General features: G+C 43.0%; 1 protein-coding gene across 1 annotated transcript; it reads right to left on the reverse strand.

Moving 5' to 3' along the window:
* Positions 1-1,307: 1,307 nt before the first annotated feature.
* Positions 1,308-28,075, reverse strand: LOC126235429 (uncharacterized). The gene is made up of 3 exons (XM_049944156.1): positions 27,970-28,075; positions 16,323-16,610; positions 1,308-1,977 (listed from the first exon to the last, which is right to left on the reverse strand). Exons 1-3 carry the CDS (start codon positions 28,001-28,003, stop codon positions 1,931-1,933), a joined length of 369 nt encoding a protein of 122 aa, XP_049800113.1. The 5' UTR covers positions 28,004-28,075; the 3' UTR covers positions 1,308-1,930.
* Between the last annotated feature and the right edge of the window lie 44,014 nt (positions 28,076-72,089).

Here is a 72,089-nt window from a genome sequence, read left to right on the forward strand (position 1 = left end):
CCAAATAAAATACCAGCGAGAAACGCAGTGCCATCTCGCTTGAAGAGTATTTCATGATGTGTGAACAGCAGATCGATACAAGCAAGTAATTTGTGAAATTGACCGTAGGCGAAAAACCATGGAAGTTATTCGTATTTAGTTTGTAGGCCATAAACAGTTTTGTAATTTCTGCTGAATCAGTTGTATACAAAAACGATATTAAGGAGGTCAAAAACGCGTTCCTAACAGGGGAAGAGGTTTTAAGAAGAACAGATAATGATTATAAAGTTTTCAGATGTAAGGAAAAAGCAATTTAGTAAAACAGACGGATGTCAATGCAGAATTCGGAATATAAGGGCGGCATCACATTTAACGTAGACAATTGATACAGAAAAACAAACTGAAATAGTGTACAATGTACTGAAATCCGTACAGATAATCACACATGACGAGCGCGTTTGAAAACTTTTACCTTTACAGAGCTACACGAAAGGCTATTTATCTCTTATACTATCATATATGTTGTCCTGTAATAACTCCAGTGTATTTTGGAAGTTTATAACCGGTTAACCAACCACAGAATAAACATACAGTGGACTATAGAGTTATATATCATGCATTCTAAACATTTTGCAGTAACAAGAAGTTAGATACATGCGATTTGTTTTGGTTGCATGGTGGTGATATAATGTTGATGCATATTAAATAGCTACATGGACACGCTCCTCTGACAACTCCACTGTTGTCACACCTCGCTCAGTTATTGATATGTGTGCTCAAACCTCTGTAGTTAATAGCGTCAGCGAACAGCCAGTAGAAGTAACATCGTCTCTCTGGACTTAATAATGTGTTTTATGCATCTTCAAACCAGGTGTTGGTTTCAAGGAGTAACCGGGCGCCGATGTTACTGTGGGTATTCGCGCAAAATTATTCACGTTTCTACGGGAATGAGGCTTAATTTCGTGATTTACGGCATGTCTTTTAAATTTCTGGTCTAAGATGGAAGAAAGTCTGTTGTAGTAGGATATTAACTGAACCGTTGCAATACAAAGATGCGTAGCTTGTTCGTTTATGAAAGAGGACAATAAATTAGATTGCCTGTCCAGAGTTTCATCACATTAATATACTTCCCTTCACATCCCGTATAACGTCACTCACTTGTCAGGAAAGGAGTAGGAGTTGGTGTATATGAAAAAGGGTTAACAGGTCTACACATCGTATCACGATCGTATGGAACCAAAAACATAGATAAATGAATAAGTATCAATTCATCAAAACTTTGTGTAAAGCAGAAAATAAATTCTCACTGCAAAGTGGTGGAAAATATTTATTAACAAAAATAGGAACAAACTCATCACTTACGGCGATCATTCTTCAGTAAAATATAATAATGAAATAACTTCAGTATTACGAGTGAACAAGTTACGAAAATGGTACCTACTACTTCTCATTACTGTTATTCATTTTTCGTTATTTTTTAAAAAATATCTCTTACTTTAGTAGGGGTACCATTTTTCTTATTATATAGTGAAACATGCCACGAAACTGTTCATTTCAGAATTGATTTTTGGTTGTCAAATGGTCATATGGCTCTAAGCACTATCGGACTTAACATCTGAGGTCATCAGTCCCCTAGATTTAGAACTACTTAAACCTAACTAACCTAAGGACATCACACACATCCATGCCCGATGCTGGATTCGAAACTGCGACCGTAGCAGCAGCGCGGTTCCGAACTAAAGCGCCTAGAACCGCTCGGCCACAGCGGACGGCTTGGTTGTCAAAAAGCAACTTTGTGATTTTCGTGTTGCAGTTCGTAGCATCTTAAATGAACATTGAGTTGAATCAGCTGCGCAAGCGGAGGAGGCGGAGAAGATGTAGCACAGACAGACGACTGCAGAAGCCAACTTCAGCCAGATCCAGCTAGATCCAACGCTCCTTCAGACGGGGTTTACTTCCTCCTCAGCTGGCATGTGCCCAGGTAGAGGATGGTCACGCCTGCAACAAAGACAGTCAGACGCATTACATAATATCTACTTATATTTGTTTCGTGGAGTTTACATCTAGTCTAAAAAGGTCCATTACAGACCAGCTCCTCGGGAGAGGATCTGGTTGCGGATTCCTTTCAGAATTCGTTATCATATTTTTCTGAGATTTATAGACACTATACCACATATTAAATCGAGTCCAACGCAATTTTAAGATTGCGGTAGGAAATAGGACCATACAGAATGAAAGGTTACTGGATTCTAATTCCCCTGAATGTTTTGACTTGTCCCACACATCTCCAGTCACATACGTCTACTCTTCTTCCTGATGGCGTCTTAATTTAACAACGAGTAAAATGTCTTGCCTGCGAGGCATTGGTGTTGGGAAAGATAACAGTGATAATAGGGACAATCATTGCACTGCAGTAATGTGATCAATTTTATAGTGAATCGTAATTTGATTTTCTCTCAATTATCCTCTCAATCTCACTTGATACTAGTCGCTTTCTAGTGCAGAATGATAAAGAAATAGAATGGTTTTCTGGCTCCTCAAATATTTTTTTATATGAGAACCTTGGCAGATTTTACTCCACATCAGTGGCCTCCCCTTCCCCTCCCACCCTCCAGTCACCAGTTATCCTTCTCTATCAACCACAGGTGGAAAACCTCCGAAACTTAAGAGGAATGGCCAAGATGTAACGGCATCGCATGTGGAAACCTATTACTCTTTTAATCCTAATAGCACGAATCTGTGTCAAGTGAAATGATTCATTCTAGACGCGCTTGTAGCAAGTGTCAAATCAGAAAGGATTTGAAGAAAGTAGCACATTATGCCGCACATTTTCATACAGATTCGTTTTATTGAAAGTTAACATATGCTGCACGAACTGATATTTCGTTCTTTTTGATTCAGCTACAAATATATACACATCAAGGAAGGTTTTGCATCACCCCGGTTCCCAGGACTCCTGAAGATAGACTTAGACTGTGGATATTGTATCACAGACACAGTCCCTTTGACTCTTCAGAGATGTCACTAAACCCGCCCAAAGATGTAAATAACCTTGCATGATCAGCGCCTATTAGATGGAGGGGGTCCGATAGATCTGTTCCAGTCATTCCACCAGGAAGGAGGTACACGGTTCATGTTGTCTGTAGTTTAACTATGCCTAGACGGTCAATACCGCGATTCGGTCGCGTCCGCATTGTTACTTTGTGCCAGGAAGGGCTCTCAACAAAAAAATGGTTCCAATGGCTCTGAGCACTATGGGACTTAACAGCGGAGGTCATCAGTCCCCTAGAACTTAGAACTACTTAAATCTAACTAACCTAAGGACATAACACACATCCATGCCCGAGGCTGAATTCGAACCTGCGATCCTAGCAGTCGCGGGCTCTCAACAAGGGAAGAGTCCAGGCGTCTCTGAGTGAACCAAAGCGATGTTGTTCGGACATGGAGGAGATACAGAGAGACAGGAACTGTCCATGAAATGCCTCACTCAGTCCGCCCAAGGGCTACTACTGCAGTGGATGACCGCTACCAGCGGATTATGGTTCAGAGGAACCCTAACAGCAACGCCACCATGTTGAATACTGCTTTTAGTGCAGCCACAGGACGTCGTGTTACGACTCAAACCGTGCGCAATAGGCTGCATGATGCGCAACTTCACTCTCGACGTCCATGGCGAGGTCTATCTTTGCAGCCACGACACCATGCAGCGTGGTACAGATGGGTCCAACAACACGCCGAATGGACCGCTCACGATTGGCATCACGTTCTATTCACCGGTGAGTGTTGCAGACAATCATCTGAGACGTGTTTGGAGGCAGCCCAGTCCGGATGAACGCCTTAGACACACTGTACAGCGAGTGCAGCAAGGTGGAGGTTACCTGCTGTTTTGGGGTGGCATTATGTGTGGCCGACGTACGCCGCTGCTGGTCATGGAAGGCGCCGTAACGGCTGTATGATACGCGAATACCATCCTCCGACCGATAGTGCAACCATATCGGCAGCATATTGGCGAGGCATTCGTTTTCAAGGACGACAATTTACGCCTCCTTCGTGCACGTCTTGTAAATGACTTCCTTCAGGATAACGACATCGCTCGACTAGAGTGGCCAGCATGTTCTCCGGACATGAACGCTATCGGACATCCCTGGGATAGATTGAAAAGGGCTGTTTATCGCCTACGTGACCCACCAACCACTCTGAGGGATCTACGCCGAATCGCCGTTGAGGAGTGGGACAATCTGGACCAACAATGCCTTCGTGACCTTGTGGACAGTGTGCCACGACGAATACAGGCATGTATCAATGCAAGAGGACGTGCTACTGGGTATTAGAGGTACCAGTGTTTACAGCAATCTGGACCAGCACCTCTGAAGGTGTCGCTGTATGGTTGTACAACATGCAATGTGTAGTTTTCATGAGCAATAAAAAGTGCGGAAATGATGTTTATGTTGATCTCTATTCCAATTTTATGTACAGGTTCCGGAACTCACAGAACCGAGGTGATGCAACCCTTTTTTGATGTGTGTATATTTTCTTTGATCATAAGATAAGTAGTACAAATTCTGGAAGATGTGCTCTGTACGTAACCTGAATGTTATGCGTAGATGCGGAGTATGGAGCGTGTGTAGAGAGTTTTACAGATGTGTACGCACTGAACATGTGAGCCCGAATTAACCGACTTTGACGGTGGGATGATAATCAGCGCAAGTCGTAGCTTTTCGAAAATTACTCAAGAATTTCATTTTATTACGTCAGGATGTCCAGGGTGAAAGTGCGAGTACAGTGTCTCAGAGACAACGTTTCCACACGCATAAATAGCCGCAGTAGAGGACCAAAAGAGTTTGACGAACGTACGTCAGGCCGTCTCCGCAGAAAAATGCGACGTGATCGACGGTCTGCTGTGCGTCAGATCGATGTCGACCGGAGTGTGCAGACTCGGGGAAATCAATTCTGCCAGGATTGTACAGAGACAAATGCAGCGCTTAAGCTTGAGCAGTCGATGCCATCTTCTGTCCTTTGCTCGTATATCGACAGGAAGGGTCCGCGAACGACGGCACTAGACCGTGGAATAGTGCGGGCTGTCGTGTGGCCCAGTGAATTTCAGTTTCAGTTTGTGAGGGACCGCTTATATCGGACCTCTTAAATTGCCTTACCCTGAGTTCACTCGGTGTAGGCACATCATGATGGGAATTCACATAGCGGAGAGGGCAACTCCTGTCTGGACAAGGAGGCATTTTCCATGAATTGATACGGCGTGTGTCCAGAAAGTTACGCTATTTTTTAACCAATAGATTTACTGTAGAAACCGTTACAAACGTTTAATGCTCTTCAAAATAGTTCCTTTCGGCAGCTACACAATTTTTCGAGCGCTTTGCCGATCATTGTACGCGTCGTGGAAGGCTTCAACGGGGACCTCGCCGAAGGCTCTAGTCACAGCGCCTTAGACGGCTTCAGTGAATCCAAAACTGATTCCTTTCAGGACATTCTGTGTCCTTGGGAAGAGAAAGAAGTGGGCCAGAGCTGTGTCTGTATCGTATAGACGGGTTGCGTCAGCGTTGCCATACTGTGCTTCGCCAGGTACTCGGGGATGCAAAGAGTGCTGTGGCTTGGAGCGTTGTCATTGTGGAGCTCCCAGGTAGTGACAATTTCATTTCTCACTCGGAAGATCTTAATTTTTTCCAGCACATCAACGTAATAGGCAATGTTCAAGATATGGCCTTGAGGAATGAACTATGTGTGGACCACACGTTTGGCGTCGAAAAGGCATTCAACATCGTCTTCACTTTCGACTTGCTCGTTCTTGCTTTTTACAAAGTTCTGGGGATCCAGAGGTGTGCCACTCGCAGCTTTGACGTTTTGTTTCTGGCTCGTGCTCGAAACACCGAGTTTCATCCCCGGTAATGCCACTGCCCAAGACAGAAGTTCCATTACCACGCATTCGAGAAATTTAGTCGCAACAATCACCCGATGATTCTTCAGATCGTCCATGAAAAGCTCTGAACTGCCTTAGCACACTACTTATTCATGTGTAATTTTTTCTGTCACCAGTCCCTGTACAACAGTTTTCGGAATGTTGAGACTTTCTGCAATCATCTGGACGGACACTCAACTGGCGGTCGGTATTTATCAGATTGCACAACCGCGTCAAATTGTAGTCGGTTTTGCTGGTTGACGGCCGTCCAGCGCAGGGTTCGGCGACCACCTCTTCCCATCCAGCCTCAAATGCCTTCGTCCACAGCGAAACTTGCGAAGACTATAGAACACTGTCCAAGTAAGCTGTCACAGTCAATTGTTGGATGTCTGCAAGTCATTTGTTCAGTTTCGAACAAAATTTTTATCACATTACGTTTCTCGAGTGAAAATTCCATAGTTTTTCGTGGCTCAGGCGCTAAACAGGGGTCCGTGGACACAACGAACTGGTGCCCCAACTGCCCAGAGCAGACTGGCGAAGGCGTCGCTTTGAAGCTGAGTGTCTCCACCTCCACGGAGCGCCGCTGCTGGTAAAAGGATCGGTGAACTGAGATGCTGGTCGATAACAGCGTGAATGACGCAGTCGCCAAAGAGCACATAACCTTGTCGGCGCACGCTGATACTATGAAAAATGTTAAAAACAAAGTTCTGTCCCAATCTGTTTGTGATTATGTGATGTCTGTATCGTGCAAACAAAATGTTACAGTTATTCTTGAAGGCTAGTTAGAGATTCTAAGTGGCTCCTGACTACATGTATAAGGACGAAATGCAGTGCTGTGAATTTCAATTTTTGTTGAAAGTGATCTTTAGTTTGAGTATTCATCTTTTAGTCTGTTCAACTGTAGTGATGTCCTACGAGTGGACTGTGCAGTCTGGATAGAGGACTGAAGGCATTCTTTCGCAAATAACAGTTCATTTATTCTTCGCAAAGTAAGTACTCATAGAAAGTGGAGATTTTTCCTCAAGAATCATAATATTCGCCAATTTCTGTGCAGTCAAGCAAACTTATTAATTCAGGTCTAGGTTATTATTGTGAGATAGCAGTTACACACGGATAATTATTTGGTCCTTGGAGTAGACAACATCCCATTAGAACTACTGACAGCCTTGGGAGAGCCAGTCCTGACAAAACTCTACCATCTGGTGAGCAAAATGTATGAGACAGGGGGAATACCCTCAGACTTCAAGAAGAATATAATAATTCCAATACCAAAGAAAGCAGGTGTTGACAGATGTGAAAATTACGGAACTATCAGTTTAATAACGCGAATTCTTTACAGACGAATGGAACAACTGCTAGAAGCCGACCTCGGGGAAGATCAGTTTGGATTCCGTAGAGGCAATACTGACCCTACGGTTTATCTTAGAAGCTAGATTAAGAAAAGGCAAACCTACATTTCTAGCATTTGTAGACTTAGAGAAAGCTTTTGCAATGTTGATTGGAATACCCTCTATCAAATTATGAAGGTGGCAGGGTTAAAATATAGGGAGCGAAAGGCTATTTACAATTTGTACAGAAACCAGATGGCAGTTATAAGAGTCGAGGGGCACGAAAGGGAAGCAGTGGTTGGGAAGGGAGTGAGACAGGGTTGTAGCCTCTCCTCGATGTTATTCAATCTGTATATTTAGCAAGCAGTAAGGGAAACAAAAGAAAAATTCAGAGTAGGAATTAAAATGCATGGAGAAGAAATTAAAATTTTAAGGTTCGCCGATGACATTGTAATTCTGTCAGAGACAGCAAAGGACTTGGAAGAGCAGTTGAACGGAATGTACAGTGTCTTGAAAGGAAGATATAAGATGAACATCAACAAAAGCAAAACGAGGACAATGGAATGTAGTCGAACTAAGTCGGGTGATGCTGAGGGAATTAGATTAGGAAATGAGACACTTAAAGTAGTAAAGGAGTTTTGCTATTTGGGGAGCAAAATAACTGATGGTGGTCGAAGTAGAGAGTATATAAAATGTAGACTGGCAATGGCAAGGAAAGCGTTTCTGAAGAAGAGAAATTTGTTAACATCGTGTATAGATTCAAGTGTAAGGAAGTCGTTTCTGAAAGTATTTGTACGGAATGCAGCCATGTATGGAAGTGAAACGTGGACGATAAGTAGTTTGCACAGGAAGAGAATAGAAGCTTTCGAAACGTGGTGCTACAGAAAAATGCTGAAGATTAGATGGGTAGATCACATAACTAATGAGGAGGTATTGAATAGCATTGGAGAGAAGAGGAGTTTGTGGCACAACTTGACTAGAAGTAGGAATCGGTTGGTAGGACACGTTCTGAGGCATCAAGGGATCACCAATTTAGTATTGGAGGGCAGCGTGGAGGATAAAAATCGTAGAGGGAGACCAAGAGATGAATCCACTAAGCAGATTCAGAAGAATGTAGGCTGCAGTACGTACTGGGCGATGAAGCAGCTTGCACAGGATAGAGTAGCATGGAGAGCTGCATCAAACCAGTCTCAGGACTGAAGACCACAACAACAAAAACAACATTCGTGTGGTGTCTCCATCGGCCGATAACCTATATTCAGTGTGCCTAGGTCCCAACTGATCGACAACCCATATCTGCCCAGGAATAGTAATCGCCTGAAGAATATGTCAGCCACAAGTTGTATCGACTGAGTGGCGCATGAAAAAATGGTTCCTGCATGTCTTCACTGATCGGCCAGAACATTATGACCACCGAACTACTATCGACATAAACCCGTCCAGGTGACAGCAGCGTCATCTGATGAGGAACGACTGCAGTGCATGAACTATCAGCGGGCGCGCTGTCCGTGTACAGAATGGGTAAGGCGAGCGATTTATCTGAGTGTGACAGAGGGCAGATTGTGATGGTCCGGAACGAGCATTTCGGAAGTGCACAACTTTCTGCTGGTTCGATGAGTGATGTGGTGAGTGTCTTCAACACGTGCCGAAACGCAGGTGAAACCACGCCCAGACGTCGTGGGGTTGGGACGCCACCCCTCATTTCAGATGTCGGACGTCGTAGGCTCGGCAGATTGATAAAACAGGACAGGCGGCGAACTATGGCGGAACTGACATCAGGGTTTAATGATGCGGAGAGTACAAGTGTGTCTGAACTCATAGTGCACCGAAAACTCCTAACGATGGGCCAGTGCAGCCGACGACTCATCCATGTGCCAATGTTAACATCATGGCATCTGCAACTACGACTTAAGTGGGTACATGACCATCGGCAATGGACGATGGCGCAGTGGCAGAGCGTTGCATGGTTTGATGAATAGCAATAGCTACTTCATCATGCCAAGGGGAGGGGTCGAATCCGTCGTATTCCACGAAACAGCTCCTGCGGAACGAAGACAAGCTGCCGGCGGCTCCATTATGCTCTGGGGAAAATTCATTTGAGCACCCATGGGTACAGTGGAGCACGTGCAACGCACCGTGATAGCCAAGGAGTATCGTGCACTGGTTGAGGACCACGTACCCCCCTTGATGACGATCATGTTTCCTGACTGCAGTGGCATTTTTCAACAAGATAATGCGCGATATCGCAGGGCCAGGAGCGGGGCAGAGTGGTTCGAAGACGCAGTGGCGAGCCCCAACTGATGTGCTGGCTCCCAATTTACGAGACCTGAAGCTGGTCGAACACATCTGGGATGTGATTGAGCGTAACTTCAGACGTCATCGCTCCCCTATCTGGAATTTACGGGAATTATGTCACTTGTGTATGCAGATGTGGTGTAAAATCCACCCAGAGACCTACCAAGGCCTCATTCCTTCCATGCCACGACGCGTGGCCGGTGTTATTCGTGCCAAAGGTGGACATACCGGCTATTACATAGGTGGACATAATGTTCTGGCTGATCAGTGTGTAAGGTTGTGTCCACCGAAGGATGGCTCAGTTAAGGCCTGGGCTTTTTTCATATGATCGCAATTAGGCTCCATTATCCGGCAGCAGGAATCAATGACAGGTGCAAATTTTGTATTGGGGGAAGTGTTGTACCTAGACAGTGTACCTAGGAATACATGATGATTTTTGGTTGGTACTACAGTCTCGTGACTGATTTTAGAATCACATGAAGGAATGTGCATTAGAGACTGCCATAGCAGTTTCCACTATTTTCTGCAGATTTTGCCGTTGCTGTACGTGAGGTTTTGTTTTGCGTAGCACTTGTAAATATTTCGAGTTTTACACATTTAAGTGCTTTATTATATATTAAAGCTGTTTGTAATATGTCGTCAGTTCTTCAGCTATAAAATTTTATGGCAAGCAAAGTAAATTTTACATAATTCCAAAACTAGTTGGATAACATGTGGACGGTACAGTTATACTTCGTCGGTCATGGACTGTGTTATATGTCGAAGCAGGGCAAGGCCTTAGCCATGGAACATGTGATATTTGCAAATTAAAGGGACTTCGTTAATGCCTCAACAATTTTACCTGACCTGAAAATGGAAATTAGTGCTAGTTTCCGGCAGCTTTAATTTCAAAAATCACTTGCCTTTAACTGTTTTTCTATAGTACTGCTCCTAACTCTGAGGTGACAAAAGTCATGAAATACCTCTTAATATTGCGTCGGACTTCACTTTGCCTGGCGTACTGCATCGGGTCGACGTCGCATGGACACAGCCGTACACAATTGCGTAAGTGTTGCCGGTACAGGATTTTGTACACGAACTGACCTCTCGATTGTGCCCCATAAATGTTCTATGAGACTCACATCAGACAATCTGATTGGCTAAATCATCGTATTGCCCGGAACGTTCATCTAATCAATTGCGAACAGTTGTGACCCCGTCACATGTTTGGGAACATGAAATCCATGAATGGCTCCACATAGTCTCCAAGTAGCCGAACATAACAATTTCCAGTTAATGATCGGATCAGTTGGACCAGAGGACCCAGCCGATTCCATGTAAACACAGCCCACACCATTAACGATCCACCACCAGTTTGCACAGTGCCTCGTTGACAAGTTGGCCTGCGCCACTGTAACCTACCATCATCTCTTACTATCTAAAATCGGGACCTATCTGACCAGGCCCCGGTTTTCTAGTTGTCTAGAGTCTAACGGACGAGGTCAAGAGCCAATGAGAGTGGCTGCAGGCGATGTAGTGCTGTTGGCGAATGCACTCGCGTTGCTCATCTGCTGCCATAGCCAGTTAAAGCCAAATTTCGACTCACTGTCCTGACAGATACGTTCGTCGTAAGTCCTAAATTGATTTATGTGGCACTTCCACGCAATGTTTCTTGTCCGTTAGCACTAACGAGTCTACTCAAACGCTGTTGCTCTCGGTCGATAAGTGAAAGCCGTCAGCCGCTGCGATGTCTGTGGCACGAGGTAAGGCCTGATATAAGGTATTCTCGCCACATTCTTGACACTGTGGTTCTCGGAATAGAGAATTCCCTAACGGTTTCCGAAATGGAATGTCCCATGCGTCTAGCTCCAACTATCATTCCGCATTCAAAGTCTGTTAATTCCGGTCGGGCAGGCATGATCACTTCAGACACCGTTTCCTATGAATCACCTGCGTACGAATGACACCTGCCCTTCGACATCTTGTGTACGTGATACTACTGGCCTCCGTATATGTGCATATTGCTATCCAGTGACTTCTGTCACTTACGTGCAATTTGAATTGACTTACTCGTTATTGGTGTCTAGTAGAGTAGTAGTTTAACACATAGGCTGCTAAATACCATATTAACAAGATTTTCTTGATTCCTACACTTTTTAAATTTCAATAGAATATTTTTTAGGTATATGACCATGATGTACATCGGAACATGTCTTATTGTTTGGAAACAACCTGAAATTTCCGGAGAATTTTTTTTTATTTCATAAAACGTCTACAGCATATAAAAAATGAATGCCATTATTTAAAAATGGCATAACAAAACTATATTAAATTTCTGCAACAGTGAAAGTCTGACAAGTTTCCCAAGTTACAGAAAGACCTTCTCCTACATTTTTGTACGCCATTTGCTTCCTTTTCTAGTATTTGATGCCGTTGACGGAAACACCAAGTTTCATAAGGACGAAGCGACTTGTCACCGCTCTTTGGCTGTTCGCAGGTAGTTAGACGAATACTCTAATGAATTCAAAACCATGACTGGCCCCACAGATCGCACGACCTTGAGCAAACCGAGCGTTTTTAGGATGCTGTAGATGCCTGTCTACTGTCGATGAATCCAGCTCCAACTACCCAAGAACAACTGTGTGTTCCACTATTAGATGCATGGATCAATATTTCTCCAAAACGATTCGAACACCTCGTAAAGTTCTCACCTCAATCGGTTACTGCACACCTGAGGGCTCACCGAGAGGCGACTCGCTATCAACATCATGTCCAGTGCGTTCCAATGACTTTTTAAAACAAAAATGTGACACCACTTGGAACAACTTCTCCTGAATGGTCGCCTTCTCTAATATGGATATATTTCTCGATGCACTCAGTCGCTGAGTATCACGTTTATTGCACATGACAAAGTAGGACAGACTTCTAATGCGAAAAGAGCATGTGTTAAATGTTCGTAAATCAAAAATCATTTCTATGATCAGACTCCTTTCCCTGCACTGCAGTTGGAGTTTCGCTTGAATGTAATTTCGTGTAGTACACAGTAAATACATCAGCCGCCAGACGAATGAATCAGAGTAGTGCGTAACATGAGTGGCAAGATAGAAAACAAACACCGGACAAAAATAATTCTTAGCATTACATGCGTCTTGACATGTTTCAGAAGTTATCACGTAAGTAACGAGAAACATCCAATTGCAACACTGGTAACAGAATCGCATACTGATAACTCAGACACGTATTATTTCCTCAGACGGAGAGTGTTATCTATCACGCCATCACATATTCACTTACGGCGATAAAAACGTAAGTATCAAATGCGCATTACCGTGACTGATGGTCTCACAGACAAATGGAAATGAAATTTAAAACGCAGAATAATTCAAGCAGCAGCTGATTTTCAATTTTGCACTTAATTTCTTAAACACACGAATAATTAATTGAAATTTCTATGTACCAAAACCATTTTGCTTAACAACGAATATTCTCCTTGCATCTGCCGGCCGGAGTGGCCGAGCGGTTAAAGGCGCTACAGTCTGGAACCGCACGACCGCTACGGTCGCAGGTTCGAATCCTGCCTCGGGCATGGATGTGTGTGATGTCCTTAGGTTAGTTGGGTTTAAGTAGTCCTAAGTTCTAGGGGACTTATGACCACAGCAGTTGAGCCCCATAGTGCTCAGAGCCATTTGAACCATTTTCTTCTCCTTGCTTCACGCAGGAACTCAGCTGCAAGACTGAATAAACGTGAGCTTTCTTGTTCTACCGCATTGGCCTCATAGAGAAAAGGATACACCTCGTTTTCATCTTCCCAGCTCTTGTCAGCTAGATCTGTAACTGTCTTGCGAAATTCTCCACGGAGAAATTTGCAAACACTGGGGTAAGCGCTACTGGCTCATTGACGTGCAAACTGGCAAAACTCGTGGCCCCTCTGCTTCAGCCGAAACTGAAAACCGACCGGCACAGACATTAAGGACTCACTGAAAAGTTGAAGAAACTAAAGCTTGACCAAACGACATCCTCGTCAGATGTTATTTCTTCGTTTACCAGTTTGCTACACAAAGACTCTCAGAAGCAAGTCGGTTCCATTTTCTCACTGGACATTATCAAGCAGCTTCAAACTGTCTTACTAAGAGCTGATATATATGGAATGGGTACTTATACGAAAGTCTGAAAGACATCGCCATGAGTAATCCACTTTGGTGGCTATCATTTTCTTCATGTTGCATTTTCAAGACAGCCAAAGGGCTTGGCATTTTGTAAACGTAAGGTGTGGTATCATTACACCGATATCTTCGTAGTACCGACCTATGGTAGAGAACGGCTCGGTGACTTCTTCAGACGTCTGCACACTCTCCACGTCAGCATTAAATTTATTATGGAAGCAGAAAAGGGTGAAGCCATAATGTGTTATCTATACATCCGTAACATAACCTTATTTTGCCCTCTGTAATACGTAACGCCATCTTGCTGGAAAGTGAAGAGGTCCCACCAGCAAACTGAGGCAAGAACATTAGTAATACACAACATGATATTCACGATCACCAGTAGATAACAAATAAGGATTTGAAAACATTAAATAAAAACAGAAAAGGACACAAATAGTCTAAATAATATTATGTAAGAAGAGTGGATTAAATACTACTAAAACCTCTGGTATGAAGCGAACTTGGCAGATAAACAAGAAAAGTACACAGAAATGGTAGTAAAAGGCCTAGAGGACCTAACAATAAGAGAATTACTACAAAAACTGAAGAGTAACAGATTTAGATGGAATTAATGCAGAGTTGAGGGTTATCATTACAACTTACAATTGTTGCATATGTTTCATATATGCTGGAAGAAAAACGTGTACCAAGGAATTGGAAGAAAAAGAAAGTAATGTCGATATACAAGAAAAGAGAAAAAAGTATACGTGAAAACTACAGAGGGATAAACTTACTTGAAACGGCATATAAATTTTATTCAACAATTTTAAACATTAAGCTGAAAAAAATAGCAGGGTCTTTACTTGTGAAAGAACAGGTCGGATTTAGAAAGGTACAATCAACGACCGATAAAATTTTTATTTTACGATAGCTTACTGAAAAGCAGAGAGAGTTTAAGAAAGAGAGACGAAACGCTTTTACAGATTTTGATGCGGCTACCGATAATTTGGATACAGGAAAAATATGGAGAATAATGGAGGACAGAGATTATCCGATATAGCTTACATCAGCTGTCTAAAGTTGGTATAAAGAACTATCAGTAATCTTACATATAGAAGGTATATATACGGAACCGATACAAAGGCCTATGCTATGCCCTAAGCAATTCAGTATTTACAGTGACGTTGCAGATCGCAAATGACTCTTAGGATAAATACTAGGGTCCATCTCAATAACACGATAAAGCTAAAATCAGTCCTTTATGCTGAAGAATGCTGAAGATTAGATGGGTATATCACATAACTAATGAGGAGGTATGGAATAGGATTGGTGAGAAGAGGAGTTTGTGGCACAACTTGACTAGAAGAAGGGATCGGTTGGTAGGACATGTTCTGAGGCATCAAGGGGTCACCAATTTAGTATTGGAGGGCAGCGTGGAGGGTAAAAATCGTAGAGGGAGACCAAGAGATGAATACACTAAGCAGATTCAGAAGGATGTAGGTTGCAGTAGGTACTGGGAGATGAAGAAGCTTGCACAGGATAGAGTAGCGTGGAGAGCTGCATCAAACCAGTCTCAGGACTGAAGACCACAACAACAACAACATGCTGATGACCTTACGCCGATTTTTTTCAAGAGAAGATTATTTAAAAGACGTGATTTACGAACTAAATAAAACATGTACAGAATATAATATCAAAATATCTTCTAGTAAATCTAAGTCAAAGGCATTTTGTGAAAAATATCCAGTCAGAATTAAGAAAGCAGGTAACGAAAAAAACAGCTGAACAGGTAAAATATTGGATGTAAAATATCGTATGAATCGAAGAAGATATGCAGATCAAATTGAATAGATTTGGAAGTATCTGTGGAACAATTAATACGTAGAACTTCAAAGCATAAAATACAGGATGACACGCGACTTAAATTTTTTAAAAAACCACATTGTCAACCTATTATACGAAAAAGATTAGAGGGAGTTGAATAAATGTTAAGAAAAGCAAATACAAATGATAGAAATTAGATCTCTCAGAGTGGTGAAGGAATGTAAAAGAATACATAAAATACGAAATGAAGGTATTCGAGAGAAGCTGAGATTTTGGAGTGTAAAAGAGAAACTGGATGAATACAAAAAGGAATGTACTGAATATCTACAAAGAAGGAATCCGGAGATGATGAGCTGTAAACCAAATGGGAAAAGAGAGTAAGGTGGAGACCGTAACAGACCGGCCAAAATTGGCCTAATACGAAAATCGCAAAAGAAAAAGATGATGATGTTTGGTTTGTGGGGCGCTCAAGTGCGCAGTTATCAGCGCCTGTACAAATTCCAAACCTTTGCTCATTCCAATCTCGCCACTTTCATGAATGAAGATGAAATGATGAGGTCAACACAAACACCCAGTCATCTCGAGGCAGGTGAAAATCCCTGACCTCGCCGTGAATCGAACCCAGGACCCCGTGCTCGGGAAGCGGGAACGCGACCGCGAGACCACGAGCTGCGGACAAAAAGAAGAGGAATAAGATCTTGCTAATAAGCAATATTCATTAAACAAGACGATCATATGTTTCCTTCGTCTTTTTGCGATTTCGTCTGTTTCATCTGAGATAGTGAACATTGAACTTGGGCAACCTTTCGGTATTTACATGTTGTTACGAGGCCTCTCGACCGGTATTCTGGTGATACTCACGCTGCCCACAAGTGTTGGCGCACTCCACTTTCTGCGGGTTGGTGTACGTCTGGTTATCAGAGCCGCACACGGGGTTGTACTGCGGCGGCGTCGGGCAGTCGCAGGGCACCGGAGACGCCGGCGCACCCGTAGATGTCGGTGGGGGTGGCGTCGGCGGCGTCGGCGGCGGCTGTGGCGGCGTCGTCGTCGTGGTGCTGGTGGTGGCGCTGTCCGGGAGGTCGGGCGGCAGGGTGAGCACCCCGGGCCACCAGCCCTGCCGCCCCTGAGGCAGCGACACTGCCACGCCCACTGTGAACAACACGCGCGCGGTGTCACAGCACTGGAAGTCACGTAGCCCAAGACTCATCACCGTGATCGGCGACTCGTAATTACATTTTGTGGGCAAACACCTCTGAAATTCTGAGTGGTGTCAGGTTGTGCACGCAAGATGTTTATCAGGAGACACAATTCGACAACAACATGGACCTATTATTTGTTGAAATTGTAAGTAGCCTGTCTGTGTGTTGGCAGCGCTATAGGCTGTGTTAATATCCCTGGCAGCGCTCTGCGCTCTCGGCAAGAGATTCTGTGGTTGGTCGGACTAGCAGTTAGCGAGTGGATAGGGAAGTGTGTGGACATGATATTCTTAGTGGAGACTCTGTGTTGGTAGGACACGCATTGTAAAGTGAGATGAAATGAAGTGTTTATAAGAAGATACGCTAGGAAATGTATGATGGCTTGTAACACTACGCTACTGCGTACGATACTTATTAAAGCCTGTACTATGGTAAGTTGACGGGCTTCACCTTATAAGAAAGGTTTTTGGGGTAGATGTTGACCGCGTGTACCCGAATGAAGGCAAAATCAGACTTTCACCCACTCAGTAACAACAATGATGCGTCAAGCAAGTCTGAAGTGCAACTACACGTTAGGACGGACAAGAAACGACACAGCAGATGCTACCAAATTGTTAATAATACGGTCGCCAGCCCAATTAGGCATTAACTGAGTTTCTTCCCAGTACAAGTTGAAGTACGTTCATACAAGACAACACGTAACTACACTGCATAATATGGTAAATTTTAGAACCAGAAAATCTACTGAACTAATAATTTCACTTTTTGTACTAATATGGACAAGCCAAAAATACACAACAGTACACTATAATGTTTACTACAAACTTCGTACTGTCTATTGATCTGATTAAAATCGGGCATAGGTTACCCTAGAAACAGCACTTTCGAAACACACATACAATGTCAATTTTGAAAAAGGTAAAACACTAATAAATTTTGGTTTTATATTGACTTTAACTTTGCTGGTCAAATCAGTTCAGTACACTTCATAATTCAAATGAATAGAAAAGAAAAAAAAGGGGGGGGGGGGGACACTAAAACTGTTATGATCACTGTATTGAAACTATTAACTATTGAAAGCATTAAGCACTCAAGATTTCCAATAAATGAATTACTACTCTTTTTGTCTTATTTCCTGCTCATTTAACTACCATTATTTTTTGTCTCAAATTAATTAACTTCATCGCCAAACCAATTTCAACATCATCTTCCAACTTTGTCAGACCTATATTATTTGCATATTTATTCATTAACAACACAGTTCTTTAAACATCATTCTAACATAGATAGGTCTGCAGGTAAGTATTATTAACATAAACTTTAAATCTTCATTTCGGGACACTCGGATTGCACAACATGTGGAAAGGACCCTGTCTAGGTTAGTGATGAGGATAATTAAATGATAGGACAGTTCTGGTAAAAGTTAAGTTGTTATTGAACAGTCAGGAACAAAAGTAACTGGTCCACACGAATACAGTACTAAAAGTTTCAACCTGTTCGTGTCGATGCGGCGGTTAGCGGGCGGCGAGATGGCGAGGCGCAAAGCACACATACAATCACAGCTATGGCTCTTGATGTATCGGCACTTTGCTTCTTCTTAGCGTCGCAATACTGTTCCATTTAGTGCCTATGGAATATAGCCATGCTGTATAGTCGTCGGAAACGGCACATCCGAGGCTCAATGAAATCACGTTTTCCAGGATAGCCTCCTCGATCCTGAGCGTGTTTCTCAGACCGATGCCCAACTCCGACTACTACTGCTGAACCCGTTATGCCGTGCCGCGCCCGTGTGCATTTTTCCGCGCTCGCCTGCCATCCACCTTTTACCGCTCCCCTACAGACAGGGTATTCACCAAAGGTTTTGCATTCCACATATCCTAATACATTGCCTACGTATGGACCAGGCGCATAAATACAACTTTAACATCTTACAACAGTTTCAACATACCTTACATTTCCATTTTGTTATAATATTGCTTGCAATTTGACATAAACATTAATATTCACATCGAAAATTGGTTACAGTTCCTTTAACATCATGGCATGAAAAGAAAAAGAAATGAAATCAGAACATCGATTACACTAATTTAACGAAAATCAGAGGAAAAAAATTATTATATGTACAGTTGTTGTTGTTACAGGCTGTTTGGTTGATAATGTTTGGGGAGTGGAATTATTGACAACTATATAATTTTTGGAACTCGATGTCATATGGATAAGGTAAAATTTTCTCTTCAACAAAATCTTTCTTTGGCTAACCATATGCTTCCTACTAGCTAGAGTCTATAGCAGTTTATTTATCTGGCTGCAGTCTCTTGTCATTTTCAGAAATAACACATTGATTCAAAATGAAGATGTTTACACCAATGCTACAGCGTCCATCACACTTTATCAGTATAGTGAAAAAACTGGAAGAAAAGGAAAGGAGAGTCCTCATCATGAAACTTAATATCAGCTGCCACAGAGGACTTCTTCAAAACTTTAAACCGAGAAAACGATGGAAGAATACGCATTAATGGATCCTATCTGAGGCACCCCCGTTTTGCAGATATTGTACTGTTTTCCTCAAGTGCAGATAATATTAAACAATAAATGGGTAACTTAATGGAGCAGCTTTGAATCGAAATTGAAAAAGAATTACAGTAAGACAAACATTATTTATATTACATTTGAAGTCACGAACGATGGCGGTCGAGTTTAGGCTTGTTCCGCGCACCTACTTCACGTAGGTGCCAGGCACTTAAATGTGATTTGCAGAGTATCCATGTAGATGTAATCTTCGACAGCCAATGAGCGGTCAGTAGTGTTTTGAACGCTCTGCTGTGAATGCCGTAGCTAATGTGAGCGTAAATGTGATCGCAGCGAGCTGTTAAGTAGATTTCGATTCCATTTGTTGCGAAATGTCATCGCTGATTGCGGTGGTAAGTGATAAATTCTGCATAAGCAAGCAAGAGACATAATATGCAGGATATACGCTTTGTTCAAGCGTACCGCAACTGTCGCTTAGAATCGTCAACAATGCAATGCCCGTCCGTGCCTTGACATGCGCAAACCGCCACCGTTCATGGATCGGACTACAGCATATCGAAAAGAAAATAGTTCAAATCATCTATGAAGTCATGGACCCATATGGTGACACAATAGGAAAATAAATGAACGAAAGTGTAGAAGTGCACTGTAGGACTTTAACTAAACTCTTTCAGAAATAATCTTGAGAATCGTCAAAAACGTAGAGTTTGATACCAGGTATATTACCAGCCTTAACTTACGGCGGTGAGAGATGATCTCTGAATGCGAGAACCATTCAAATATTGAGATTTGTTCAGCGAACAATGGAGAGATTTTTGTTGAACCAGCTAGGAGGTACAGGAACTAGATCAGAAACAAATCAGAGTGGGTGTGGTAACTGTGGAGGTAGCCAAGACATGTTACTTCACCAATTAATGACAGATAGGTTATGGAATATGTTTCCTGGATTCCAGATTAAATGAAACATTGGGAATGATGACCTAATGGAAAGTGGGTAGAGACTTTAGATGGTACACAAGAGTAAAATGGATATGTACTCGTGTGGCTGAAGGTAGTAATGCACACAAAAGCTGAACGTTGGCCAGCAGTGAGTAGGTGAAATGGCTGATGGTGATGGTGGTCACAGAGAAATCAAGTATGGTGACCGCCGGATAGAAGTTCCAACGGTCTATAAATCGTCCAGGGGAATGTCAACCGGTTGGCGCCTCCGCAGAAGTGAGCTCCAGTCATCAGTCGGTCGTTTTTGTTGCCCTCGTGAGCAACGGTAGCTGATATAAGGACGACAGCAGTTTGGAGCCATCCGAGAGAACAGCTTCATTTTCCTGGCTGGGCAAGGGATTTTCTCTGCCTCGTGATGACTGGGTGTTGTGTGCTGTCCTTAGGTTAGTTAGGTTTAAGTAGTTCTAAGTTCTAGGGGACTGACGACCATAGATGTTAAGTCCCATAGTGCTCAGAGCCAGCAGCTTCATAAAACTGATTGACCATGTACAGTCTGGCTCCAGTTTAGTTCCTCACCACTGAACTTCTGATTGCCGTACAAGTGTGGGTCCCTACAGATCTCAGAGAACTCCAGGCTTATCACAACTGCAATGTTCGTTCTGGTGGTCTAATTGTAAAACACTGGACTTGAAAAACAGATGTACGGTATCAAATTCTGACCTAACGAAGGAAATTTTTCTGTCTGCCTTTAACTGGTATAGGCTGGAGACGAGCAAGTCGCCGAAGTGGCGTCCAATTGAAAGACTTACATCAGGATGTCAGCCCACGCGAAATTATTATTATTATTATTATTATTTTAAAACTATTACAACAAACTAACATACTATTCACTGGCGTAGAATATAAATAATTACTGGCGTAATAAGTATGAATGTCAAAATTGCAAGTAATGAAATGGTGGCAGTAATATTCGCGTAGGAAAAATTATGTAGTCAGAAGTAACACGGCCTACATTCCTGGCGGTACGACACAGAACTTCGACAGCGATCGTTTATACAGGGTGCCTCAAACCATTGGTGTTAACGCTAGATTATCCCCTAGAATGAGTATTTTGAGATAAGAAACTAATGGTCGGAATGAATGGTTCAGGCGGTACGAGGTCCTCAATGACCAGTGCTTGTGAGGAATGCTGTGTTTCGTAGCAAACGAACGTCTGTTGCATCGTCGTTGGTGGCGCTATCTTAAGAAAGATTCACGTGTCCAAGACGAAGTCTCCCACCGCATACAATCAACGACGCTAGTCGAAGATGTAGCGTTACTCGTTACATGAACTTGCAAGCATGTACTTGGAATACACTCCTGGAAATTGAAATAAGAACACCGTGAATTCATTGTCCCAGGAAGGGGAAACTTTATTGACACATTCCTGGGGTCAGATACATCACATGATCACACTGACAGAACCACAGGCACATAGACACAGGCAACAGAGCATGCACAATGTCGGCACTAGTACAGTGTATATCCACCTTTCGCAGCAATGCAGGCTGCTATTCTCCCATGGAGACGATCGTAGAGATGCTGGATGTAGTCCTGTGGAACGGCTTGCCATGCCATTTCCACCTGGCGCCTCAGTTGGACCAGCGTTCGTGCTGGACGTGCAGACCGCGTGAGACGACGCTTCATCCAGTCCCAAACATGCTCAATGGGGGACAGATCCGGAGATCTTGCTGGCCAGGGTAGTTGACTTACACCTTCTAGAGCACGTTGGGTGGCACGGGATACATGCGGACGTGCATTGTCCTGTTGGAACAGCAAGTTCCCTTGCCGGTCTAGGAATGGTAGAACGATGGGTTCGATGACGGTTTGGATGTACCGTGCACTATTCAGTGTCCCCTCGACGATCACCAGTGGTGTACGGCCAGTGTAGGAGATCGCTCCCCACACCATGATGCCGGGTGTTGGCCCTGTGTGCCTCGGTCGTATGCAGTCCTGATTGTGGCGCTCACCTGCACGGCGCCAAACACGCATACGACCATGATTGGCACCGAGGCAGAAGCGACTCTCATCGCTGAAGACGACACGTCTCCATTCGTCCCTCCATTCACGCCTGTCGCGACACCACTGGAGGCGGGCTGCACGATGTTGGGGCGTGAGCGGAAGACGGCCTAACGGTGTGCGGGACCGTAGCCCAGCTTCATGGAGACGGTTGCGAATGGTCCTCGCCGATACCCCAGGAGCAACAGTGTCCCTAATTTGCTGGGAAGTGGCGGTGCGGTCCCCTACGGCACTGCGTAGGATCCTACGGTCTTGGCGTGCATCCGTGCGTCGCTGCGGTCCGGTCCCAGGTCGACGGGCACGTGCACCTTCCGCCGACCACTGGCGACAACATCGATGTACTGTGGAGACCTCACGCCCCACGTGTTGAGCAATTCGGCGGTACGTCCACCCGGCCTCCCGCATGCCCACTATACGCCCTCGCTCAAAGTCCGTCAACTGCACATACGGTTCACGTCCACGCTGTCGCGGCATGCTACCAGTGTTAAAGACTGCGATGGAGCTCCGTATGCCACGGCAAACTGGCGGACACTGACGGCAGCGGTGCACAAATGCTGCGCAGCTAGCGCCATTCGACGGCCAACACCGCGGTTCCTGGTGTGTCCGCTGTGCCGTGCGTGTGATCATTGCTTGTACAGCCCTCTCGCAGTGTCCGGAGCAAGTATGGTGGGTCTGACACACCGGTGTCAATGTGTTCTTTTTTCCATTTCCAGGAGTGTATATACAGTAGGATGCAGAACACAGGAGACCAAACGACTGCACAGAGAATAGTTCTCAACGGGCGCCATTCTGTTTAGGAGAAATTTATCGTCGCGAACCGTGAATAGAAACGTTCCGGAAACTGTATCATTAAAGTCGCAGGGGTCCCCATAAAGAATTGTTCGTTCTGCACTACTGAAGAGGTGGTATTGGATAGAATTCATGAATCACAATTAATAAAATATTCCGGGCTGTTATGCCGTGGTCGAATTGATTTCACATTAGAGCCCAACGTTTCGTCCCCGGCTGCGGAGGACATTTTCAAGGGGGATCTTCGCTCCTTTTAATGCTATGAAAACTAAAGGAGGAGTAAGTGGAAAGGAAACGAAAGGGAAGGTACTATTGATATCAGCTGCATCAGGACTTTCTGCCGTATCTGCGGCGACTAGTGAAAAGGATCTCCTGCTTATGCAGCTGCGCCATCCGGACACGGTATTTATCGCAAATGCGCGGACGATCTCGGAGGGCCTCCAGGCCGATACACATTCTTTCCTAGTGCCACCTATCCACAGTCCCTTCCCACGTCCTCCAACCCCGCTACTTAGAGATTCCCGCAAGAGGTCGGACGTAACTATGCACCCTCACTGAAGGTGGCGGATTCATTGCCCATTGGAGCGATTCTGTGTCAGTGTTTCGGACAGACACCATGCATTCATATAATTATTTGAATGTCCAATTCACGTCCTGGCTCGCTACTGGGTGACGTCAGTCAGTAGAGAGCCAAGGTATCAATCGGACAGTCAAAGCATCTACGATCACCCTTGAAAATGTCCTTCGCAGATGGGGACGAAACGTTGAGTTTAAATGTGAGATCCATTAGACCAAGACATAGTAGCACGGAAAATTTTATTAATTGTGATATTGCCGGCCGCGGAAGTTTGGAAGTTTACACTTTACAAAATTCATGAATACATACCCACCAACAGGCCCATGAAAAACACACATTGAAAGAAACAGTGTGGAGAAGATTCTTGGGGCCGAACGAGTATTAACACAGATTGCAGTTAAGAAATGGATTATGTTGTTAGTTTCTTGCATTTAGACTGCTTGCTTGTATTTAGACTGGCGGTCATAGCTTTGAACAATTGTTACGAACTCAACGTGTTGTTATTATATGTGAGTTGTCTTCTTCAAGAAAAGACTGCTCATTTCCGAATATTAATATATTATCTCCTACTCGAATGGTTCAAATGGCTCTGAGCACTATGGGACTCAACTGCTGTGGTCATAATCCCCTAGAACTTAGAACTACTTAAACCTAACTAACCTAAGGACATCACACACATCCATGCCCGAGGCAGGATTCGAACCTGCGACCGTATCAGTCGCACGGTTCCGGACTGCGCGCCTAGAACCGTGAGACCACCGCGGCCGGCTCTCCTACTCGCTATTATCACTAAGGTTTTCGAATATTGAGTATGAATTTATTATCAGTCTTAGGATAATTACATTACAGGACCTATTACTTTAGGATATGAATTAATGTCTCATTTTGCTCAAATCTACCGTAACAATGTATCATTTCGTGCTTCGGAACAGCTGCTCTAAATAAGTCACCAACCTCAAAATAGCTTTGAAGCATTTGACACTGGATTTTAACGTTCAGTACACCGTATGTGTACGTATCTATATTATATGGAAATTATTTTTGTATGACACGTCACGTGGAGTAGCCAACATTGTACTGCGAAGTACAGTAACGAAGTTCAGAGCTATATTTCCATGTTATTATTTTTGTTGAGTGTTCTACGATCCTCGATGGTTTTGATATTAATTTATGACATTACTTACAAATACATCAACACTTTTGTGTAGAGATCTATGCAAGTCGTAGAAACTGCACTGTGCTGCACTCATTGCAAAGTTCTGCATGGCATGTAAATATCTTTGTGATGACAATAAACTTTTATGTAGTGTTTTTATTCGGCTTATGTGTCTAGATAACGTAGTAGAGCTTGCTGCAAACGCAAACAAATTCGATTGTGTTTCTTGTTACTTCAGAGCTTCATACTCTCATACTGTAACGTAAATTATACACGAAACTACAGTGAAGAGCCGAAGAAACTGGTAAACATACTTAATATCGTGTAGAGCCTCCGCGAGAACGCACAAGTGCCTCAACACGACCTGGCATGCACTCGGCTAATGCCTGAAGTGTGGCTGAAAGGAAGTAACACCATGCATCCTGGAAGGCTGTCAATAAATCTGTAAGATTACGAGTGGGTGGAGATCTCTTCTGAACAGCAAGTTGCAAGCCATCCAAGATATGTTCAGTAGTGTTCATGTCCGGAGAGTTTGGTGGTCAGCGGAAATGTTTACACTCAGAAGAGTGTTCCTGGAGCCACTCTGTAGCAATTCTGGACGTGTGGGGTGTCGCATTGTCCTGCTGGAATTTCCCAAGTCTGTGGGAATGTACAATGGACATGAATGGATGCAGGTGATCACAGAGGACACTTACGTACGTGTCACCTCTCAGAGTCGTATCTAGACGTATCAGGGGTCCCATATCACATCAACTGCACACGCCCCATACCATTATAGAGCCTTCACCAGTTTGAACAGTCCCCTCCTGACACGCAGGGTCCATGGATTCATGATGTTGTCTCCATACCCGTACACGTCCATCCGCTCGATACAGTTTGAAACGAGACCCGTCCGACCAGGCAACACGTTTCCAGTCATCAACAGTCCAGTGTCGGTGTTGACGGGCCCATGCGAGGCGTAAAGCTCTGTGTCGTGCAGTCATCAATGGTACACGAGTGGCCTTCGGCTCCGAAAGGCCATATCGATGATGTTTCGTTGAATGATTCGCATGCTGACACCTGTTGATAGCACAGCACTGAAATCTGCATCAATTTGTGGAAGTGTTGCAGTTACGTCACGTTAAATGATTCTCTTCAGTCGTCATTGGTCCCGTTCTTGCAGGAACTTCTTCCGGCCGCAGCGAAGTCGGAGATTTGATGTTTTACCGAATTCTTGATATTCACGATACGCTCGTGAAATTGTCGTACGGGAAAATCCACCTTGGAGAGGCTTCACACAGCTCGTGCGCCGACTATAACGCCCCGTTCAAACTCATTTAAAATCTTGATAACCTGCCATTGTAGCAGCAATAACCGATCTAACAACTGCGCCAGACACTTGTTGCCTTACATAGGCGTTGCCGACCTCAGCGCCATATTCTGCCTGATTACATATCTCTGTATCTGAATACGCAGATCAGTTGCTTTGGCACTTCAGTGTGAAAATATCCTTCTAGGCGTACGTGTAACAGCATTTTGGTGAAACATTGTGCCAACACTGTGTTTGCTTTTTGTCGGCAAATCTTACCAGCCCCGGACCACGTTATCAAGATTACATACATTTACGTAACAAAACTGCCGCGTTTCTGCAAGTACCGTCCACCAAAATATCGCCGGATCCGGCTCTACAGTCTTCCAGCACTGAGCGACGCCACATGCGGCCTTGAAGCTTTGATTCCATCAGACTACCTTCTGCAAACCTTAGGCTACATGCTGGCCCTGCCCAAATAAAAAATAACTTGCGACACGCTCAAGGTGGGCGAGCGCAAGGATAACGATTTTGCCGCAGCTGGAATCTCACATGAACATTTCCCTAGGCGAAAATACAAGAGCGAGATTATGGCCGGCAGCGGCATTTCTACACCGGACCTACTTCTGGCTTCGTTGATGTTTGTTAGTAATTTCTTTTGTGTTACGTCTACTGATACTGCATAAAATAACCCAACGATTACAGCTTCTTTCCTTGTTTCCCGATAATCATTATATATATATATATATATATATATATATATATATTTTCTATTTTTCTTCATCGCATCTTTCTCCTCTAGCTATATATATATATATATATATATATATATATATATATATATATATATATATATATATATAGCTAGAGGAGAAAGATGCGATGAAGAAAAATAGAAAATAAATAAATCCTTGGACCGACTGGAGACTGAAACGCAGACCTTTCGATTTGTGGTCTGGCACTTGCCCACTGTGCTAACGAGCCAGACATATTGATACTTAATGAAACTTGTTACCAGTTTCAACCATCTTGACGTACTGCAGATTTTTGGTTTGTCAGAAATTGAGGGAAATTTCAACGCACCGCTGGACCTTTGCATCAGTCATAAATACGACAAAAAAATGTTTCCACAAATGTGTAGCGGTATAGGGAACACTATTTGGACACGATTTTCATGCGGAGATCTCTGTAATCAGTGAATTTTGTTTATAAGGAATGATATGAAGACTATTACACAAATAATTTGTGGAAATTCAGCCGGGTGACGTCTTCGACAACCAATGATGTTACTACGGATAGCCGGCCGGGGTGGCCGAGTGGTTCGAGGCGCTACAGTCTGGAACCGCGTGACCACTACTGTCGCAGGTTCGAATCCTGCCTCAGGCATGGATGTGTGTGATGTCCTTAGGTTAGTTAAGTATAAGTAGTTATAAGTTCTAGGGGACTGATTACCTCAGAAGTTAAGTCCCATAGTGCTCAGAGCCATTTGAACGATTTTTTTTTTTGTACGAATAAACACCCTGTAATTTTCAGGGGACAAAGGCATTTGTACCCTGAAAATGTTGGGGTCTCGACCAGTCGAAACATCAGCGGTTGATGACGTCACCCGGCTGCATTCCCGTATGTTGTTTGCATATTTCATACGCCGGGAGAAACTCAAATTTCACATGAAGAATTTTGCTGGCTATGTGCCGGTCGACTACTTAAACCGTTTGCATGAAATGATAGTGGAGGTTATGCACACGGTATGTGAATGAGAGCAAATGGACAGAAACAGTCCTTTAGATGTATGTTGCACTACAAATGATAACTGCAGACAAGTTTAGGAATTAAGTACGAGAAGTGATATATTTTGCACAGTCGTATCTATAACAGTAAGTTGTTACCGCACAGGATACTGCTATTCTCATTGGAAAACTCTGCACTGGTTCAGAGACGGGCACACAAGAGTCAGGTGTGGCGCCTGCAGTACTCACGAGCGCACAGCAGGAGTAGCCAGGCGGTCGTCATGGCGGCGGAGACGAGACTGCGGACCGCGAGCGCGGCCGGTGCGAGAAGTAGCGGAGCTGGGCGTGCGCGGGGCAGTCCCTGGACCCTGGAGCGCGGGATTCCAGGCAGATGACCTCGCGGCCCGCCGCCAGCAGCCACTGGCCCGCACCTGCTGCTCTGACGTCAGGGCCAGCCGCAGGATGCGTCAGCTTCGTAACAGGTACCTTGCGTACGTACTGCAATAGCGGCCAACTCGTCTCGTAGCCTCTACCGCGCTGACCTTCAACTGGACTACACTGCCTAACGATTCTCTAAATGAATCTCATTCTACAGTACTGCCCATTAAAACTGCTACACCACGAAGATGACGAGCTACAGACGCGAAATTTAACCGACAGGAAGAAGATGCTGTGATATGCAAATGATTAGCTTTTCACAGCATTCACACAAGGTTTGCGACACCTACAACGTGCTGACATGAGGAAATTTTCCAACCCATTTCTCATACACAAACAGCAGTCGACCGGCGTTGCCTGGTGGAACGTTGTTGTGATGCCTCGTGTAAGGAGGAGAAATGCGGACTATCACGTTCCCGACTTTGATAAAGGTCGGACTGAAGCATATCGCGATTGCGGTTTATCGTATCGCGACATTGCTGCTCGCGTTGGTCGAGATCCAATGACTGTTAGCAGAATATGAAATCGGTGCGTTCAGAAGGGTAATGCGGAACGCCGTGCTCGATCCCAACGACCTCGTATCACTAGCAGTCGATATGACAGCATCTTATCCGCATGGCTGTAACGGATCATGCAACCACGTCTCGATCCCTGAGTCAACAGATGGGGACGTTTGCAAGACAACAACCGTCTGCACGAACAGTTCGACGACGTTTGCAGCAGCATGGACTATCAGTTCGGAGACCATGGCTGCGGTTACCCTTGACGCTGCATCACAGACAGGAGGGCGTGCGGTGGTGTACTCAACGACGGACCTGGGTGCACGAATGGCAAAACGTCATTTTTTCGGATGAATCCAGATTGTGTTTACAGTGTAAGTAGGCGGTTTCTGTTTTCTTATTGGCAACGTTACGTAGCGCTCTGTATGAAAATCACTGGCTGTGCTGTGTGCAGTCTGTGGCTAGTTTGCATTGTTGTCTGCCATTGTAGTGTTGGGCAGCGGCAGCTGGATGTGAACAGCGCGTAGCGTTGGCAGTTGGAGGTGAGCCGCCAGCAGTGGTGAATGTGGGGAGAGAAATGGCGGAGTTTTGATATTTGTAGGAATGGATGTTATGAACTCCTATATATATTATGACTTTTGATGACTATTAAGGTAAATACATTGTTTGTTCTCTATCAAAATCTTTCATTTGCCTACTATGCCTATCAGTAGTTAGTGCATTCCGTAGTTTGAATCTTTTATTTAGCTGGCAGTAGTGGCGCTCGCTGTATTGCAGTAGTTCGAGTAACGAAGATTTTTGTGAGGTAAGTGATTTGTGAAAGGTATACGTTAATGTTATAGTCAGGGCCATTCTTTTGTAGGGATTTTTGAAAGTCAGATTGCGTTGCGCTAAAAAATATTGTGTCAGTTTAAGCACAGTCGTATATAATTTTTTTAAAAAAGGGGACGTTTCATATGTCGACCCGTAGCCGAGGATACCTCACTGGAATCTTCTGATTTTTTTCTTGTAGTTTGTGTAATTAATGTAGCTTTTGTTTATTGTTAGTGCGTAATTATAGAGAGAATTTCCTTTGTAGTTGTAGTTTTTCATTGTTGTACACAGTTGTGGCATGCATGTAGATTTCCACCAAGTATTTCGCAGCTGCAATTAACTAGATATTATTTTCAGTACTATGTTAATGTGTTCTCTTATTTTTGCTCTTCAAATTGTGCTTTTCTGTGTTGTCGTGTGAAATGTTGTGACAATAATGGCGTGTGAAAAACGTAATACTAGGCTCCAAAGTAAACTGAGAAATGACAGTGAAGACGAAAGCAGTGTGTTAGCGCCACCGTGTAATGAATTAACTAATGTTCAAAGTAGTAATTTGGTAATTGTGCATAGGGAAATGGAGCGGGCGGCAAATAATGGCGTAGAGAGTGAAGCAATTAGTGAACAGGGAAGCATTATCGATCGATCGGTCGGCAACAGCTCGCCTCAGGAATCCGAAATGACAGGACACAATCTCGCAAATACTGTAGATTCAGGTTTTGGGTCCTCACCATTTTCTCAAATAAGTCAAGACACATTTTCTGCTTGTCAAAATGTGAATGTTGCCGGTGCAAATTCACTGCCGAAAAGCACTGAGGAACATGTTTCAGACACCAGTGCATTGTTAATACAATTAATGCAACAAATGGGACAAAAGCTTCAAAAGTTAGACACAATGGAACAAAATCAGAGACAAACACAGCAACAGCTAGACACAGTGGAACAAAATCAGAGACAAACACAGCAAAAGCTTCAAAAGTTAGACACCACACTTGAACAAACACGTGAAGATTTAACTACTGAGTTACATAACATTGAATCGAAATGTCAAAAAGTCTGTAATGACGTAAAAACACAAATTTGTGAGCATTTTCAACCTATTTTTTCGCGGCATGAAAATGCATTACAGAATCACGAAGCAGCCATAAAAGAACTGCAAACTATTGTTCATGAAAATCATGAGACCTTGCAAGCTAAAATTGACTCAGTTGCATCTACCGATTTGGTTACGCAACTTGCAAAAACTCAGGAAAACTTAAAGGACACAGTAGATACTCTGAAAATTGGTTCAGAAAGACACATGGAGGAAATTAGTTCATTATCAGAGAAAGTAGTTGAACTTTCGGATCAGCTAAATAATTTATCTACGAAGGTAGATGATAATATGAATGACACAAAACCGGGAGTCTTTAACGAGACAGAAGAGTGCGAACAAATTAGAAAATTCAAACAAAATCAAAATCAAATCAATACACAGTACAAAAGAGATATCCGGGAAGTACAAGATCAGCTGACACAGGTAATACAAGAATTACGTATTTCAGAGGACACTCGCGCCCCAATACGGGAAGAGGGACATAGAAATACGGAACAGCCACAAAATAATAACACAGGGTATTTCGAAAGTTATGAAAGAAATTGGCAATTTGCACCGAATTTTGTGATTGAACCGCCGACACGACGTAACAATGGCCGACATGCGACTCGCCGACATGATGATTTTGACTATAAGCTGTCCACTACTACACGTAAATTCAAAACGTTTAAGAATTCTGGCAACGACATTCATCCACAAGCGTGGCTCCATCAATTCTCTCATTGTTTTCCTCCCAACTGGTCATTAGAGCACAGATTAGAATTTATGTGTGGCTATTTAGAGAATGAACCAGCTGTAAGAATGCGATCGGTCATTCACAATTGTCACAGTGAAGGAGAATTTTATCATGCCTTCCTCTCAGCATATTGGTCTCAAGCTACACAAGACCGAGTAAAACATAGCATCATAATGATGAAACATTTCGAACAATCTGAATTTTCCAGTCTTGTGAAATATTTTGAAGACATGTTGCACAAGAATCAGTACCTGCCAAACCCATACAGCCCCTCAGAACTCATCCGTATTTGCTTAATCAAATTACCTGAACATTTACGACATATTATTTTGGCAGGACGTTGCAAAGACGACATTGAAGCTTTTCAGGGACTCTTACAAGAATTAGAAATTGACACTGACACTCGCGGAACGCGGAAACAGGAACACAACAATTACAGGTCATATCCGTCGCAATTCCACGATGAAAGAAATAATAACTGGACGCGACAAGGCTATTCTCACAACACAAATCGTGACCAAAACAGACACCACCCGTTTGACAACTGTTGGCAGAGTAGTAATAATTACAGGGAAAGATCACCCCTCTGCGGTAATGACTATCACAGAGACAATCAGAGAAACAGACAATATAGGAACCAAAATAAATATTATCAGGGGAGACAGAATAACTGTAGACGCAACGGTCCAGCGCACAGTTACGATTCAGGGAGAAATTCTCCACCACGTGACCGACAAGAAAGAAACTATGGAATCTACCGACATGACGACACACGATATGATCATAACGACAGACTTGAATTGCATCAGAACTGGCGGGATTCAAACAGAGCAGGGCCCTCTCGACAAGGCGAATTTGTAGAAGTTAGGTCTCCAAATCCCAATAACGACGCGTGCCAACAAAGAGACAATAGGCAATGACTCATACCGCTGGCAGCCACAAAACGTACATATGAAACTGACGACGCAGCTGCCGTAGCTAGTAATTACGTAAAAGTGGAAGACATTAGGGACATCTTACTCCAGGAACACGACGTAAAATATAACAACATTGCATATCCTGTGATTCACATTACAGTAAATGACGTAAAATTTACGGCAGTACTTGACTCTGGCAGTCCCATTTCAGTAATTAGTGAAACAGCCTTTAGCAAATGTAACAAATCGAACGATTGCCCCACACTTCCGTTACGTAAGATTAAATTACAAGGTGCAATCTTTGGAAAAAGTGTAGATGTACGCCAACGAACCAACTTAGAATTCTTTTGTCAAAGCCACGCTTCTCTATGAACTTTCTCATTGTTCCATTATTGTCGACGGAAATTATTTTGGGAGTAGACTTTTTGAATGAATACAAAGCAATCTTAAACTTTCACGATGCTGAAATAAGTTTAGAGAAAGAAGGTAAGTCAATAGCTTTGAAATTTGAAGATTGGCTCTCAAACCTTGACGAGGAAATTAATCGGCTTTACCTTCTGTTAGACAACAGTTCGGAATTTTCTACGGAACTAGACACTAACAATCACTCTGCAAGTACTGACAGGGATGATATCGACGACATATTTGATACTAGTGAGTTAATTCAGAATAAAATTCTAACAATTGAGAATTGTAATGACACTGATAGGCAAGACCTTTTTGAGATTTTACAAGCACATTCCACAGTTTTTACTCACAAAACAGGAACAATCAAGGGATATCAATACCAATTTCGTGTTCGTGAGCATACTAAATTTTATGTTAGACCATACGTAATTCCAGCACATTATAGGGACCGTGTTAGAACAGAAATACAATCTATGCTTAAGGAGGGCATTATTGAGCCTGCAGTAAGCTCATACAACAATCCATTACATGTTGTTGAGAGGAAAAATGGATCGATCAGACTTGTCTTAGATTCGAGACAAATCAATACTATCATCATTCCTGAAACAGACAGGCCGCAAACGATGGAAGAACTTCTTCAAAATTTTAATGGCGTAAAAGTGTTGTCTTCTATTGATCTCAGATCCAGCTTTTATCAGATCGAACTTCATCCAGAATGTAGAAAATACACAGCTTTCCTTTGTTTCGGCGTTTGTTATCAGTTTCGGAAACTTCTTTTTGGTTTGAACATTTCTTCGGCAGCATTCATTCGCGGACTAAATTCCATATTACCTGAGTTCTTAAAACGTCACATCACCTTATATGTGGACGATATTCTGATAGCAGAAGCCTCATGGGAACAACACAATCGCATCCTCAACAGCGTGTTACATATTTTTGCAGACTCTGGAATTACAGTTAACTTGGAAAAGTCTGAATATGGTAGGACAAAGGTGAAGTTTTTGGGACATATTGTTTCTTCTGAAGGTATTCAGCCGGATCCTGAAAAGTTAGAAGCAGTAAGAGCCATTCCAGTTCCATCCACAAAAAAACAAGTCCGCAGTTTTCTAGGTCTTGTAAATTTTTACCGTCGTTTTCTGAATATGGAAATTCTAGTTACACGAAAACTTTGTTCTCTCACTGGAAAAAATACTATTTGGAACTGGGATGAACAAGCACAGTTGGATTCAATTCTTTGAAAGAATCGCTACTTAACGCGCCAATACTAGCTCATCCATATCTGTCACAAGATTTCTGCCTTAGCACGGATTCTTCTAAAGTCGGTCTTGGTGCCCATTTATTTCAAGAAGCCATAGAAAATGACACTACTGTTCAGAAAACCATTGCTTTTGCTAGCCAAGTGCTAACAAAATCTGAAAAAAATTATTCCGTTACTGAATTAGAAGCTTTAGCTATCGTTTGGGCATTTAACAAATTCCGTTTCTTTCTTTCTGGTAAGCACGTAAAAGTATACAGTGATCATCGTGCATTACAATTTCTTATGTCTTCAAAATTAAATCATGACAGGTTAAAACGTTGGTCATTGTTTCTGCAAGAATTCCGCTTCACAATAGTCTACATTCCCGGCAAGGAGAACATTGTTGCGGACGCACTGTCACGCGCACCGGCTGGGCTTGAGAAAAGTAACACAGAAGGCAACCTCGAGAAAAATTTCAGTATTCTTTACATTCAGAAAGTCGCCTTTGAAAACTTCATCACCACATCTTTAAAGGACATTGCTCATGAACAAGATAAAGATCCGATTTGGAAAGACATCAAGAGCAAATGGCATGAAAAGACACACACACAGATTCGGCATTATTACCTGGTTAGAAACAACATACTCTTCAAACGCTGCACTGTTGATGACAAGCTATGGGTACTTTGCATTCCAGACGATTTTGTTAATAAGCTCATTTGGTACATTCATTTCAGCTACGCACATTTTGGTCCACGAAAATGTTATCATATTCTTCGAACGACTTGTTATTTTAACAATATGGAAAAGAGAATTCGAAGAGTCTTGTCTATTTGTAAACTTTGTCAAAAGGCGAAACCATCTACTGTCTCACATCGTGCTCCGTTGTTTCCTATTATTCCTTCTAAATTAAAAGAATTTGCTGCTGTTGATCTCTTGGGACCGCTTGTCAGAACATCTAATGGATTTTCGTACGTTCTAGTCGCTGTTGAACTTACTTCAAAATTTGTTTATTTCACTCCGTTACGTAAAGCCACTGGACGGTCTGTATCCAACGCCTTTGTTAAAAATTTCTTACGTGAAGTTGGACACGTTAGTAAAGTCATTTCAGATAACGGACCGCAATTCAGATCTGCTGTTTGGTCATGCATGCTTCGGAATCATAAAATCAAACCTGTTTTTATTTCATTGTACTCACCACATTGTAACCCATCTGAATGGATTATGAAAGAAATCAATAAGCTTTGCAGACTTTATTGTCACAGAAAGCATCAGCATTGGGACAGATATTTACACTTATTTCAGAACGTGCTGAATGAAATGCCTCACGACTCCACTGCTTTACCACCTACTCTTGTACTGAAGAATGAAGAACCACCGAACAGAATCAGAGAGCTTGTATCTTTCCCGAATACACGTAAACTTCGACACAAAGACATAATTGATTTGGCTATTATAAATATAAAATCTGCAGCAGACAAAAGGAGAAAACTATACGGTAAAGCAAATGCAAAGAAATTATATATTGGTCAGAAAGTTCTCATTAAAGCTCATTCATTGTCACATAAGAAGAAACACTTGAGTCACAAATTCTTTCTAGTTTACAATGGACCTTACAGAATCCGACGTATACCACATGATAATTGCGTTGAAGTTGAAACTCTGCGTACTAGGAAGAGTAAAGGTTTACACCACATTTCACATGTAAAACCGTTTATTGAAAAATAATCTGCTTTTTAACTTTGTCTTTGCCATATAACTTTTCACTTTACATTACTAATATGCTTTGCCAGACTTAGAATCTGTTAATATGCAACAATGTTTGAAGTTAAAAATCCAATCAAGAACCAAGAGAACAGAAATTACGAATGCATTGTTATAGTGAACAGACGTCACAGTGTCATTGTGTGTGTACATTCTTGCGTGTTAGTTGCACGATTACATAACGACTATAAGGCTTACATACTTAGAACATTTACCAGTACTGCTAATGAGATTTTAATGCAACATTTTGGTTTACTTGAAAATACATTCTGGATTTAAAGTACTTTCTGTGAGATACCAGATGACACAGTGGTTAGTTTATGTGACAGCTACACGATTTTATCACGATGCTACTAATGAGTGACAATATACAATGTTGCTTTTGCAGTGTTTCTGTTTTATTTCTGCACAGTTTTTCTGTATTATTCTGGAAAGTAAAACATGTTTTAGTAGTCACTTTTGTGGTATAGCTACAATGAGACAGCCTTTTTTGTAGCACAACAATACGTTACATTATAGTGCTTTCTTGATCACGGTAAGGTACGTAATAACTACGGTATCCATACGCAAAGCATTTCACTTTCGTTTATGATGAGGTAAGTATATTGACTTCAGCAGAACTTTGCTTACAGAGGACGATAACTACGACACTTCCACAGAATTATCTTACAGCAAGACGCACATTTAGCGCTACAGGAGTCGCATTTGAGAGATTAATTTTGTACTTAAGCCATTTATTTTTAAAGATTTTTGAATTACAAAGAACGTTTTCCATGATACATTTCATTCCATTGCTGTAATCTGTAACACCTGAGGGTATAATTACAATAATCCTCAGGGGGTACACGCCTACTTTGTGTACTATGTGTTTGGCAAGCACAAGGAGCCCTAGTTAATATGGTATTTGCTTATACAACTTTACACATCGGTACCTTATTTCTCTAACACAGAATTACACAGCTATCTGATCATTTAACTGAGAGAGACAAAACTTTTTTACTGCGGCAGTGACAGATGTTTACGTAATTACACCGTTGGATAACTTCACACTTACCGAATTGTATTTTGTCTGTACTTTGTGAACTGTTCATACTTTTTCGGAACCATTGTGATACTATGAGAGCTTTGAATTATGTATTTGGTAAGGGAGTATGATTTTAAAGTACGTTTGAGGTAGATGACACTATTGAAATGAGCAGAGAATTTTTTTTAGGTTTTGAAATTATTGCAGAAAGCTACGACGTTTTTGAGATTTGACTGAGGTGTTATGATGTTATTATTACGATGACTATGTGTATTATGCTGTTGCGGTATGTTTATGATCAATAAGCTGATGCTATATGAGTTATTTGAGTATACTACGTATCTGTTATGATGAAATATTGAAAAAGTGTCGACGAATAAGGTAAGGAATAATGAGTAGTGGTTAGGGACTCTGGTTTGTGAAAAAGGTTGTTGGAAACCAAGAATCGTATTTTAAGAGTTATGAAATGAGTGTACATGTGTGAATGTATCACAATGCCACTGAAAATTTTTTGGACGCTGTTATATTCATAGGATTTTGTTTCTACACATTTGCAACGCAAATTCTTGACCTGTGAAATATTTTTATATGAGACTGCCACTGTAGCGGAAACTGCTGTCGTAAATATTTCCGTAAGAAAGTTAAGTGACCACCTGCACGTAATGCGTCGTGGGCACCCAGCTGTGTCAGACGCCTGGAGAAAAAGCCATTTGTGTGTGCCTTTTCAGAGGCACAGGTAGAAAAAAAAAAGGGAGGCCATTATCCTCGCTATTGACATTCCTTTGTAGAAAGCATCGCAAATACGACATGCTCAGACTTGAAAATATATGATTATACTGTGGAGCTCTTAATTTACGATATTTACTAAAATGCCTAATGAAACGATGAGAAACATTTCACGACTATTGTCTTGCTAGTTGAGAGAAATGCCATATGGCTTGCTTTATGTATTTATTTACTCAATTTGTTTAATATCTAGTTTCTAGCTGCGCTGCAGCATTGGTTAAAATAAAATTTATAGATGTACTAATATAAATATTTTCTGTCTACAGATCGAGTAAATAATAATTTTTTTCAAAGAAATGAGGGAGCACAAAAAGACATTTACCTTCACAGGAACTGCATTCATAATTTTCTTTTCAAGTACTTGGTAATTTATTTTGTAGAATAAGTTGTGGTGCACCACTTTAATGACATAGATATTAAGATGTGAATAGACATTTCCCTTATCTGCATTGTTGTCTTTACTGTAATATTTTTCTGCTTGAGCTTTGTCATGCTTAGATATAATTTATTGCATTTGCTTCTGCTGTTTGCCAGGCATAGTACTACTAAATTTCACTTTACATTACTCTGTTAAGCCAGTTTTACTACTGATTTATTTTTCTTGTTTGCTGCTCATTGCGTAATATTAGTTGTAATATTGCTGCTTGCTTGGCCAATTTGAATATTTTGTCATTGCTGTTTGTGTTAATTGTTTTGTACTGCTGCATTGCCTCGTCCCTTAGTTTAGCATCTGAGCTCAGTAGATTTAAGTTAGCTTAAGAGGGGGTAGACTATATAAGAGAATGAGTTGCGATGAATTGGAAGAAATGCATTGAGAAGTTATACAAAAAAAGTACAGAAAGCAGGTATAGATAGGACCTTTTGGGAATAATGAAGAACGAAGGGAGATCTCCGAGAAGTAAAGAAAGTTTTGTTTGCAAAATACTGCAGTAAAAGAAACCCTGTCCTTTCCTTGTGTTATCCCACAATGTGTTTGTGTTACCTTGTGTATTTGTGTTTTTCCTGTCTTTATGTGTTTAGCTGATGTTGTTATGTTGTGGAATTTTTCTAATAATATGTTATTTTCTTTGCAAATACGCTTAGACATTATTTATTCTGTTCTGTTTTAATGCTCATGGGTGAAGTTGATGTTTCGAAAATTACTCTGATCTTTTATGTATGTACTCATGTCATAATTCCTGTAACACTGATGTATATGTTATTTCGATTCTTTTGTAAAGCCTGTACTGCAAATGTTATCTGTATTGTTATGTTCTTTAATGATGTATTTTGTACCTTTGTAATTGTATTCTTATGTTATAAAATTGTAATTCACACCAGTTCATCATATTATTAACTTGTAAGTTCCATTTCACTGCACACGTTTCTGTTGGTCATAGTATATGGACAATATGTGAGAAGTAGGGACTGATAGTGTTTGCACGTGTGTTAATAATTCTGCAAGGGACTGGATAACAGCATTGCTGATTCTAAGGACATTTTAAAAAAAATTTTTGTGAGTGCACAAGTGGTGGTTCATTGACTTGCTATATTATCCGCAAGACTCTTCAATGGTGATTGTGCACCTGCACAGTCACAACAGATGGCTGCTGGCCATTTCTACAAGGACTACAGTGGGTCTGCATCTTTGATGACCCACCAATACCATTATTTCTACACGGACTGCAGTGGGTCTGCACCTCTGGTGGCCCACCAATACCGTAATCTCTACCAGGACTACAGTGGGTCTACTCTGTGATGACCTACCTACCAATACTCTTAAAAATTTCGACTGACTCTGCTGTGGGTTTGCTCTGTTGTGGCCCATTACCTGTAAGCATGTCAAGAGTCAGCATTGTCTTTCTGTTGGAAGGACAACACTACTTCTTCAAGACTGCATGGAAATCCACTACTTCCGTGTGCATTTTCTTTTACTGCTCAGACTTTGAGAAAAACACTGCAATTTTACTGTGATGAATGATCAGAACTGTCTTTATGGACTGTGAGAAAATTTTTGCATTTCACCAACATTGTATCAATAAGTGTGTGCATTTGATTTCTCTGTTACTGTAATTGTGAAAAAATTTTTAACAAATATGTATTGGCCAGTGCCCAAAACAATTTGTAAAATTTTTGTGGGGAGCATGGAGGCTATGTAAGTAGGCTGTTTCTGTTTTCTTATTGGCAACGTTACGTAGCGCTCTGTATGAAAATCACTGGCTGTGCTGTGTGCAGTCTGTGGCTAGTTTGCATTGTTGTCTGCCATTGTAGTGTTGGTCAGCGGCAGCTGGATGTGAACAGCGCGTAGCGTTGGCAGTTGGAGGTGAGCCGCCAGCAGTGGTGAATGTGGGGAGAGAAATGGCGGAGTTTTGATATTTGTAGGAATGGATGTTATGAACTCCTATATATATTATGACTTTTGATGACTATTAAGGTAAATACATTGTTTGTTCTCTATCAAAATCTTTCATTTGCCTACTATGCCTATCAGTAGTTAGTGCCTTCCGTAGTTTGAATCTTTTATTTAGCTGGCAGTAGTGGCGCTCGCTGTATTGCAGTAGTTCGAGTAACTAAGATTTTTGTGAGGTAAGTGATTTGTGAAAGGTATAGGTTAATGTTATAGTCAGGGCCATTCTTTTGAAGGGATTTTTGAAAGTCAGATTGCGTTGCGCTAAAAAATATTGTGTCAGTTTAAGCACAGTCGTATATAAATTTTTAAAAAGGGGACGTTTCAACAGCATCATGATGGTCTCATTCTAGTTTGGCGACATTGCGGTGAACGCACATTGGAAGCGTGTATTCGTCATCGCCATACTGGCGTATCACCCGTCGTGATGGTATCGGGTGCCATTGGTTACACGTCTCGGTCACCTCATGTTCGCATTGACGGCACTTTGTGCAGTGGACGTTACATTTCAGATGTGTTACGACCCGTGGTTCTACCCTTCATTGGATCCCTGCGAAACCCTACATTTCAGCAGGATAATGCACGACCGCATGTTGCAGGTCCTGTACGGGCCTTTCTGGATACAGAAGATGTTATACTGCTGCCCTGGCCAGCACATTCTCCAGGTCTCTCACCAATTGAAAACGTCTGGTCAATGGTGGCCGAGCAACTGGCTCGTCACAATACGCCAGTCACTACTCTTGATGAACTGTGCTATCGTACTGAAGCTGCATGGGTAGCTGTACATGTACACGCCATCCAAGCTCTGTTTGACTCAATGCCAAGGCGTATCAAGGCCGTTATTACGGCCAGAGGTGGTTGTTCTGGGTACTGATTTCTCAGGATCTATGCACCTAAATTGCGTGAAAATGTAATCACATGTCCGTTCTAGTATAATATAATTGTCCAATGAATACTCGTTTATCATCTGCATTTCTTCGTGGTGTAGCAATTTTAATGGCCTGTAGTGTAGTTGAAACAAGTGTCAAGGTAAGTAATTCTACACAGGAAAGTTTTCAAAAAAGATCTTGCTAACTTGTCTAGGTGCGACAACTTTGTGAGAAGTGTGTTGTTGCTATACACTGAAGAACCAAAGAAACTGGTACCCCTACCCCTGTCCAATATCTTGTAGGTCCCCAGCGAGCATGCAGAAGTGCCGCAGCACGACATGGCAAGGACTCGACTAATGTCTCAAGTAGTGGTGGAGGAATTTGACACCATGAACCCTGCAGGGTTGTCCATAACTCCGTAATAGTACGAGGGGGTGGAGATCTTTCCTGAACAGCACGTTGCAAGGCACCCCAGATATGGTCAATAATGCTCATGTCTGGGGAGTTTGGTCGCCAGCGGTAATGTTTAAACTCAGAAGAGTGTTCCTAATTGCCCAAGTCCGTCGGAATGCACAATGGACATGAATGGAAGCAGGTGATCAGACAGATGCTTAAGTATGTGTTATCTGCCAGAGTCGTTGCTAGACACCAATTACACACACCCCAAACCATCACAGAGCCTCCACCAGCTTGAACAGTCCCCCGTTGACATGCAGGGTCCATGGATTCAAGAGGTTGTCTCCATACCCGTACAAGTCTGTCGATACAATTTGAAACGAGACTCGTCCGACCAGATAACATGTTTCTTGTCACCAACAGTCCACTGTCTGTGTCGACAGTCTCAGGCAAGGCTTAAAACTTTGTGTCGTGCAGTCATCAAGGGTACACGAGTGGGCCTTCGGTTCCGAAAACCCATAGCGATGTTGTTTCATTGAATGGTTCTCACGCTGACTCTTGTTGATGGCCCAGCGTTGAAATGCGTTGTAATTTGCGGAAAGGATGCACTTCTGTCCCGTTTAACATTTCTCTTCAGTCATCGTTGGTCTCGTTCTTGCAGAATCTTTTTCCGGCTGCAGCGATGTCGGGGATTTGATGTTTTACCGGATTCCTGACATTCACGATACACTCACGAAATAGTCGTACGGGAAAATCCTCTCTTCATCGCTGCTTCTACATCTACATCTACTTAGATATTCTGCATATCAAATTCAGGTGCCTGGCAGAGGCTTCATCGAACCACCTTCACAATTCTCTATTATTCCAATCTCGTATAGCGCGCGGAAAGAACGAACACCTATATCTTTCTCTACGAGCTCTGATTTAACCTTATTTTATCGTGGTGGTCGTTTCTCCCTATGTAGGTCGGTGTCAACAAAATACTTTACGATTCGAAAGAGAAAGTTGGTGATTTGAATTTCGTGAGAAGATTCCTTCGCAATGAAAAATGCCTTTCTTTTAATGTTTTCCAGCCCAAATCCTGTATCATTTCTGTGGTGTCACCGTCAGACACCACACTTGCTAGGTGGTAGCTTAAATCGGCCGCGGTCCTCTAGTACATGTCGGACCCGCGTGTCGCCACTGTGTTATCGCAGACCGAGCGCCACCACATGGCAGGTCTCGAGAGACTGACTAGAACTCGGCCCCTGTAGTACGGACGACCTAGCAAGGCGCAGTTATCCATATCTGGAGAGAGTCTCACTTGTGTTCACCATAGAGATGTACAAGAAGAAATTAAAGATAAGTATATGAGAAGCTCCGTTCTTTTCTTTATAGCTTTTACCACATATCCTGTTTCAGATTTAACGCAAGACGGCGTGAGTTTGACGCGTGCCCTATCGGCTACTTCATTGTGGACTGGCTGCTCTTGTCAGTCCACAACAATTTCTGTGACACTCTCTCCCATATTTCGCGATAATACAAAACGTGCTGCCCTTCTTTGAACTTTTTCGATGTACTCCGTCAGTCCTATCTGGTGAGGCTCCCACACCGTGCAGCAGTATTCTAAAAGAGGACGGACAAGCGTAGTGTAGGCAGTCTCCTTAGAAGATCTGTTAAATTTTCTGAGTGTCCTGCCAATAAAACGCAGTCTTTGCTTAGCTTTCCCCACATTTTCTATGTGTTCCTTCCAATTTAAGTTGTTCATAATTGTAACACCTAGGTATTTAGTTGAATTGAAGGCTTTCAGATTAGACTGATTTATCGTGTAACCCAGGGCTTAACAACTGGCCGGTTTTGAGCGCGAGTACTCGCGTCTGCTCAGGCACGTGCTTGCGAGCAGGTGCAAGGTCGTGGAGTGGGGAGGGAGGGGAAATGCGCGCGCACGTTTGAATACGGCCGCAGCGTGCCTATTGAATTCGCGCCGACTGTGTAACGTTTAAAGTACTACGATCAGCTCTAACAGTCACTTCGCTGGTTAAGAATCATGTCAAGTCGCCGTTGTGTAACCCCAACCATGCTTTCGCAGTTCAACCCCCATTGGGAGGAATTGTATCTGTTTACAGAAAAAGATGGTGTTGCAAAATGTTTAGTATGTCACAAAACGCTGAATTCTCTTAGGAAATTTAATTTGCAGTGACATTATATGTCGTACCACGCGAAAGACTACGGAAGTGGAAAATGTGATGGACCAGATCGTGCACAGGAAGTTATTAAACTTAAAAGGAAGCTATCCGAAGAAGATCTGGATAACGAAGAAAAATCAACTGAGGCAGCTCTCAGAGTGAGCTACAAAATTGCTTTGTTTTTAGCAAAATCCCTGCGCCCCTTCACTGATGGCGATTTAATAAAAGATGTTTGGTAGTTGCAGCGGAACATTTGTGTCCATCTCAAGTTGAACAGTTTCGGATTGTGCCATTATCTGACATGACCATTATGCGTCGCATACAGGATATGGCAGACGACGTCCAGAGCCAGCTTGGAAATATCTATAAAGATTTTATGGCGTATTCTCTAGCTCTGGACGAAAGTGTTGATATCACTGGAACAGCGCAGCTTGCCATATTTATTAGAGGTGTTAGAGATCTTCAGGTGAGGGAGGAGCTCCTCGATGTAGTAGCCATGAAGAACACTACAACCAGAGGTGATATTTTAAGTAGTGTTGAAGAAAGTGTTGAAAATATAGGAGTGTCGTGGAATTCTTTAGTTTCAGTGTCTACAGACGGTGCACCAGCGATGACAGGGAAAAAATCAGGTTTTGTTGCGCTGTTGAAGGAGAAAATGCAAAAACTGACCGTGCCGAATGAAATAAGGGGCGTTCACTGTGTGATCCACCAGGAAAACTTATGTGCAAAGAGTATCACTCTAAAAAATGTGATGAGTGTTGTTCGTACAACCAATTACATAAGGAAGCATGGGCTACAACACAGACAATTTAAAAGCTTTCTTGAGAATGTAGAAAGCCAGTATGGTAGCCTGCCTTTTTACAGCGAGGTCCGCTGGCTTAGTCGTGGCAAATTATTAAATCGAATTTTTGCCTATTAGATGAGATAAATATGTTCATGGAAATAAATAACATGTGTGTTCCTGAATTGAAAGAGCCTTCATGGAAATGTGATCTCGCGTTCTTAGCAGATTTAACTAGCCATCTGAATGCTTTGAACATTTCACTACAAGGTAAAGATCTGCTAATTACTCATTTCATAGATCGAATACGAGCTTTTAAAATGAAATTGACACTTTGGGTGAGTCAGCTGGAAACAGGAAATCTAGCTCATTTTCCTAAATTATCATCCATGCAAGATGTTCACAAAGACTGTGAAAGTTATTCACATAGTTTAGTTGCCCTTAAGGAAGAATTCGATCAACGCTATCAAGATCTGACAGCACTAGACAGTGATTCTGATCGGTTCTCCTCTCCATATTCAGCGAATATTGAAGAGATTCGTCCTGAGCTACAACTAGAAATTATTGACCTGCAGTGTGACAGAGAATACAGAGACAAATTTCAGAACAAGAAAAACATTTTGGAATTTTACAGTCACTTCCCTCAGGATAGATTTCCTCATTTGCACAAACTGGCGGCTACAATAATATCAATGTTCGGTTCCACGTATGTTTGTGAATAACTGTTCTCTGCAATGAAATGTAACAAGACGCACCTGAGAAACGCATTGTCTGATCGAAATTTAAACTGCACGCTGCGCCTACGATGCACAAGAACAATTACTCCGAACATAGACGCAATTGTAAAGGGCAAAAAGTACAAGATGACAGAGAATCCCACGCTTCAGTGACACCTTTTATTGTGTAACAGTTCACAAATTAATACGAATGTAGAGGCATACACTAAGCTAATAAAATTATGTGGCACGTGTACATTCTCCTTTATTTGTTTCATTTGTCGCAGTAATAATTCGTGAGTGATATCCCTGCAGGTGGCCGCGGATTTACATTGACTGGCGGCAGCTGTTGTGTGCCCCACGTGACTCTCCCCACTCTCCGCTCTGGTCCGGTAGTGGGGGTAGTGTGCTCGCGCTGCTCCGTGCTCGCGCCTTGCTGCTCACAGCTTCTTCCGCGAGCACGTATGTTGTGAATCCCTGGTGTAACCGAAGTTTAACGAATTCCTTTTAGCACTCACGTGGATGACCTCACAGTTTTCACTCTTTTAGGGTCAACTGCCAATTTTTGCATCATTCAGATATCTTTTATAAATCGTTTTGCAATTTGTTTTGATCTTCTGATGACTTTATTAGTTGATAAACGACAGCGTCATCTGCAAACAACCTAAGACGGCTGCTCAGATTGTCTCGCATATCGTTTATATAGATAAGGAACAGCAAAGGACCTATAGCACTACTTGGGGGAACGCCAGAAATGACTTCTGTTTTACTCGATGCCTTTCCGTCAAGTACTACGAACTGTGACCTCTCTGACAGGAAATCACAGATCCAGTCTCATAACTGAGACGATATTCCATAAGCACGCAATTTCACTACAAGCCGCTTGTGTGGTACAGTGTCAAAAGCCTTCCGGAGATCCAGAAATACGGAATCTATCTGAAATCCCTAGTCAATAGCACTCAGCACTTCATGTGAATAAAGAGCTAGTTGTATTTGACAGAAACGATGATTTCTAAACCCATGTTGGCTGTGTGTCAATAGACAGTTTTCTTCGAGATAATTCATAATGTTTGAACACAATATATGTTCCAAAATCCTGCTGCATTTCGACGTTAACGATATGGGCCTATAATTTTGTGGATTACTCCTACTACCTTTCTTGAACATTTGTGTGGCCTGTGCAACTTTCCAGTCTGGGTACGGATCTTTCGTCGAGCGAACGGTTGTATATGATTGTTAAGTATGGAGTAATGCATCAGCATACTCTGAAAGGAACCTAATTGGTACACAATCTGGAACAGAAGACTTGCTTTTATTAAGTGATTTAAGTTGCTTCACTACTCCGAGGATATTTACTTCTACGTTAGTCATATTGGCAGCTGTTCTGAATTCGAATTCTGAAATATTTACTTCGTCTTCTTTTGTGAAGGCATTTCGGAAGGCAGTGTTTAGTTACTGTGCTTTGGCAGCACTGTCTTCGATAGTATCTCCATTGCTATCGCGCAGAGAAGGCATTGTTTCTTGCCGCTAACATACTTCACATACGAGCATAATCTCTCGGGATTTTGTGCCAGGTTTCGAGACAAAGTTTCGTTGTGGAAACTGTTATAAGCATCTCGCATTGAAGGCCGTGCTAAATTTTGAGATTCTGTGAATGATAGCCAATCTTGGGGATTTTGCGTCTGTTTAAATTTTGCATGTTTGTTTCGTTGTTTCTGCAACAGTGTTCTAATCCGGTTTGTCCACCAAGGGGGATCAGCTCCGTCGTTTGTTAATTTATTTGGTATCAATCTCTCAATTGCTGCCGATACTATTTCTTTGAATTCAAGCCACATCTGGTCTGCTCTTATATTATTAATGTGGAAGGAGTGGAGATTGTCTCTCAGGAAGGCGACAAGTGATTTTTTATCTGCTTTTTGAATAGGTATATTTTTCGCTTATTTTTGGAGGATTTTGGGATTACAATATTCAATCTCGCTACGACAACCCTGTGTTCACTAATCCCTGTATCGGTTTTTATGCTCGTTACTAACTCAGTATTATTTGTTGCTAAGAGGTCAAGTGCGTTTTCACAACCGTTTACTATTCGCGTGGGCTCATGACTAACTGCTCGAAATAATTTTCAGAGTACGCCTTTAGCACAATTTCGGATGATATTTTATGCGTATCTCCGGAACTGAACATGTATTTTCGCCAGCATATCGACGAGCCTTCAGTTAACTGTTTATGTCGGTCGGTCGGTTGGTTGGTTGGTTGGTTGATTAGTCCGAGGGATCCAAACAGCGAGGTTATCAGTACCATGTTGGTTGGTTGGTTGGTTGATTAGGGGGAGGGATCCAAACAGCGAGGTTATCAGTACCATCGGGTTGGGAAAGGATGGGGAAGGAAGTCGGCCGTGCCCTTTCAAACGAACCATCCGGCCATTTGTCTGAGGCGATTCAGGAAAATCACGGAAAACCTAAATCAGGATGACCGGACCCGGGTTAAAACCGTCGTCCTTCCGAATGCGAAGCCAGTGTTCTAACCGCTGCACCACCTCGCTCGGTGTCGGCCAGTTGACTTAATCATGTACGCTAGTGTAATGTTTTCGAACCGCATATGCACAGAAATACGATGTGCACCTGTCCGCATGTTCCAGCGTGGTATTAGAATGTGAAATGAAGTCTGAAACTTAAAATATGTATTTGAAAACGACCCGCGGTTGAAACTGACCAATTGCACAGATCAGATAATAAAAGGAATACAGCCCACTTGGACTATGTTTTCATTTTCAAAACACGACGAGGATCTAGACCACCACAGAATAAAAATTTTAAAATAAATCTCGAGTCTAACGTTCTAAATCACAGTATGGCCCTAAAGCGCTCCGAAACTTCCCGAAACCCCTCCACTTTGCTCCGCTATAGACAAACAGTGGCCTAAAATCCGGTCTCCCTCCCCCCTGTGGGTGCAACATCATCATTTCGTTATCTGCCTTGCTGCAGGTTTAGATTTCATGGCCCATCCTCTGCTTTCCTCTTCATCATTTGGTACGTCTACTGACGTTATCCAGCATCGAGTGTGTTTTCTGCTCTTCCTTCTCTTCCGTGGAATAAACCCTGTAATTGTCTCTGCAAGAAGGCTATCTCTGCTAAAATTGTGTCCTATCCAGGTTATCCTCCATTTCTTCACCTTTAATAACATCTTCCGATCTTCTTCGATACTTTCCGGTACCTTCTCAGTCCCGGCTTTATCAATCTAGCTGATCGTCTCCATTCTAATCCATATCCATATTTCACAAGCTTAAATTCTCCTGTCGCCTTGCTAGGTGCAGCAAGTGTAATGACTTTAGTGCATTAACTTCCTTTAGTGTTCGGCGAAATCGCTCCCAGTGACTGACACTGACTGACCATTGTTGCGGCTCTCCTTGATGCGACAACAGGCGACGACAGAGAGGTGCGCTTGCAGTGATACGACCAGCGTCAACACTAGATACACGAGTGGCACATCGTGGTCGTTTTAGATCGCAGATAGCGCTATTGCTACCTACATAGGTTGTGCTACAATGTCAGTGCATTGCATATCCAAGCTTGTAGCACACATCACGCAAGTTTGACATTTGTTGCATGTTACCATCATGATACTGTAATTTTAAAGGCCAGGAATGATCATTCCAGATGTCTGCAGATCCGACGAACCTGACGAGGAGAACACGGTATGTGCCATCACCCAATTTCCCACGAATTCCGCTGAGTGGAAGAGGAGTCAAAATAAGCGACCACGTCTCTCGGCTTATTCGTAGATGCTTGAACGTTTCTCAAAATTTTCGAGGTTTTTTTACCCAAGTACTTTACGTGTCTTTTACCTCCAGATACTCTGGCTCCGGTGGCTCAGTGGTTGGAGTCTCAGCTTCTTAATTTTGTGCCCAGTGTTCGAAACCCGATTAATATTTTTATTTAATTTTATTTTATTCTTATCGTTTTAATTTATCTATCCACGTCCGAAAAGATACTACACGAATGTTTCTCATCAAATTAGAAAACACAAGGGCGTTAAAATAATTGTGAAATTACAACTGGGTTTCAGAATAATCATTACACATTTCCTGTATAATATATATGCGTATGGTATGTTGAGACGTTACAATCTTTTGAAATTCTCATGTTCTGATATTTCAATCTCATATCATATCATATATTTTATTCAATATGTTTATTTTCCAGGTAGATTTGGTGCATTCCCTTAGATAGTAGCCGGCCGAAGTGGCCGTGCGGTTCTAGGCGCTGCAGTCTGGAACCGCGGGGCCGCTGCGGCCGTAGGTTCAAATCCTGCCTCGGGCACGGATGTGTGTGATGTCCTTAGGTTGGTTAGGTTTAACTAGTTCTAAGTTCTAGGGGACTAATGACCTCAGACGTTGAGTCCCATAGTGCTCAGAGCCATTTTGAACCTTAGATAGTACCGATCGTAGACACGTTCGAAACACAGATACACCGGCCAATACGAGCGTCGCGTGAAGGCTGGTTCGCCATAGTAATATTTATTCGTACGTATCTCACTTGGGATAGAAACGTCGTTAACAATGGTGAAGATTTCGGGCGTTGGTTGCCAGTTAGCTGCAAACCATAAGTAACGGTTCACTTTCCCGAAAAATGGCGGCTGCAATTGATTATGAATCAAGATACCCTATAGAAAATTCACCGAAATCCATTTCAAAATAATTATCTCAGTCTTCTTCTGTTTTTAATTCATTCGTCTGACACCCAGTTTGTAGACAAATGAGGACAAAGTTATATCAATATACACGGGAAAAGATTCGTGTAGTTGTCTTCTATAAGCGTCACTATATAAAATAAAAACAAAAATAACGGAATAAACGGCTTTCGAAGACGGGCAGCAAAATTAAGCAGCGGCGACACTAGTATTTTGCCACCTTTCCTCTGAGTATATCAGGAGGTAAAAGGCACACAAAATAACTGCAAAATATCCCGAAAACTTTGACCATCATTTTTTTTTTCAGAAACGGTCGAGCAACTACGGATAAGCCGAGACACGTGTACGCTTATTTTAACCCTCTTCCACTGGGCGAAGTTTCCGGAAAATCGGGTTATGGCATTTTCCGTGTTCTCCTCGTGAGGGAAAGGCCACATCAATTCTGATGTGTTTTTACGCTAGCAGTCAATGGCCAACAACACTCGCTGTTCACATCATCTACTAGTAGCATGCAAGCCAAGGTGATGAACACTCGCTGATAGGATTAAAAGACCTAATCAGGCAGGTAAGCCGCACTCACAACTGTAACAGCAATAAAATACGTTTAACCGTCAGGTTATATTGAAACAGGCACGAACGAAGAGACCACCGGTCTTCATTTAGCGTAAACCATCATCTGGAGTGTAGTGATATCACAACGAACTAAAGCTTGCATCGACGTCCTGTTTCGCGAAATAAAATTCGCTCATTCGACTACTTTGTCTTCCCGAATATGTTAGTATCAAACATTCATTCAAAAGCGAGTCGCTAGCCACATCTCAGTATGTGGCGATAAATACACACATCAAAAAAGTTTTGCATCACCACGGTTCCGACAGTTCCGGAACCTGTACAGAAAATTGGAAATGAGACCAACATAAACATTGCTCATGAAAACCACACATCGCATGTTGTACCACCATACAGAGAGACCTTGAGAAGTCATGGTTCACATTGCTGTACACACTAGTACCTCTAATACACAGTAGCACGTCCTCTTGCATTCATGCATGCCTATATTCGTCGTGTCATACTATCCACAAGTTCATCAAGGCATTTTACTCCAGATTGTCCCAGTCCTCAACGGGATTCAGGCTGATCCCTCCGAGTGGTTGGTGGGTTACGTCGTCCATAAACAGCCCTTTTCAATCTATCCCAGGTATGTTCGATAGGGTTCATGTCTGGAGAACATGCTGGCCACTCTAGTAGAGCGATGCCGTTATGCTGAAGAAAGTCATTCACAAGGAGTGCACGATGGAGGCGCGAACTGTCGTCCATGAAGACGAATGCCTCGTCAATATGCTGCCGATATGGTTCCACTATCGGTCGGAGGATACCATTCAAGTATCGTACAGCCGTTACTGCGCCTTCCATGACCACCAGCGGCGTACGTCGGCCCCACATAATGCCACCCCAAAACAGCAGGGGACCTCCACTTTGCTGCACTTGCTGGGAAGTTTGTCTAAGGCGTTCAGCGTGACCGGGTTGCCACCAATCACGTCTTTGACAATTGTCTGGTTGAACACATATGCGACACTCATCGGTTAAGACAACGTGATGCCAATCCTGAGCGATCCAAAGCCATGTTTTTGGGCCCATCTGTACCGCGCTGCGTGCTGTCGTGGTTGCAAAGATGGACCTCACTACGGACGTCGGGAGTGAAGTTTCGCATCAAACAGCCTATTGCGCACAGTTTGAGACGTAACATGACGTCCTGTGGTTCTACGAAAAGCATTATTCAACATAGTGGCGTTGCTGTCAGGGTTCAACGGAGCCTTAATGCGTAGGTAACTCTTGGGCGGCCTGAGCGAGGCATGTCATCGACATTTCCTGCCTCTCTGTATCTCCGCCACGTCCGAACAACATCGCTTTGGTTCACTCCGAGACGCCCGAACACTTTCCTTGTTGAGAGCCCTTCCTGGCACAAAGTAACAATGCGGACGCGATCGAACAACGGTAATGGCCGTCTAGCCATGGTTGAACTACAGAGAACACGAGCCGTGTACCTCCTTCCTGGTGGAATGACTGGAACTGATCGGCTGTCGGACCCCCTCCGTGTAATAGGTGGTGCTCAGGCTTGGTTGTTTAAATCTTGGGGCGGTTTTAGTGACGTCTCTGAACATTCAAAGGGACTGTGTCTCGGATACAGTATGCAGAGTCAACGTCTGTCTTCAGGAGTTCTCTGAACCGGGGTGATGCAAAACCTTTTTTTGATATGTGTATAAGGCTCTGGAACACAATTAATGCAACCCAGTGTTGTGCTGCAGCCATTCCATTCTCTCAATATGTGGCGAAACATGGGTGGGCAGTACTCTAAACTGATTTCTTATCTGACGTGATTATCTCGTCGAGAAACTGAGTGACACGTAGTGATTTATCAAGAGTCACACGAGAGGTGACAAACAAGATTTCTTGTAATACAGTTATACAACATATTCGTAGTACTCTTTAATCTCTTTTCGACTCTATTGCATCCGCCCGACTGGATGACAGAAAAACTTTATTTAACAGCCAGCATGATCTGGTGTCAACTCTTTGTAGTGCGATAAATAATGATGTCTCACGAGTAATAACTGCGCATTGACTGACAACAAGTTTTTAATTAAGTATCTGAGAGTCTGTCCAGTTGCAAGTCTGATGCTTAAAGACAAGAAATAACATAGTTGTTTTGGCCCTTATGTTTACAGTCATAGGTTATGCGAATGACATGTGAATTCAATCAAGAAAAAGGGAACTACAGTAACAGACGATGGTCGAGATAAAGAAGAAGTAAAATTGAAACTACCAATAGAAAAGAAAGAGCTTCTAAAAAAGATTAATTTGTTGCTATAGAATATACGAGGGTTGTTTCATAAAGAATTGTCATAGATATTTTCGATCATAATTTCTTGCACTAGCATTTAATTCTACGATATTGTGTTAGCTTAACCCTTGCTCGGTGTCTGTGGTCTTCTTAGACTAAAAAGAAACTGTTTTAACTGGGATGTAAGGTTCTGATCCTCCTCATCTGCTTTTTATGGACTTTTTATTATAACTGGGCAAAATATTTATAGTTATATAACGATTCTTAGTACAATAATTTTTAATTTTTGCAGTGGGGTCTGGAAATGTCCGAGGTGGCCAATATGTGATTTTCAATGTTATATTTCAACTTTATTACGAAAATAAAAACTTCGCACAATCTACCTTCTCAGATGGCTATTATAAGTCCATTACTGTAACCAGTTCGTAGAAAATACATAGATATGCATTGCTGGAACAAATTCACTGTTAGCAATTAAGTGTAGTTTCAGTATTACGTGGTATTACAATTTATTCATAATGGATGATAATATACTCTTTGAAGGGACTACAGTCTCGAGCAGGCTTTAGTAAATATACACAAGAGTGATAGTGATAATGAATCACTTTTTCAAAATCTGGATCAGAGCGATGATGCTGATGTGGGTACGATAGAGGAAGACATACATGTCGGCGATAAGGTGAATCTGAAGAAAAAGATGATAATTGTGTGGGCCGGTTGGACCAAGCGGTTCTAGGCGCTTCAGTCTGAATCCGCGCGACCGCTACGGTCGCAGGTTCGAATCCTGCCTCGGGCATGGATGTATGTGATGTCATTAGGTTAGTTAGGTTTAAGTCGTTCTAAGTTCTAAGGGACTGATGACCTCAGATGTTAAGTCCGATAGTGCTCAGAGCCATTTCAATAAGATGATACTTACACTACTGGCAATTAAAATTGCTACACCAAGAAGAAATGCAGATGATTAACGGGTATTCATTCGACAAATATACTAGAACTGACATGTGATTACATTTTCACGCAATTTGGGTGCATAGATCCTGAGAAATCAGTACCTAAAACAACCACCTCTGGCCGCAATAACGGGCTTGATACGCCTGGGCATTGAGTCAAACAGAGCTTGGATGGCGTGTACAGGTATAGCTGCCCATGCAGCTTCAACACGATACCGCAGTTCATCAAGAGTAGTGACTGGCGTATTTTGACGAGCCAGTTTCTCGGCCACCATTGACCAGACGTTTTCATTTGGTGAGAGATCTGGAGAATGTGCTGGCCAGGACAGTAGTCGAACATTTTCTGTATCCAGTAAGGCCCGTACAGGACCTGCAACATGCGGTCGTGCTCTATCCTGCTGAAATGTAGGGTTTCGCAGGGATCGAATCAAGGGTAGAGCCACGGGTCGTAACACATCTGAAATGTAACGTCCACTGTTCAAAGTGCCGTCAATGCGAACAAGAGGTGACCGAGACGTGTACCCAATGGCACCCCATACCATCACGCCGGGTGATACGTCAGTATGGCGATGACGAATACACGCTTCCAATGTGCGTTCACCGCGATGTTGCCAAACACGGATGCGACCATCATGATGCTGTAAACAGAACCTGGATTCGTCCGAAAAAATGACGTTTTGCCATTCGGGCACCCAGGTTCGTCGTTGAGTACACCACCGCAGGCGCTTCTGTCTGTGATGCAGCGTCAAGGGTAACCGCAGCCATGGTCTCCGAGCTGATAGTCCATGCTGCCGCTAACGTCGTCGAACTGTTCGTGCAGATGGTTGTCTTGCAAACGTCCCCATCTGTTGACTCAGGGATCGAGACGTGGCCTAGTACCAAGATGCCTTTCATCTCGACTGCTAGTGATACGAGGCCGTTGGGATCCAGCACGGCGTTCCGTATTACCCTCCTGAGCCCACCGATTCCATATTCTGCCAACAGTCATTGGATCTCGAACAACGCTAGCAGTAATGTAGCGATACGATAAACCGCAATCGCAATAGGCTACAATCCGACCTTTATCAAAGTCGGAAACGTGATGGTACGCATTTTTCCTCCTTACACGAGACATCACAACAACGTTTCACCAGGCAACGCCGGCCAACTGCTGTTTGTGTATGAGAAATCGGTTGGAAACTTTCCTCACGTCAGCACGTGGTAGGTGTCGCCACCGGCGCCAACCTTGTGTGAATTCTCTGAAAAGCTAATCATTTGCATATCACAGCATCTTCTTCCTGTCGGTTAAATTTCGCGTCTGTAACACGTCATCTTCGTGGTGTAGCAGTTTTAATGGCCAGTAGTGTATGTTCAATACACGTACTCTCGTGTCTAGAAGTGGGCAGTACCACCTGATTCGCAAGCAGGCTCCCCGGAATATAATTCGGAAACTGTACATTCTCCACGTCACCTTTCACCACATTCATAGACGGGGACAGACAGCCTCAGACTTTTTATCAAGAATCACATGCTTACCGTAATAGTAATATACATCAATAATAGTGCAAAGACAGTAAAATTCTACACCAATATCTCGAATGCTGGATTGAACTTGACTCTATAGAACTACGGTCATTCTTTGGTCCACTGATTATATCTGTTTTCATACAAGGCATTTGGGAAACCCTTGAATGAATTCTGGTTAGATGAGTATGGCTTACCTATTTTCCGAGCCACAATGAGCTTTCCAAGTCTTTGATATCAGTTCGATGACAAACTTACAAGGCAAGAAAGAAAAGCTGTTTCTGTATCAAAAGCAGAGCCTATGTGGACAGTGTTTGAAATGTTCGGTGATACATGCATTTCGTTTTATATTCCATAAACTACAGTGGATGACCACCTGTTTACTTTGAGCGAACGGTGCCCATTCAAAGTGCACATTCCTTCAAGAACTGGAAAGCATACGATAAAGACTGTGAGACCAATTATCTCATAAATGCACAACTGTACACAGGAAAATCTGCTGAAGGAAGATAAATAAGCCAAGGGAAACGACTGTTACATTATTTAGTTGCTCACCTCAGGGGAGGTGGTAGGATCATTACCAATGATAATTTTTCTACAAGTTTGCAACTTAATTGCACCATGCAACAATGGAGGTTTGATATCAACAATGTGTATGGGTGTCACAATAAGTCATCATTTTTTTTTGAAATTTTTACATTTTATTGCCATATAGTTGCTAAGATCTCTTTGGAGCCATAAAAGACCCCATGCATATAGTATGGGAGGGTTAATGTGTAACAAACAGGCCGTAGTACCTCGGTTTCCACCTGTGAGAGGCAGCCAAGCTGAGACGTGTTCAGGGTCGCCTAACGCAACTGTGGAGTGACGAGTGATGGGCAACGTGCAGCTTTGAAATTCTGCTTTCGTCTCAACAAACCTTCAGTTGAGTCCTCTGCAATGTTACAGGGACATATGGTGAGAGTCTGTTGTTCCCTTCAGCACAGCTCGTAGATGGTTTAAATTTCTTAAAGAGAGGAGGCGATCAATTTCAAAGGAAGGTAGACCCGGCGTTCGAGTTATTGCTCTTACTGAAAAAAACATCAACGTCATTCCTGTCATTAAGGGGACATTGTACTTGAAATTCGTTGAAATTTGACATTTTCTGTTTTCTACTCCATAATGTTCTTTGGACTTTCCTGGACATTTTGATGTATAATCAGATAATTGTGAGACCTTCAAATAATATTTTGAATGTTAACGTGTGACTGCAAATTTCGCGACTACGGGAACTACACAATCAATAACGCTGTGAATTGCTTTGTTTCGTGCCTGCTGCTACGTCTCAGAAGTTGGCATTACTAATAAACAAATCAGTCCTTTCTTTCTGGTACTAGTTTTCGTTGAAAGTAGTGTGATTAACGGGTATTTCTGTGGTAAGCTAACTTCTATTACTTTTTATGCGTAAATAAAATGACTGAGTGTAAAATTAACTTCAAGAAACGCAAATTGGCGGGTAACATCTATCTGAGACCTGCATTTTCTTCTGAAGTACTTGAAAACACGTGTGCTAGCAGTGAAGTAAACTACGATAATATTTCTGAAGTGACCACACCCCCTGGTGCATCGAAAAGGAAAGTAGCTTTAGAAACTGACGACAGTGGTAAAAGTGATGACTTTGGCGGTAATAGAGGCAATCAAACCTATTTACAGAGATCCGGCAAATCCTGAGGTACTAAAGAATTGTTTACATGGGAAGACCCAGAACGTGAATGAGTCCTTCAATAATGTTGTATGGTGCCGTGTGCCTAAAAAAGTATTTGTTGGCCTTATGACTCCAAAGTTACCAGTGTCTGATGCTGTAATAACTTTTAATGGTGGGAACTATGAAAGACTTAAGGTTCTGGAGACGTTAGGGTAAGATTTGGACAGAACACAGCTAAAGGACTGCGGGAACTGGATGAGCTTCGTGTACGTGAAGCAGAGTTAGCTGCTCAGCAAATGACAAAAGAAGCAAGAAAGAAGAGGAGGAGGCAAGCACTGGGTTGTTGTGACAGAGACGCATGAAACCAGTCTTAGGACTCAAGACCACAACAACATGAACACAAAGTCACGAAAATAATCGTTTTCCTTCTCACATTGATGTACAGTTTGATTCCTTGGTTATGTTAGGCCTACATACTTTCAGAGGTGATGGAGAAGGGTAAATGTATCAGTCTGAGGTGAGCAGCCCAAGTCAGAAAACGGTGGCGTCCAAAGTTACTAGCGAAAATCGTTTTGATACCTCTGATAGCAGATCTCTTCCACTATAAGCTCTTTGCTTCCCTTTTTTGCGAGGAGTTAGTATGGAACAAAACAAGAAAAATGTCCAGTAAACATGGGCTCTAAAGTGCATACCTTAATGGTTATGAGCACTTGTTCATCTTTGGCACACTGAAACACGTCTCTTCTACTAAACTAGTGCTCACACCTCTTAATGTATGGCTGCGAGGGGTAGCCGTGCGGTCTAGGGCGCCTTGTCACGGTTCGCGCGGCTCCCCCTGTCGGAGGTTCGAGTCCTCCCTCAGCAGTTTGGTCCCATAGGAAATTAACACAAATTTCCAATTTCTTAATTTATGCATTTTAGAGCCTACGGTTACTAGACAAATTTTCTTGTTTTGTCCCATATTACCTCCTCCCAAAATATGGAAAGCAAAGGGCTTGCAGTAGAAATGGTTCTCTATCAGAGGTATCACAACGATTTTCGCTTATAACGTAGGACCCCATCGTTTCTGGACGTGGGTCCCTTATCTCAAATTGATACATTTACCCTTTTTCATCGTCCCTGAAAGACTGCAACATCATCATGGAATCACACTGTATATTGCAGAGTATATATTCAAGGTAACATTACCCGCTCTCATTCGACAGAAAAGAAGGCATATAAATTAATCTAGCGCTTGACACTCTCAACAAAGTCGATGCCTGTAGTACTATTCTTTACTGAACAGAAGGACTGGTATCAGTGACGTCACTGCTGATAGCATGGATATGAGGAACAATGATCTAATGACCTCACCTGCATATCGACTCGTATATGTCATCTACACATGTTTCACTGACAGAGCTCGCAAAACTAACAGTTTGAGCCATCAATCGACAATACATTTTATACAGGTTGGAGTACGGCAAGGAATCATTCTAGGGTCCCTGCTGTTAATGTCCACATTAACAATCTTCCAACTCACTGGGCCTGGTGGTCTAGTGCCAAAGCCCGTGCCTGTAAACAGAGAGGGCCTGGTCGGACAATAGAAGCTTTCTGTCTGTCTTTAACCTAACCTCCACCTCTCAACGATGTGAGGAGGCGCCAGGAACGACATCATTCCGATGAACCATTCCCCAGTTGGATTACCCGGGTAGGTTAGGGGCAAGCAAGTCGCCAAAGGGGCGCCCAGTCGAAAGGACTTCCATTCGGCCCTCGAGCGAGGCGTGTTTTTCAATGATACATAACAGGAAGGTCTACAGAAACGGCATAAACAGTCTGATACAGGACTGCAAATGATAATACACAGGAAATTTTCCATCGCCCATTCTTGGCTAGGGGAAAGATTGATTAGGATACGTGTAAGGCAGTTATGTTAATTCACACCCACTACTCAAACGCCTACATTGCACATAAAGAACACTACACGTACATCCAACATGATTTTCTGAGAAAGTCGAATATTTCGATGAAAGTTCCTGACTGATTAAAACTGTGTACCAGACTGGGACTCGAAATCGAAACTTTTGCCTTTTGGGTGTAAACGCTCTAGTGACTGAAATATCTGGTGCCTGGATAGCTCAGTATCCAAGAATGAAGAACAAAGTTTTTCTCTGGCTGCTCACTAGCCTTTAGCAACTACTGAATCAGCCAGAAAACCAAAATGAGTCATGCAGATTACTGGCATTACCTAACAGCAGAGCACAATAAACTACTACATTGCAAAAAAATGGTTCAAATGGCTCTGAGCACTATGGGACTTAACATCTGTGGTCATAAGTCCCCTAGAACTTAGAACTACTTAAACCTTACTAACCTAAGGACATCACACACATCCATGCCCGAGGCAGGATTCGAACCTGCGACCGTAGCAGTCGCGCGGTTCCGGACTGAGCGCCAAGAACCGCGAGACCACCACGGCCGGCTACTGCATTGCACCAAATACAAAGATACTGACCCATGAAAGTAATATTTATAAGTTTTTGCGGTTCCTGCGGAATAAAAATTTCGATTTTCTGTTTTCTTTGCTGAAAAGCAGATTCGCAGTGGCAGGGGTAGATTTATTTGTTCATAAGAAACGAATTTTAATTTCAATGAGAACATTCTTCTTACGAGCAGAAATCGTATCTCTGTCTTAAAAAAGTAAGAAGTTTTAGTTTCACATTTATTTAAAAAATGTAAAAAGTCTGTAGAACACCGGTAGCCTAGCCGGCCGGAGTGACCGCATGGTTCTAGGCGCTACAGTCTGGAACCGCGCGACCGCTACGGTCGCAGGTTCGAATCCTGCCTCGGTCATGGATGTGTGTGATGTCCTTAGGTTAGTTAGGTTTAAGTAGTTCTCAGTTCTAGGGGACTGATGACCTCAGACGTTAAGTTCCATAGTGCTCAGAGCCATTTGAACCATTTTGAACCGGTAGCCTAAACATAAAAGTTCCGGGTTCGAGGCCCGGTTTGCCAACAATTTTAATCTGCCAGGAAGTTTCCCATCAGCGCACACTCAGCTACAGAGAGAAAATTCATTCTGGAAATGTCTAATTAATTGGTTGGATAAGAAACTGCCTATGGGAGTTGTTCTCCTATGATAAACAAAGGTTCCATCGGGGAACATTACAACACCAAATGCAAATGTAGCCCGGACGCTAAATAAACTATAAAGCTGGTTTTACAACAAAAGTGATTTATCTAAAAACGACTTCAACGCAATTCATGGATGAAACCGCTTCAGTTTCCCAAGGAGACAGCGACGCACTACAAAGATGGAAGCATTCCCATTAATGACAGTTCCTTGCGTATTTCCATCATGACGGTCAAGAAGTTCAGCTTCTCATGACTTCCCATGCAAACTTTTTCTCCTGCCCTAGCCTCGGCTTTTCCGTAAATTTTCTGGATACGGTACTTTTCCTAGATGCGACCATATTATTTAGTGGACAATATCACAGTTCCTTAGCTCAGTAAGATATATACTAATCTGTGTGTGACAGAGATGACAGAAAGGAATTCTGTAGTGATCAGTGTGCAAGTTCCAATGTGGAAGAGCGCCACAGTTAAATGAACATGGGAGATAGAGCCACGTCAGTATATTGTCCACAACGAACCGATGTTCTGTAGAGTATCGGATCGAACACATGGATAGTGAAAGGTATGTCTCCCTTTTTCTTTTTCATTTTCTTGGCTATCATCCGATTTTTTGACAAGGTAGGCAAGTTGTCTGGATTTGGCAATGTTAGTGGCAGAGGGCAGCAGGATGCCCTTCCTGTTGCCACCTATTCCCCACCCCTGCCCCTCTCCCTCCCCCTCCACCCCCTCAGGACGGAATTTGTGTACTCCAAATGTCTACGTAGATGTTTGAGAATCTTGCAACCGAAGCGGGACGTGCCTGTCATCCAGGTATTCACCTATTGGGACGTGGTAAACCGCCTAAAAACCACATCCAGTTTGAAACATCCTGCCAGATTAAAACTGTGTGCTGGACCGAGACTCGAACTCGGGGCCTTTGCCTTTCACGGGTAAGTGCTCTACCAAGTGAGCTACCGAAGCATGAGTCACGCCCCGTCCTCACAGCTTCAATTCCGCCAGTACCTCGTCTCCTATATTCCAAACTTCGCAGAAGCTCTCCTGTGAACCTTGCAGAAATAGCACTTCTGGAAGAAAGGTTATTGGGGAAACATCCCCCAGACTGTGTCTAAGCCATGTCTCCGCAATATCCTTTCTTCCAGGAGTGCTAGTTCTGCAAGGTTCGCAGGGGAGCTTCTGCGAAGTTTGGAAGGTAGGAGACGAGGTACTGACGGAATTAAAGCTATGAAGACGGGGCGTGAGTCGTGCCTGGGTAGCTTCGTGGTAGAGCACTTCCTCGCGAAAGGCAAAGGTCCCGACATCGAGTCTCGGTGCGGCACACAGTTTTAATCTACCAGAAAGTTTCATATCAGCGCACACTCCGCTGCAGAGTGAAAAAGGCATTCTGGCACAGCCAGGGTGTCCAGCACACCCGCCTTTTTCGTTAATTCCGCAGGCGGAATCGATCCGCGGCCGATGCTCCTCCCCGAATCACGGAAGCTGCGTGCTAATGCGCGCAGCTACCCAAGCATAAGTGGAAAGTATGCATGAAAATAAAATTTAAAAAAAGGGGCACGATAATGTGTAGTCAGTACATGGCAAAGACCGAGGAGCACGTGGCCGAAAGGTCGTGTAGTTTCAACTCTTTGACGTAGTTGGAAGCCAGTGAACAGTTTATAGGATGTAGGTTACGAAATCAACAGTTTCGGAATACTTACTGTTAAGATTTATACAGCGTAAAAATGCAGCCATGGTCTTCAATACTGAACAGCAACGAATACCGGATGCTTACATGCAGGTCTGAAAGAAATGACACTGTTCACGATCCACAGCTGCACGAAGTACTTTCGAAATTAATTCGCTGATTGCGATTCCCTTGATATCAGCTGCGTTAGGCGTAAGTCTACTTCCCGAGAGTGGCATATGAAGCTCTGTGCCTGATCGTGACTAACTTGGATCGCGATAATTTCCATAGGTCACTGTTGGGTAGTAGATCTGTACCTAATACAGGTAATGTCAATGGAATAGCAATCGGCGAATAAATCTTAAAGAAAACCTGACGTCTGTGGGCGAACACAAATGTGTCCACTAGTAACTCTTCTGAATAAAGCGAAACATATTTTACAGAGTTAAACAAACCAATTGCGATTTTACAAGACGTCTTAACTACGATGACGCAAAATCGCTACGTCAACTGATAAACCGAAACCGACTGCTAACCTGCTCCTGTAGTTCCCCCATTGGTTTTACAATTTAAACTGATATGTTAACTGGATGACAGAAATATTTCTTGAATTTATAAAAGTACAATAACTTGTGAAGCGGTGTAAACAAAGCTGTCATCTAGGCTACTACGTATTTGGGCCGTACTCCAATGGCGCTCTATTATTTTACAATTCCCAAGGTTACTTCTGGCGTCAAAAATGCCGGAGTAATGGGTCAGTCATATCTTCCTGTCCTTGCACAAGATGACGCAGTCACTACCGGGAAAGCTGTGATACCTGACGTCCTTTCCCTGAATCCTGCTTGTAACGTTAGCAATCGTAATTGTTTTCGTAGAAGACGCGCACGGTCAGAAAGGCTACACCATCTGATTCACCGTGCTGACGTACGCCTGCGCCGTGGGAACTTTTTCAGAACATTTGTCGACAATGGTAGAGGGGAAAACAACCAATCTGTCCTCTACATCTACAACTACATCAACCTCCGCAACCTATTCATTGTACAGGGCATGGCGGAGGGTACATCGTACCAGTATTGCCAGTTTTCTTTCCTAATCCATTCGCGTACTCTTTTTCTCGTGATCCCTGTGTCAGATAGGCGTTTATGGTAGCATAATGGTGTAAAGTCACATTCGACCATAGATTCACTAAATTCAGTCGGATTAAGCGAGATCTACGTCGTCTTTCTTCCAGCTTCTTAACCTACCATTTAAGTTCTCAAGTATTTGTCTTAAACTTTCATGTGGACTATATCGACCTATAACGATCCTTGCAGCACGTCTTTGAAATTGTTCTGTTTCTGTTGTCGTACCAACTTCATGAGACCTCTATGCACAGAAGCAGTAATCTAGAATTGGTCGCACTGAGAGCTTGTATGCGATTTCCTTTATACATACGCCACATCTTCCCGGAATACTTCCTAAATGTCTGAACTTTCATTCCCCTCACCTAATAATGAGTTACATGATTCCTTTTCAAACTTTTCTTAGTATTACCCCTAAATATTTATACGATATGACGTGCTCGAGATGTTCGCCATTAACCTTGCAACCAGATAAGGTAAAAGCGGGATGGATGCTGCACATTTTTTTAAATTAATTTTTATCAACATAGAAACACTTAAATCACAATAAATTTATGGAAGACCGGTGTTTGAACACTGTATATTGATACAGAAATTATCCTATTACAAAAACCTTTGTAACAAAGGAACATTCTTATGATGTAAAATTAGTTGTAAATTTCAAGAAAATATTAAATGGTGGGCAGGATGACGCAGAAGGGAGGAGCAGATAGCCAATTGAAAAAGACAATGAAAATTACATTCCGTTTGATTTTTGTTTTTCAAATTTATTTTTAAATCGTTCTCACAAACAGCACATGTTCTCCTAGAGAGTGCATGATTCATGAAACCATCTAGAACATCTTACACATTGAATACAATCAGAGGTAGACGACGTTTCTTGATAAAGTTCAAGGCATTCTACATACTCGTTTTCTTCAAAATTTAATTAGTTAGAGGAACCACTGTGCAGGGAAATGTCGTCATCATCTTCTTCTGAAATTGTGTCTCCAAACAGAAGCTTCTTTGGCGTTTTTTCCGTCTGGTTTTGGGGATTTGATTTCTTTTAGGTGCTACATTCGTTTGTGCACAGGTTTTTCCTTTCATGTTTTCTTCAGTGATTTTCTTTCTTTTCGCTGCTATAAACTGACTCTTTTCTTTTGTATTTACTGTTCTGAGGTAGTGCAAGAACAGGTGAATTTTGTTGGAGTTTCTACATGAGGAGTCACTGAGTCGTCATTTTCACTGCAATGCCGTTTGTAGTTGGTCGAACAGTAGCCAAATTTGTGTAATGTTTGCAAGTAGAATGGGTCCTTCTAACAAATTTGTTTCAGACGTTGATGTTGGTTGCTGATCTGGAGTCAAATCATTAGATACGTCTTCAATTGTTGGCAGTTTAGCCTCAGTATTATTAATGTCGCAAACAAAGGCGTGATTTGGAGTTGCTGCTCTATCAAGCGGGATAAATTCCAGTGGCTGTAAACCCGGATACACTGGATAGTTACAGCACGAGTCCGTGAACTGAAGTGGAACTCTCCAAACTGCTGCCTTGTCTTTGCTTCCAATAGCTGCAATCCATGAATGACAAGCCTCTTCAAAGTAAGAGTTCAGCTCCTGAAAAATGATCGGTCAAGTAGCTATATAAAGTGCTCCGTTTCACTAGGCAAACAAACTATCGACAACTAGATCCAAACGTGTGATAGAATTCATACGAGAGTCATGACCTTCTAGCAGAAGCAGAGCACCACCAGGTGCCTTTCTAGGAAGGAAATGGTTTTTGAACCAATCCATGAAAATATCAGTGTTGACGTAAGCGTATTCTTTTCACGTAACAACAGATGATCCTGGAGGTATGTTGTCTTCAGCGTCTTGTTTTTTAATTATCCCTTTGTAAATGCAGTAAGGAGGTAAGAAATTTCCCTCATCACTCAGCAGGCAATAACTGTTATTGTCTCTTCTTTTTTCAACAAAAGTAATAACATGGACATCTTTGCTTCCTTTTGCGCCACAACCTCCCTATGCTCATTGTTTAGCTGTAGACCAGTTTCGTCTACCTGGTTCATCTAAAAGCACTTTTTCAGTCAACACTTTTCTCAATAGATAAATGTAAGAATTGACTTCGTCTCTGTTCATTCCAATCGCTCTGGCAACAGAAAGCGCTTGCGCTTTTCTGATGCTTTAAGTCTGCATTGCGTTCTAAAAACGAGAGAAGCCAGCTGCGCTGTTCTTTTCTTGATGAATTAATTTTTCAATCCCCTCTGATCAACTAAACTGAATGCTATTTGCTTGAGGTCTGACGGTTTGGGAGCAAGGCCACGTACTTGCTATTTCTTTACATGGGCAACAAATTTCCTTTCTGCATCTTCACTCAAGTATGATGATGTTCCACAACCTGCTTTCTTGAAATTGCACTTTGCAAGTGTTCTCCTTAGTGATTGTTGTGGTATATTTTTTTCATTCGAGCGGCTCTCCTTTTAGCGTTACTTTCCTCTTCGACTAGTCTCAAGGTCTCTATTAGATCTTCTGCAGTCCATATCCCCCTGTCTGTTGTCCTACTGCGTTTTTTTTTTTTTTTTGCATTTTTCTGTAAATGAAAATCGTATGTACTTCTGTTAGCATTGCAAGCTTCGGGGCATCTGTCCCACAGTAGGGGTGCGTCATCTGTCCCTTTTCACAGGGACCCCGAAATCCCATTTTCAGCAAAGGAGCCATTACTCGACCCACATAACCTACAATGTTTCTATCGTACAATCTAAATGAGAGTTATAAGATACCAGCGCTGTATCTACTAGTATCTAATATCGAAAAGGAATGTGAAAAATATCCTTGACATAGATTGGTCCGGAAATTCAAATTTCTTGAATTTCTCCTATGTTTTCCACTCTTACAGTACAAAAATTGCGAGTAACTGATCTCACCAGCGGTTACAACAACAATGAGCGTCTCGCGCTCAACAACGTCTGCTTAGGAACTTCCTTGAAGTGCAGAATCAGTCCCCGCTCGTCATCTGTCACGCTTTTACCCTACTATATCGTTCTTTCTTTCTGTTACAGGCACTGTATTCATACACATGTAAGGACGCTTGGCATTCACTTGGAAATGTCCAAGTCTTCTTACAGTTCCTTTCGATCGTCGTACGGAAATTTCTACAAGAGAGGGGCCAATTACGCTGTCTACAATTTTCCTTTATCAGAGCTGGCTAATCAGGACACTAGTACTTGTTACAACTCCAACCACTAGAGTTTTTGTATCCTATCACGGGTGTTGCTTCTTTCGTAGGGTATAGTGCAACTGTTGCTACGTAATACTGAGATAAACAGCTTTTTCTTTCATGCGAGTTTTAACGCAGGTGGCTACAATAAGTCACCAATGTTTTTAGTTGGGTTTATCCGTACTTTTTATACTGGATCTCCCGCCGTGTTGTTGTAGAAATGCTTTCCGAAGGGTCGTCGTTGAAAGCAGGGACAAGGGGCTGCTTTTGACAGCAGCCTACGCAGTGGCTTGGGCGTCTCATTGTGTCCGCTAGATGTTCTGCTGTGTGTTTCATCCTCACGCGAGACAGCGTGACGTGCCATCGTAAATTCTCCTTTCCGTCAGAACTGTGTCTCATAGGTCGTGTCAGGGAAATTACTTGCATGCAATTACTAGTGTGAGTGTTAGTGGTTTATATTCAAGAAATGCTGGCTTATATCTTACATCTACATATTAATAAAATTCGTTCAATTTCATGTTAACCATGTAGTGTGACATATCAACTTAACCGGAATTGTATCAGAAATTCAGTGTGTGTTACTTGTTTGACACCTTACAAGTGCCTTCTGTCACACACCGTCAGGTGGCTCGCAAGGAATAAATATAGATTAAAATGGACAGACGTCATCATATGCTGTCTGATCAAAAGTATCCATATGCCTATCAGTGGACATTAATACGTGGAGGGTCCATCCTTCGCCTTTATGATTGCTTCAACTCTGCAGAGAAAACTTTCAGTGAGACGTCTGAATGTTTGTGGATGAATGGCAGCCAATTCTACTTCAGGAGCCATAAGCAGACAAGGTAGTACCGTTAGGCACTAGGGTGTGGAGTGAAATCAACGTTCCAACTCATTCCAAAGGTGCTCCTCTGGGCTCATGTCAGTACTCTGCACAGGCCAGTCCATATTGGAAGTCTTATTGCCCGCAAATCATTCCCTCACAAGTCATGTTTAATGACAGGATGGCCGGCCGCTGGTGGCCGAGCGGTTCTGGCGCTACAGTCTGGAACCGCGCGACCGCTACGGTCGCAGGTTCGAATCCTGCCTCGGGCATGGATGTGTGTGTTGTCCTTAGGTTAGTTAGGTTTAAGTAGTTCTAAGTTCTAGGGGACTTATGACCTCAGCAGTTGAGTCCCATAGTGCTCAGAGCCATTTGAGCCATGACAGGATGCTACGTTATGCTGATATGAATTGTTTCTCTACTGTTCGCAGCACACAGTACTGCAAAATGGGTTCATATCACTGCGCATTTAGCGTTATCTTAGGAGCAACAATGGGACCATATCCTAACCAGCAAAAAACAATCCAATATCTTAACAACACCTCCTGCGTACTTCACTGTTAGCATCACACATGATACTAGGTAAGGGTGTCCAGCCTTTCGCCAAATCTAAACTCTGCCGTCGGCTAGCCACAGGGTATAGCGTGATTCATCACTGCATTCGTTTGCATTCACCCACTGTCGAACTGCGTCGATCTTTATACCACCGGAAGCGCTGCTTAGCTTTGACTACAGAGATTTGTGGTTGATAAGGAGTTACTCTGCCATTATATCCCATTCTTTTTCATTCCATATGCTAAGTAATTGTGCTAGCTGGACTGATGGTAGAATATTTCTGGCTTTACTGTATCATATTTAACTACAAGAAGCTCTTCTTAGAGCAGTCTAGAAGGTAGCAGTGGCAAGATGACGCAATATGACATGAGGAACCGGTGACAGATCATTCGTTCAGTACGGGTATCGCGAGAAAGACAGCCTAAATTACGGTCCTTCTCCACGATTGGCTTCTGTTATCAATAGTAGAAAAACTACACAGTGAATTTACTTGCATTTCATATAAAAGCATCTCTCAATAGCAGGCTATCATTCCATTACCCCAACGAAGCATTTCGGAGATCTTCCGATCGCGTCTAACTTGGATCGCGTGCGAAGTACAGTCATGGAAATAAGTATTCATACAGTAGGTGGTGACAAACTACGATGGTGTGTTGGGATAGTAAATCACCCACAGTGCCGATACGAATAAGTACGATGATGTAGCTTCAGATAACCATGTTCTTGGTAATGAAGTTTCCCGTATGCCATGAATATATTCTGGGAAAATAAATATGTTACATTCCGCACGGTCTACGACAGGGCAAAATGTGTTCATACAGAGGACTACTTTCAACCAAACAAACGTCTGACGCAGCCCCGGAGTGCATGCCACAGTTGTGTAGTCATGTGGCGGCCGTGAAGCAACAGCACGTCCGACGTGGGTTCCGTGGAACAGCAGAATGGGCCGCAAGGGGAAGAAAACGACTATTGAGGAACGAAACATCGTTGTCGCCCAATATCTGCAACACAAGTCGTATGCCGAAATTGCGAACATCACAGGACGAAGCAGAGCGACTGCAATCTATCATTAAGCGATATAAGGACAGATATAGACAGTGAACGACACGGTCGTCCACAGAAGCTTACAACAAGAGAGACCAGAATGCTACTAAGAATCATCAAGAGAAATTCGAAAACGACAGCGTCGGCACTATCCGCACATGTACATGACCACTTCCGAAAGGACATCACTCCAAGGGCAGTTCGTACCATTCTCAATCTTTCGGGCTACAGAGCCAGGGTCCCGAGACGAAAGCCCTACATCAGCAAAAAGAACAGGAAGTGGCGAATGGAATTCGCGAAACAGCTTGTATCCAAGACAGCAGACTTCTGGGATACTGTATTGTTTAGTGATGAAAGCAAATTTAATATCGTGCACAATGATGGTAAGATCTTGGTCTGGAGAAGACCGAATACAGACCTCGACCGAAACAACATTCAACCCACGGTGAAGCGCGGAGGTGGTGGAGTGATGGTATGGAGCTGTATGTCAGCCTCCGGTGTCGGAAAATTAGTGTTTATGGAAGGTACCATGGACAGATTTTTGTATATGAACATTCTCAAACAGAACTTACAACAGTGTGTTGATGCCTTGGGTCTTCCTAGAAATTATTACTTCCAACAGGACAATGATCCCAAACATACGGGCAAATTGTGGTTGCTCTACAACACTCCACACACTCTTAAAACACCAGCTCAGAGTCCAGACCTGAATCCCATCGAACACTTGCAGAGTGAGCTGGAAACACGAGTGAGAAAACACGACATCCTTGGCAAGGCCTCTTTGAAAGAGGCTCTCCTTCGAGAATGGGAAGCTATCACGTCGGAAATTACAAGAAAATTGGTCTATTCCATGCCACGGAGGTTGCGAGAAATAATACATGCATACGAAGTATTAAACATGTTCTGGCTTTGTTAGAAGTATCATTTTCTGTTGGTGTATGAATACTTGACCCCCAGCGCAGTAGAGAACTTAGCAGACGTTTTTGTATTTTGTTTTGTAAAGCCTTGTTCATTCTCGTTCTACACTCCTGGAAATTGAAATAAGAACACCGTGAATTCATTGTCCCAGGAAGGGGAAACTTTATTGACACATTCCTGGGGTCAGATACATCACATGGTCACACTGACAGAACCACAGACACATAGACACAGGCAACAGAGCATGCACAATGTCGGCACTAGTACAGTGTATATCCACCTTTCGCAGCAATGCAGGCTGCTATTCTCCCATGGAGACGATCGTAGAGATTCTGGATGTAGTCCTGTGGAACGGCTTGCCATGCCATTTCCACCTGGCGCCTCAGTTGGACCAGCGTTCGTGCTGGACGTGCAGACCGCGTGAGACGACGCTTCATCCAGTCCCAAACATGCTCAATGGGGGACAGATCCGGAGATCTTGCTGGCCAGGGTAGTTGACTTACACCTTCTAGAGCACGTTGGGTGGCACGGGATACATGCGGACGCGCATTGTCCTGTTGGAACAGCAAGTTCCCTTGCCGGTCTAGGAATGGTAGAACGATGGGTTCGATGACGGTTTGGATGTACCGTGCCCTATTCAGTGTCCCCTCGACGATCACCAGTGGTGTACGGCCAGTGTAGGAGATCGCTCCCCACACCATGATGCCGGGTGTTGGCCCTGTGTGCCTCGGTCGTATGCAGTCCTGATTGTGGCGCTCACCTGCACGGCGCCAAACACGCATACGACCATCATTGGCACCAAGGCAGAAGCGACTCTCATCGCTGAAGACGACACGTCTCCATTCGTCCCTCCATTCACGCCTGTCGCGACACCACTGGAGGCGGGCTGCACGATGTTGGGGCGTGAGCGGAAGACGGCCTAACGGTGTGCGGGACCGTAGCCCAGCTTCATGGAGACGGTTGCGAATGGTCCTCGCCGATACCCCAGGAGCAACAGTGTCCCTAATTTGCTGGGAAGTGGCGGTGCGGTCCCCTACGGCACTGCGTAGGATCCTACGGTCTTGGCGTGCATCCGTGCGTCGCTGCGGTCCGGTCCCAGGTCGACGGGCACGTGCACCTTCCGCCGACCACTGGCGACAACATCGATGTACTGTGGAGACCTCACGCCCCACGTGTTGAGCAATTCGGCGGTACGTCCACCCGGCCTCCCGCATGCCCACTATACGCCCTCGCTCAAAGTCCGTCAACTGCACATACGGTTCACGTCCACGCTGTCGCGGCATGCTACCAGTGTTAACGACTGCGATGGAGCTCCGTATGCCACGGCAAACTGGCTGACACTGACGGCGGCGGTGCACAAATGCTGCGCAGCTAGCGCCATTCGACGGCCAACACCGCGGTTCCTGGTGTGTCCGCTGTGCCGTGCGTGTGATCATTGCTTGTACAGCCCTCTCGCAGTGTCCGGAGCAAGTATGGTGGGTCTGACACACTGGTGTCAATGTGTTCTTTTTTCCATTTCCAGGAGTGTATATACCAGCATAGCTGCATTGGCGACTGGCCAATGTGTATAGTGCATATCCAATTAGTGTTTTTGGTTTCGTATTGACAATAAACGCAGTTTACTTTTCCACGCTCTAGTGTATGAATACTTATTTCCATTACTGTATTTCGGCAGTAAGATCAGAGCTGGTTCGGCAGTCTCGAAAAGACAGTCATGTTGTCTGCATTGCTCGGTATCTGTTAAGAACTTAATTAGCGATCTCTCGTTATTTGGACTTCTAATTGAGAAAAATTTGTTAGTAATTACGCAAACACAGAGTTCATTGTTTTGCTTATTTTCTATGAAAGTGTGAAGAATGGAAATTATTTGTGTTTCATAAAGGGGACTATGATTTTGCAGTTTCTCGTATTCTGCTAATAAAAAGCGAGTGGCATCTCGTTTGAACAAATCAGTTCATATTTAACTATTTGTAGAATACCAGTTGCTTGCTAACAGTTTATTTCGGTCTGAAGATAACGGACTCACTACCTTCGAACTGTTTCCTGCACAGGGGACAACAACTACAGAAGACAGAACGTTGGCTACCATTATTCAGAACTTATGCATTCTTGTGCAAAGCCTCGTCGACAGTTTTGTAAAGGCCTCGACGCTACTGCTGTTATGGTAGGCCGAGTTTGTGAGTTCGTGAAATGACTTCTGGTGTAGTACACCGCTAAGACAATTTCTCCCTGCCACTATTTAAAACACTCCAACACGAGTGATTTCTTCTGCTAATTTCTTGCGATTTCTTACAACTACACTACTGGCCATTAAAATTGCTACACCACGAAGATGACGTGCTACAGACGCGAAACTTAACCGACAGGAAGAAGATGATATGATATGCAAATGATTAACTTTTCAGAGCATTCACACAAGCTTGGCGCCGGTAGCGACACCTACAACGAGTTGACATAAGGAAAGTTTCCAACCGACTTTTCATACACAAACAGCAGTTGACCGGCGTTGCCTGGTGAAACGTTGTTGTGATGCCTACCATCACGTTTCCGACTTTGATAAAGGTCGGATTGTAGCCTATCGCGATTGCGGTTTATCGTATCGCGACATTGCTGCTCGCGTTGGACGAGATCCAATGACTGTTAGCAGAATATGGAGTCGGTTGGTTCAGGAGGATAATACGGAACGCCGTGCTGGATCCCAACGGCCTCGTATCACTAGCAGTCGAGATGAAAGACATCTTGGTTCTAGGCCACGTCTCGATCCCTGAGTCGACAGATGGGGACGTTTGCAAGACAACAACCATCTGCACGAACAGTTCGACCACGTTTGCAGCAGCATGGACTATCAGCTCGGAAACAATGGCTGCGGTTACCCTTGACGCTGCATCACAGGCAAGAGCGCCTGCTATGGTATACTCAACGACGAACCTGGGTGCACGAATGGCAAAACGTCATTTTTTCGGACGAATCCAGGTTCTGTTTACAGCATCATGATGGTCGCATCCGTGTTTGGCAACATCGCGGTGAACTCATATTGGAAGCGTGTATTCGTCATCACCATACTGACGTATCACCCGGCGTGATGGTATGGGGTGCCATTGGTTACACGTCTCGGTCACCTCATGTTCGCATTGACGGCACTTTGAACAGTGGACGTTACATTTCAGATGTGTTACGACCCGTGGCTCTACCCATCACTCGATCCCTGTGGAACCCTACATTTCAGCAGGATAATGCACGACCGCAT

Source organism: Schistocerca nitens, chromosome 1, assembly GCF_023898315.1.
Source record: "Schistocerca nitens isolate TAMUIC-IGC-003100 chromosome 1, iqSchNite1.1, whole genome shotgun sequence".
NCBI classification, from domain to species: Eukaryota; Metazoa; Arthropoda; class Insecta; order Orthoptera; family Acrididae; genus Schistocerca; species Schistocerca nitens.

What these genes read in the sequence shown, in the direction of transcription:
- LOC126235429 (XM_049944156.1), bottom strand. Translation starts at nt 28,003, where the DNA reads ATGACGACCGCCTGGCTACTCCTGCTGTGCGCTC. An exon ending in GCTACTCCTGCTGTGCGCTC is followed by an intron (nt 16,611 to 27,969) that starts GTGAGTACTGCA and finishes TGTTGTTCACAG; the next exon opens with TGGGCGTGGCAGTGTCGCTG. An exon ending in CGCCAACACTTGTGGGCAGC is followed by an intron (nt 1,978 to 16,322) that starts GTGAGTATCACC and finishes TCTTTGTTGCAG; the next exon opens with GCGTGACCATCCTCTACCTG.